Source organism: Metopolophium dirhodum, chromosome 1 (genome assembly GCF_019925205.1).
Source record: "Metopolophium dirhodum isolate CAU chromosome 1, ASM1992520v1, whole genome shotgun sequence".
Taxonomy (NCBI): Eukaryota; Metazoa; Arthropoda; class Insecta; order Hemiptera; family Aphididae; genus Metopolophium; species Metopolophium dirhodum.
The window spans coordinates 37523907-37592895 of record NC_083560.1 but is presented as its reverse complement, the minus strand read 5'-3'; the positions used below and the strand labels follow the sequence as shown (position 1 = coordinate 37592895).

Sequence of the window (68989 nt, the reverse complement as noted above, 5' to 3'; positions counted from 1 at the left end):
TACTTATTTAACACCAATACCTACGGTTCAACGTCATTCGACGGTGGATCACACTTCAGTAGTAATATTACCTATGTATTACAAAAAATTGAAAAAATAAATAATATAAATATTACCGTCTCAGTTGGGTGGGACGTAAAAAACTTACACAATCAATAAATAATTAAACTTTCCGGTAATTGACAACGCATCATCAAATTATAAACATGATATTATGGTGTATGATTTGACTTATGGATATATTCCAACGGCTTATTTACCAGAATTGGAAATTTTGATAAAAAAAACTGTTGAAATCAAGAGAATTTCAACCATACAACATAATACAAGGTGAAATTGAGATGATGTTTTTAGGTTACTGGAAGTTAGATACTCAAGACTTGAAAAACTATAATGAAGGTATAAGTCGTGAGGATAAAAAAAATGCTCTATCCCACATAATATATAAAATAAATAAAAAAATAAAGGCTATCAGGTAATATATAAATATATAAATATACGGTATTACTAAATATAGGTATATACTATAGTATGTATAGAGTATATACTACAGTATGTATAGAGTATATACTTAAGTATATATATATATATAGGCTCTGATTCAGAAATTGATAACTTTATTGTAAACTATGAAAACAAACTAAGAACTGTGCAAATGAGTGATCGTTTAACAACATCAAAGTCGAAAAATTTATTTGTTCTTAAAACTTTAACCAGCAATATCGTTTTGGAAAATTTACAATATCATGGCACTGACGTTGACAAAAGTTATATATATGTTATGTTAATAACGATAATGATTATTAAAAAGATAATTTTATAAAAATGTACAAAAATGCGTAAATTGAAAAATATTTGGCTCTATTAAGAAAAAAATCTGACAAGATTAGAATTTTGAACATACAAGATAAACAATATCAGCTTAAATGTAATAAACAATTTGAACACATATAATATACATTAGTAGAATACGAGGAACAGATATAAGTTAAATTGCCCAAGCAACTGTAGTAATATTACCTATGTATTACAAAAAATTGAAAAAATAAATAATATAAATATTACAATTCAACCGTCTCAGTTGGGTGGGACGTTAAAAACTTACACAATCAATTAATTAAATTTTCCGGTAATTGAAAACGCATCATCAAATTATAAACATGATATTATGGTGTATGATTTGACTTATGGATATATTCCAACGGCTTATTTACCAGAATTGGAAATTTTGATAAAAAAAACTGTTGAGATCAAGAGAATTTCAACCATACAACATAATACAAGGTGAAATTGAGATGATGTTTTTAGGTTACTGGAAGTTAGATACTCAAGACCTGAAAAACTATAATGAAGGTATAAGTCGTGAGGATAAAAAAAATGTTCTATCCCACATAATATATAAAATAAATAAAAAAATAAAGGCTATAAGGTAATATATAAATATATAAATATACGGTATTACTTTATATAGGTATATACTATAGTATATATAGAGTATATACTATAGTATATATACGTATATACTACAGTTTGTATAGAGTATATACTTAAGTATATATATATATACTCTACGGCTCTCTAGACGTCGATATCGCTACCTTACTGTTTAGCCTTTCAATCCTCAACGACCATAAATTAACCGGTTTCAGATCAGATTTAAAGCGTACGTAGAATCGTGTGGCTACTCAAATAAAACATATAATTTTCGGGTCGGAAACACTTTTATTAAAATATAAAACAAACATAAATAATTCAATAATTATTTAAGATACTTAGTCTATACTACGACTGCCGAATTACTCGTACAATCGTAGTACCCACGTCTTCGCCGTAATACCAGCGACAACGGGACTCCCCGTGCCTCCGCGTACGGCGGTGTTATATAGTAATATAATTATTGCTGCCTCAGCACATCTTGCTTCATTGGCCTGACCTATGTCAACAATTTATAATAAAATGTTCCCACCTATGTTATGTGTACATTATAGTGACGACTGTTTACAATATACGACAGTCCCCGTTGTTTTTTTAAAAAAAATGCCCTCATTTTTAAGACTATATAAGTATAAATTATTTTAAAGATTCTTACATGCTATATATTTTATACAATTCTAAAATTCCCTTTTATCCCCCCCTTTTTTTTTTTACAATAGGTGTGATTATAATTAAGCTTAAAGTGAGAAAAAAAAAATATAAATGATATGAGGTGACTTAAACCTAAACATTGTGTATTTATATAATATAATCTATACTTAATATTATGTTTTTTTTTTTTTTTTTTATTTGACGTAGTTATATGAACGGAAAGGAAGTAGGATTATCTAAGGACAATTGATTTTTATTAGTAGTCTGTTTGGAATTGAGTTTGGATAAACGTTACAATTTTTTCAAACCTATCCCTGATTTTTTCGTTTATTATTTGATTCTTTTTTGCTGCTTCTGCTTCTTTTTTTTGTTTTCTGCGATGTTTATTTATGTTAAATGGTTTTTCATTATTTTTTAATTTGTGTAAGTTAAATTCCACCTTTTTAATTGATTTCTTTAGATTTTTTATTGTTTTTATTTGGTCGTCTGCCATCTGAAACGAGTGTCATGGTATTAGTCTTTGATTATATTGAGTATCTATTTTTGTGATGAAATAATTGTAGCACATCCTTGCATATGAATATTTTGACCTTAAGTGTTTGAGTGCATGTTTGTAATTTCTATCTGGTTTGTTGTATAATTGTAAGGAAATGGAAGTAATGATTGGGAAAGGGAAAAATATAAATATAAAATAATATAAATACAAGTTGGGTATCTGTTGATTGTAGGTGTTGTTGGTTCTTCTTTGTTTTTTTTGTGTGTGTTTGTTAGCGATGCGTTTTTCCATCTTTATGTGTTAGTATTACATTTTTTTTTTTTTACATATTGTGTGTTAGTAATCTTATTACTACTTAATAGTTTGAAAGTAGTGTTTTATTTTCGCCTATTAGTTATTTAAAGCCTGGCTGGGATTGGTGGGGGATTAAACAATAATTCTATTTTAATTAAGATTGGGAATATCTTATAACAAATAAACCCGACAATTATTGTAAGTATTGTAAGCCATGAAAAATAAATGATGTCTCCCCAAAAATCTACATATATATATACTACAGTATGTATAGAGTATAAACAATGCATATTGCACTGTACGACCATCATTTATGAGTCATAATATTATCAATATATATATATTTATATATATATATATGCGGCGAGTCGGCATGTATGATGTTTGATCCCACATGCAAAAGACAAGGAATCGTGAAAAAAAAAGTATGCAATCACCGCAATTTTTGTTGAATTGCTAATAATATTTATCGGGCAATGGGGTGTCATTGTTCCACCCGCCCGGCAAAGTATGCCGATGCAGGGTTATTTTCACACGCACAAGGATCGTTGCGGTCGAATATAGCGGGATCAAGGGGGGTGGTGGGGTGTTAGTGTCTCTGCTGTCATTAAGTTAATTAAATTGCATTGAATTATAATTTAGTCGTCTTCATCAGCCCAATACGCATACAACGTCATCTCCTGCACTGACTTATTTTTATTATATCATCACCACCGCAACACCGCGTTATATAAAGTGAGTTACATATTTAATTTATCCTACAATAATAATAGTATTTATTAATAGTTTTATAATATTATTATTATTATTATATGTCCTTAAATCGTATATGATTCGCAGACATAATTTTATGTATACACTAATTTTTAATATTTTAATATTTACTGTATAGATTCGAATTTGTGATCATCATCATCATTCATCATCATCATCATCGTCGTCATTGTCATATTGTCATAGTCATCGTCATCGTTCACATTATCAGTGACTACTCACAGAATAATAAAAGTGAGTTTTATTTATATATTTATTTATTGTAGGAATTAGTATTTAGTGATAATCACCAACGGGACTCGTTGTATTCAAATAAATATTTTACCAAACATAAAATTTCGGTAAATGGTGATTAACTATATTTAAGTTTGACTGTTTTTTTTTCTACATCATATTTTATCACACGTTAGACAATTATATTATTTTAATACTTAATTTGGTCGAATATTCTGTATGATGTCTTACAAGTGTGAAAATGTTTTATTTTTTTTCTTTAAGCTAATTTTTTATGAATAATTATTTTATGCTAGATACTAATATTTAAACACGGTGAAACTTTATTAACGCTTAAATGTACCATGGTTAGGAAAAAACACGTTTTATAAAGATATTAATTAAAATAGTATTTAGGGTTAATATATCAACGGGACGGCTTGCTGTGTTCGAACAAATATTTTATCAAACATAAAATTTTACTAAATGAGGATTAACTATATTATTCAAGTTTGGCTGTTTATTTTTTTACACTTATATATATATATATAATATTTTATTACACGTTAAATAATAATTATATTATTTTATACTTAATTTGGTTGGATATTCTATATATGCAGTGTATTACAAGTGTGACAATGTTTTATAATATTTTCTTTATCCACAGATTTAAATGGCATCATTCTTAGAAAACATCAAAAGGCAAGCGGTGAATACGAATAAATCGATTGGAGAGTTAGTGATCAACGTCCCGTATAAAATAAATTCTATGGAAGAGGTGTCGACTAAATTCGGGTTGGTGATCGCGTGCAGAATGGAAGACGCTGAGACGGGGGGACGGTAAACATATTTCTCCCAAACTACATAAAGATATCTGTCGAGCAGGCTAAGCAATATAATAATGGCGAGGTACCTCCTGTCTCACTAATTTATAGGGGTAAAACCCATAATAAATTCAAAATTGATTTTGAATGAAGATATTTTGATTTAAATAAAAAATACACCTATATCTAATCTGCTATTTAGATTTGAAAGAAAAAAAAAAAGAGAGACTTCAGTGTTCTAAATAATAATAATATTTTATTTACACAAAATTAAAAGGTACTACATTTCAGCGTTAAATTTGGATAGCATTTTTTTTTCCAGTGTTGAATGTTTTCTCGATCCCACCCGGAGTCACTGATATTACCAGATTGTTCGTTATCTGAATAGTAATTCTATTGTGATTTTATTTATACGTTAAGACTTACGTAGTGCATCTCCACCGCTTGCGAAATTGCCGGATATCAGGAACATATCGAAAACAGGTGGGATATACCAATCCGGCGTCGAGCACGGAAATCGTTGTCCGTCCGGCTCCCAAGAATCGGGCGATTTCCACGGAAATCGCTGGCCGGGATTAAATCCTAACGATTCTTGCACGACCTCGGGTTCGACTATACATAGCGTATAGTCAGCCGGATTGTAAGTCTCTCGAAATAATTGCGGTGACTAAAAATAAAATAAATTTTAATTTAAGTAGGGTGGTACAAAATAATATAACTTACCATGCATCGAGTCTTGGGGACACGGTTGAAAAACAAACACTCCTCTGACGACATATTAATATATCGTATTATTTTTATCTTTAGGGGTAAATACCATATCACATACAGTAATGCAATCATTTACGGTGATACATATAGGTAATTAAGTAGGCTTAAAATAAAATAGTATTTCGTATATTTTTTTATTATTATTATGATGTAGAACGTCATATTATTACCTTGTGTAGTGGATAACGAATAATCGTATTTATCATCCAACCTTATCATATTTTATCTTATCTTTATCTTATCATCATTATCTTATCTTATCTTATACTTACCCTTATCTTCATATATACTCATCCAATATATTATACCAAGGTCTTGGCAACATTATTATTATTATTTTTAAAAAATCCCCGCTCTGCACTGCGATAAGAAGTGAACGGGGTGTAGCGAGGATTTATATGTATTTACCCCTAAAGATAAAAATAATACGATATATTAATATGTCGTCAGAGGAGTGTTCGTTTTTCAACCGTGTCCCCAAGACTCGATGCATGGTAAGTTATATTATTTTGTACCACCCTACTTAAATTTAAATTAATTTTATTTTTAGTCACCGCAATTATTTCGAGAGACTTACAATCCGGCTGACTATACGCTACGTATAGTCGAACCCGAGGTCGTGCAAGAATCGTTAGGATTTAATCCCGGCCAGCGATTTCCGTGGAAATCGCCCGATTCTTGGGAGCCGGACGGACAACGATTTCCGTGCTCGACGCCGGATTGGTATATCCCACCTGTTTTCGATATGTTCCTGATATCCGGCAATTTCGCAAGCGGTGGAGATGCACTACGTAAGTCTTAACGTATAAATAAAATCGCAATAGAATTACTATTCAGATAACGAACAATCTGGTAATATCAGTGACTCCGGGTGGGATCGAGAAAACATTCAACACTGGAAAAAAAAATGTTATCCAAATTTAACGCTGAAATGTAGTACCTTTTAATTTTGTGTAAATAAAATATTATTATTATTTAGAACACTGAAGTATCTCTTTTTTTTTTCTTTCAAATCTAAATAGCAGATTTTAATTATTATTATTATTATTATATAGTGCTGCGACTATATATATATATATATAATATATAAACAAAACAATTTTTCCAAGATTTTTATAAAATAAATTAAAACATATTATGTATAAGTGTATTTTTTATTTAAATCAAAATATCTTCATTCAAAATCAATTTTGAATTTATTATGGGTTTTACCCCTATAAATTAGTGAGACAGGAGGTACCTCGCCATTATTATATTGCTTAGCCTGCTCGACAGATATCTTTATGTAGTTTGGGAGAAATATGTTTACCGTCCCCCCCGTCTCAGCGTCTTCCATTCTGCACGCGATCACCAACCCGAATTTAGTCGACACCTCTTCCATAGAATTTATTTTATACGGGACGTTGATCACTAACTCTCCAATCGATTTATTCGTATTCACCGCTTGCCTTTTGATGTTTTCTAAGAATGATGCCATTTAAATCTGTGGATAAAGAAAATATTATAAAACATTGTCACACTTGTAATACACTGCATATATAGAATATCCAACCAAATTAAGTATAAAATAATATAATTATTGCGGACCTGGGACTAATTTAGGAAAAAGACTTGCTCTCGGACAGACCGGCATAAACGGTCTAGATTCTGCGTGTAGAGAGCACGATATAGCTTACGAGAAAAGTAATTCTTTATCCGAACGTAGTGCGGCCGACAGTATTTTGGAAGAACGAGCTTGGAACAGAGTGGGCGCGAAAGACGCTGGTTATAAGGAAAAAGCTGCCGCGTGGCTTGTAACCACTAGTATGAAGGCTAAACGTAAAACCGGTGCTGGATGCGGGTTCGGTAATATTGTCGGCGCGTGTAAAAAAGCGATTAAAAAATCGATTAAAACGGGCCCGTCGACGCCGAACATGAGTAAATTAATTAAATCTGCGGTATGTGTTGCACGAAAACATGTGAAAACAAACAGGGGCGTTCGATCGATGAAAAATAAAAATAAACTACCTCGTGTGATCAAAGTCCCTAAAATCGGTGGCGCGCTAGCGTTAATTCCTATATTGGCTGGACTTTCGGCATTGGGTTCGCTGGCGGGCGGGGTGTCTAACATCGTGAAGACAATACGCAGTATTAGATCGAACAGCGGATCGCCTATACAATTAGGCAAAGGCATGTATCTAAATCCACATAAAAGTGGTGGGAGTTCGTATACTATTGCCCGGAAATCGAGTGTTCGTGGTTCGCACAAAAGCATCGGTAATGGACTTAAGAGGACGCCACACGGGCAAACGAAACCATGCAATGACCAAGAGAATGCGCTGTTAGGTGTTTTCGTGATCCGCAAGCACGCGACGTTTAAGCCGCGCCCACTACACACAGCCGTGTAACGACCGACGAATTGCTCGTTCGGGAGCGTTGTTTATTATCTTATGAACGTTCGTCCGTGATTTGTCGAATCGAAATAAAATGCATACACCTAAATTCATTGCCACCATAATATTTTAAATATTCGCTCTTATGCACTAACCATCTTTTAATTAAAGCCACTGTCTGCCCAATTGTATACCTATTTGTATATAACAATATTATGTTGCCAAGAAAATCTAGTTTCTACCGTACCTTTAATACTATTAGTACTAACATTTTAGGTATTCGAGTTGACAATATTTTACACGTACAATAACTTACGATTTACATTTTGTTTGTAAAAATATCAATATAGACATAACTATTATGTATTTAATTTTTATACTTACCCATATTTTCGAATGTATTACCATAAAACCATTGATTATAATACATATTATTATTTATATTATTCTATATTACACTGAGGATGCTAAACCAGCGAAAATACCGTACAAAAACATGCCAATTTTGTTCCAATAATGCGGCCAACTGAATGGTTTTAGAGCAAAATACCTTAATTAAAAGTTGTAGAAGAGAGTTATATCGGATGACGTATAAGACTCGATTTTTGATATTTTAATTTTTTATACCAATTATTCGCAAGTAAAAAACTGAAAACGCAAAATGATTTTATCGATTTTGAGAATGAAATATCGAAAATCAAGTCTTATACGTCACTCGGTATAACTCTTCTTACATTTTAATCAGCCATAAATAAACTACTTGAATTGGATTTACAACTTACTGAGTTGCAATCTAAGAAATTAAAAAATAAAAAAAACATTCAACTAGTTTAAATTATATTTAAATAGTTTATTAATTTTTTTTTATAATCATTTTTTTTTTTATGTAGTCTGGTTCTCGAATATCTGATTTCAGCATTCTTTTAGGGAATTGTGGATCAATAATTTCGGGTAATAAAGACTTCATATAAAACCTTAAAGTACAAAATATAATAAAGTATAAAATATAATATATTAATAAAATAGGTAAAATAGATAAATTATTAAAAAAAAGGACTCACTTTTGTAGCGGTTCAGACATTTTGGAATCCCAAAATGATTGATCAAAGTATATTTCTTCTATACTGATCCATTTGGCCGTGTATATCACAAAAAAGCATTTTTCTCTTTTAGTAGCGTGTAATTGTCCCATTATTTGGTAGTAATATACGTGATCTTTTTTCAATTTAATTTTTTGCCCTTCAACTTTGCAATATTGTAGCTAAAAATAAAATCAAAATCAAAATGAAAATAACGTTCACACTTCACACAACATAATGTTACGAAGGCTAAAACTCTTACAATCTAACGATATTTAACCGTATACCTTATAAAACTAAATACAAATTTAAGGTACTAAGTAATTATCGACAAAATATTGCAAATAAAAATATTATCGCAAAACCAATATATTGCACGTCGCATGAAAAAAATATCATCGGTATAAAATATAGCAGCAATTTAATTATTCTAACATAATATTTTGGTCACGATATTTTACCAGCAATATTTTGTTGGCATACACCCCTAAAATTATAATTAAGCATAATTTGACACTTACAAGTTTACTGTTCACTGCTTCAATGGCATCGTTTGAATCACGAGCAGAATATGGAAATTTTATTTCCAATAAATAATGTTCACCAATAAGACCGTCTATAAAATATGTTGAATATTACAAAAAATGTATTAGCAGCCTCCCTATGTTGGGGGTAATTATTCAGATTTATATATTTATTATATTTTAGACTTTTAATTTTTACATTTGTACATTTTTAACTTGTGATTTAATTTTTATTATTTTTAAAATATAAATTATAATTTATTTACCTAATATTTTGGTAGTAAAATAATAATATTGTTCTGTTACCTGGGCTGGCAGCTAGAAATGGAAATTCTGGATCTATAATCAAACCATTCTCATAAACTTTTTCTTTTGACAATTGTTCAAATTTTTGACGACCTAAAGTCTCCATTTCTCTACCATATTGTATCGATTTTGTTTGTAGATTATCAGAAGCATATAAAATATTATGAACTACATTTTTGCAGCTAGTGTTTGGCCGCATTTTACAAATTTGACCAAATCTTGAAGCTGTTAGTAGTATTTTACGTTCGTTGTACCACATTTCACTGCTGCTTTGGTCTCGAGTTTCAAATTCGATTTTTTTTTACATCAACTCGACTTAATTTTTCTAAAAATTTAATTTTTTTGTTTTCCATTTCTTCTGATGAAAAAAATTCTATTAGAGGTTCAGCCAGTCCATAATCTTCGTCTTCTCCTTCCATTTTAGATTTTTTAGCTTTTCTTTTTTCCGGAAATAATTGTCTTCTTTTACTGGTATTAAGTCGTATTATTTCACTGTTCTTCAAAAACTTTTTTCCAAATATTCCTGTAATAAAATAATTATGTAGCTAACTTATATTAAAGTTATTATTTTATTAAACGTAAATATGCATTTTACCTGGACTACATTTAGTAAATGTTTTATGAATTTGTCTTAAATATTGTTTGGAATTAAATGACACAATGGCAGCTTCTACTCTTGTATTATAATTACCTCTACTACTAAAATTTAATCGTTTTCCGGCAACGTGTTTATTAATAACAGAATTAAACTGTTCACAGATATTAGAAGTCTTATTTTCTAATAAACTTTCCGCATTAGTTACAAGCCTTGAAGCAATGTTCGCACTATTTCCCTCATCATTCCACTAGTTTCAGCTTCTGGGACTAAATTTAATTGAATTTGTTTTGATCGATCACAAAAATATGACCTACAATTTGAATGATGACCAAGTCTGTGATATGGTGCATTGATTAAATCACTCCTCAGACCTACAATTATATATATTTTAGTCTTTTTATGCAATAAAGAAATTTTGGTAAATTGGTCAACAATAGTACAAAATATTATACACTATATGATATAACAACATACACATTTTAGCGATTTGATATCAAAAAAATATTTTGCAAAGCCATTTTCATACAGTAAAGAAAAAACGAATTTTTTTAAACGGAATAAAACACACGCACGCACGCACTTTAACTACTTCTAAACTAAATGAGTAAAATCAATATATTTAGATATATCGTATACAGAACATAAGTAGTTAAATAAAAAATTAACTATAGTTTAATTTGTTTGATAAAATGCGTTACTCATAATATATTATGTGAATGTTTTTGATTCCTTAATTGGACGATAATTATATATTATAATTATCTACGATATCTTTACGATGAAGATGAAATATCATGCTATAATCATTTTTTAATTATATGTCCAAATATAAGTAATTATATTAATTGATATTTTATTAGATAAAAGTATCTGACAGCCAGAATTGCGTTTGTCATTAGACATTTGGTTATTATCAAACGCATTAAAAAGTGAATAATTTAGAATGCTTAATAAGTATATTATGAAAATAATATACTAATTATAATACAATACAACATTAGTCTATATAATATCAATTATAATATAATAATAATATCATTGTAACAAACAATATTCAATATCCCGCGCGTTATCGAATACATTTTACTGATCAGTACTTCATAGTACACCATCGAATGCAAGCCTTCAAGATAGAATAAACAATTTTTTTGTACGTTATAATACACAGTGTTTCGACAATCCTTTATTTTCCGTGTTTATTTGAATAGTTTCTTATAAACATATAACGCCATTCTACTACTTTAAGTTAAAAGATCAACGGACTTTGTTATTCGACAGCATTCGTCAAGCAAAATTCAAACATTGAAACAGGTAAGAAAATTGATTTTATTTACCAATTTTTTTTTAAAATTCAATTCTTAATTAATTTTGGTACTTCAATCAGAGTTGAGCAAAATATTATCTAGATAATTATTCGAATGAAAAATTAGTCGAATCATTTGTTATTCGGATAATATTGTTTTCAAATTATTCGAATAATTGTAAAATTATAATTATCAAAATAATTTTTTATTCGAATAAAATATTATCAAAATAATCATCTAAATAAAATTGTATTCGAACGATGATGCCAAACTCTGATTTCAATATTAATTGTTATACATGTCGATCCCACAATTGGGGCCTGATTTATAGAAATTGGTGACTCTTTATGTACTTATACCTAGATTTCCTAGGTTTTTCTTTAGAGGTGTTTTTCATAAATAAATTTAATTTTTTACAAGTAAAACAAACAAAGCCAAATATACTGAAAAATATAAAAAGAAAAATGCAACAAATTTTCATATTATTAAATTAAATTGTATGTTTAAAAAAATGTAATCATGACCTTAGTGTTATTGATATTATTGTATTATCATTATTTGTTCATACTTATTACACATGATCTAAATTTACTTTATCTTATTGTTGTAGATATACGATCATAGTACGTCAAATATAATTATTGGACACAGAAGAAAAAAAGTAAAAAAAAAAATGGACTTTCAGAAGGTCGTTTATCAAATACTGCTGTTGTTATTTACCATAGAAATTTCTACGACGTTTGGTAACCATGAAGAAGACTTGTTCGAATTAACATCAACCAGCGATAGCCCGGGCTTGCAGTACGAATTCATAGGTAATGGTAGAGCTTGCGGAAGTAGTTGGACAGTAAACACATATATGGATTTAAAATTTTTAAATAACAGTCTTAGCAATATTAGACAAATGTTAAACTCAATTGAACTAATTGCGTTCAAAGACATTTCTATAACTTTGTATCAGTTAAAAAAACACGCGAACAGATTGGAAAACGAGATAGGTTTAATTGTACAAATGGGTAGACATAACAAAAAAGTTAAGCGATCTATTGAGTTTGGGGGTACGGCATTAAAATGGATGTTTGGAGTAGCCGATGCTGACGATGTACGAAGATATGATAGTACGATCGATAAATTAGAAAACAATGAGAAAGATGTTATGCGTATTGTTCATGATCAGATATCTATACTAAAAAGCACAATAATTAATTTTAATGATTCCGTTACATCATTTAATGAAAATAAGAAAATATTTGATGCAAATATGAAAGAAGGCGAGAAAAAAGTGAACGAATTGATTATTGAGATAGCTAAGGAAGACAGAAAAATCATTATTCTGAGTTCGATAACTCTTTTAGAAAACACTATATTTGAATTGGACATGTTTATTAGTAGGTCGCAAAGAGTAATTTCTAACGTACAGAATAATGTAGTAGATGCGTTTATAATAACACCTGACCAATTGCTTTCGGAAATAAAAAATATTCAGAGTATACTCCCGGATGATTTGAAAATCCCTGTTAAATTTGATGAGGATAATATTCAAGAAATATTCAAAATATTAAGTATTGAAATGCACACAATAAATGACAGATTTATTTTTTCTTTAAAATTTCCTCTGTGCCTTATAGAAAATTTCAACGTTTATTACATATTACCTATTTACATTCCAATTAATGAACATGGTCAATTTCTGCATATGACTAAAAATTCTATGTATTTGTTAATGGACAAAATAATGACCAAATATTTTATATGGCCAGATTTAAATAACTGTAAAGTAGTGGATAAAATATTTGTTTGTGGATTTAATGAAATTATACATAATTGTGACACGGACCCCACATGTGTAACAGAATTACTAAAAAATTCTTTAACTAAACCACCTCAATGTGATACTTATATCTCTGAATTCAAAACAGAAATTTGGTATCCCTCATTTTTCAAAAATCATTGGTTTTTCGTATGTGAAAAACCCACTACAATTACTATAATTTGTAATAAACAGTCTTTCACTCAAAAAATTAAAGTTAAAAGTTCTAGAAAGTTATACTTGAAGTCTGGGTGTATTGCTTACACCTCGTAAGGTGTACTAAAAACTGAACAAGTATTAAATCAAACATATTTCTCAATTCCAGTAGACTTATCTCTTACAAATGATTCATGCTGTAATGTATTCAATTTTTCTAATCAGGCCTATCCCAAACCTATCCACTTCGATGAAATAAAAAATATTAAATTTAATAAAGATGCGTTCAATACAATAAATAAACAATTAGACCAACAAGATATGTTAATAAATTCGCTTATTGTAGATAAAACGTATGAATTTATATACACAAACAAATATTTAGTTGTCATAATAATAGTTTTTTTAATATATTTTATAGCAAAATTTTATTTAAATAGGAAAGCAAAAAAATTAGCTATAGAAAACATTAATTTAAGTTACAATCCTCCAAGTTCTAAAAATTAATTTAGTAAAGGTTCTTAGTACGTATACCTGATATTATATATTATTATATAATTGTCAAATACCATTCACAACATTTATATTATTTTTTCGGAAGTTAATAATTAGTATGTAGGTATATGTTTATCTTACTTTTTTCTACACTTATATATTGTATAAATGTTCTTGTATAAATATATTTTATTTTATAACATACTTTAATGAAATTGTTCAAATAATCGAATGTATAATCGGATTGAAATGCATCACCTTTATAAATTCAATTTTATTTGTTACTTTTAAAGTAATTACTAATTTGTATAGTTGTGTTGTAAAGATATCTAATACACTAATTATTTTATGATTTGCTTTGGCAATGAGCACCCTCACTTGTTTATTAGATATTAAAAAAAAAATTGTATTATTACTATTATGTACCTAAAAATTTTAATATATATGTCTCATTATATACTATATCGTGTGTTTTTTATTATTACTATTATCTCTATAAAATTGCTACTTGTAAAGTTGGGTAACTGAAACACCCACTTAGGTTGAATTTATATATTTTTGTACATTATATTGGGCTCACTGACCGTAATAAATAAATAATAATAAAATAATGAGTTTTAGTTTTTATAAATTCTTATATTTTTAACACAATAAATATTATATGTTATATAGAAATTAGTTTTAAATGTTTTTGAAGAGTTTGTTATGAATATTTTATATAAAATTAGAGGACTCGATTTTCGATATTTCATTTTCAAAATATATAAAATCGTTTTGCATTTTTTGTTTTTTGTTTTCACTTTTTTGATTTGTAAATAATTGGTATAATAAGCTAAAATATCAAAAATCTAGTGCTATACGTTAACAGATTCAACTCTCCTCTTCAACTTTTATAAGAGGTTTTTTGATTTAAACCCAGCCAGTCAGCCGTGTTTTTGGAACTAAAAAATAAGTGAAGTATTTCAAAGGCTGTGTTATTGAATATAATTATGAACGTCATCAAGCATACAATACGTTCAACTGTGGATATTTATGTTTGACATTTTTAACCGATAAACAATAATTATATTATTATTATTAAAAAATATATACATATATATATATATATATATATATATTGTAATATTATCGTCGACAACATGCCGTCTCAGACACTATCACTGTGCGGAAACAGCTCCGAATTAGAATGTCATTTTTTCCCACCTATAGATGTTGGTGACAAATCTGAAATCGGACTTCTAAGCATGCAAACATATAATTCAATACCTAACGTCGAGACTGGGTGCGATACTCTGCATATTATTCACGCCGAACAGTCCGAGATAACTAAGATTAAAATTAATTGTTTTAGAAACTAAAATACGTGAACTCTTAAAGGACATCGGCGTGTATTATTTCAGTTTGTCGACTAATAGCAGCACATTGAAATGTACTATGCATTGTAATAGTGATATCGATTTAAACGTCGAAGATAGCATCGCGTCGTTATTAGGCTTCGATAAGCGTATTTTGGTACGCAATCATAGACACGAGTCCGATCGCGTAGTGAAAATTATGAACGTTAATACGATAAAAGTCGAATGTAACTTGGCTTTAGGCTCATTCAACAACGGACGGCAATCGCATACGATACATGAATTTTATCCGATCGTGCCACCCGGTTATAAAATAGTTGAAATACCTAAATATAGTGTGTTGTATAAACTGAAAACAAATACGATTGATTTCGTACGAGTTTCGTTGACCGATCAAAACGGGAAGTTAATTAATTTTCGCGGCGAAGCTGTAAACATCAGACTGCTTATAAAAAATGGGTTTGAAATTTAATGACGGTAAATATGCTGTGAACAGTGGTGAGGTACGCATTAAAGCCGCGACCGTTGACAGGCACACACTACAACACGTCACAGCTGTTCGTAAAAAAATTAATCGTAATAATAAAAAAAAAACAAATCGCTGACGCTCGATAATCGTAATTTTTTACGCTTGATCGCAAACAAATAGTAATTTTTTATTTGTTACTTTATATTATACATAAACACTATGGATAAATCGTTCTTCGACGTGGGTGGTGCGTATGTAAACGAATCACCAATTCGGCAAATGTATAGGTGAATAATCGAAAAAATAGTTGGTCCCCTTGACCGTGTTAGTTGTAAGTGAAAACCAATTTTGGAGACACATTCGAATTATAAATGTCGCACTTATACATTAGAAGGTGATAAGAATTTCTGATATGGCCTGGCTCTTTAGCGGTCTCGTTTCGAAGGTGGGAACGTTTGAAAGTCAAGATTCAGTGTCTAGAAATCTCCCATGGCCCATGAAAACCGGCAATTCAATGATGATACTATCCCCCAGCGTATGTCCGGTGCTTTTTTCATACGTGTAAGAAAATGGTTATTCGAAAATCTGCATGTTAGAGTGCCCAGCAAATCAGTCATTACCCATCTAAGACAAAACAAAAATAAGCAATCCACTTGCGGCGGATAGAGTGGTATGTGCCGTCGCATGTCCGGTGCTCTTTCTTATGTAAAAAGTGTAAAGTCAAAACCCGAGTTGGATTGTCTAGCAAGTCAGTCATCTCAAGTCAAAATAGATTAACATCCAATTAGCCACCTAGGTAGGCAATCCGAATTCGTCAGATCGCGGACAATGTGTTACAGCATATCAAGTAGGCAATCCACCTGCGGTGGATTGCAGACCCGACGATGGGCGTCTATAAGTGAAAACTCTATCACACAACTTACGAAATAATTTGCGAAAAATACAAACTATAACTATACAATATAAATACAAACAAATATAATATAATGTACCTATTTATTATAATTCATAAAAAAAATAACATATAGATACATAATATTATATTAACCAATACAATACATATAAACATGTACTTGTAATGTATATATAATTATATCAAAAAAAAAAAAAAAAAATGCAAAAACCTGCATGTTTAAGTGTTAAGGAAGTCAGTCATCACCGTCTAAGACGAAACCAAAATGAGCAATCCGTCTACGGCGGATTGAATGGTAGGTATGTGCCGTCGCATGTCCGGTACTTTTTCTTATGTAAAAAGTGTAAAGTCGAAAACCGTGTTGGAGTGTCTAGAAAGTCAGTCATATCAAGTCAAAATCTATTAACTTTAAAGTTCGTCAGCTAGGTAGGCTATCCGACTTAGTCGGATAGCGAACAATGTGCTGCAGAAAATAAGTCTAGTATGTATAGCTGCTATAAGTGAAGAGAAAAAATAGTATTTTCCAAAAACCCAATCACACAACATTCGAAATAACTTACGAAAAATAAAGACAATTTAAAGAAAATAATATGTGTTAAATTCCTAATAATTTAAATAACATATAGGTACATAATATATTATAATATACAGTCATATAATGTAAAATTAACATGTATATTATTATATTATTTATGAAATATAACGTGAAAAAAAATGCAAAAAAGTCATTTTACGGGCGGCCGTGCCATAGATTGCACGGTACAGTCGGTTGCCGCCCGAACAGAGCTACGACGGTTTCGATCCCGGACCTACCTATCATCCTATGTTAGGGGAACCTACGCCTAACCTATCGAGCCACAGTTTGTGATGCATATCACGGTCAAAACTTCAACAATTAAGCTGTGTGTCTACGGAGCGACGTAAACCAATATATTCGATATACGTCGATGTAATCGTATATAATTCTATGTATCATAATTCTACACACTGTTTAAACTTTAATTGTATTTTATTCACTTATCTGACCGTTATTATGTATGCTTGAATAATACATTTATTTGTGTTTAATAATACATTTAATTGTGTTTACGTTAAGCAATATACCAGCTACGTTATTAAGGACCAAACAATACGTCTACAATCACATAATGCAATATTTATTGAATCAAAAACAAAACAAAAAAAAACAGTATATATTAATTGTGCACTTGTGCGTTGGAACGAAGACCGACTGACATTTCGTGAACGCGAATTTTTAAGTGTACAAACCGCGTATTCACGGGGTTCAAAAGAAATAAACTTAACAAATAGAGCACAAACGGCAATTGAAAAGACGAAACGAAAAGCGATAATAACGACCTACGCTGGCGTCGATTGCGATGGCTATGGACCGATATCGCGTACAAACCACGCGGCTTTTAAAACAAACGAACTATATGTGAAAATGTCTAAAAGTCGAAAAACAGCGTAAAAAGCGTAACGTTTTTCGAAAACGTTTAAAAACCGACCGCCGCCGCCGCTGCGAAGGTACGCGATTGGCCGCGCTATAGGGAATCGACGAGATCGGTCCGTCGGACTGGGGAAACGGAGCGGTGTTTAATTTATTCAACCATGAGATCCTCCATGAATTCCCTATAGATCAGCTGTTATTCTTGCGATTTTATAGTATTAGATTATACAATGATTTTGACAGTGTATATGTGTATAGTAATAATAGGTATAGAAATCTTATTTCACAATAATACAAGTAACGTACAATAATATGAATGCAATGTTATGTAACAATATAACAACGTATACATATATAAATATATAATATATTCGGTTGCTCCCAAGGTCAGTTTGTTGTTGTTGATGTAGTTGCTAAAATATATTTTCAATATATTTGAGCAAGCATCCAGCTCGGCATATTTCCCTTATCAGTGAACATATGTTATTTCATATATATCAAGTTAGTATGTGATTATCATGGAACTAGCAGGGACGTGGATTACCGACAGTGAATTCGATGGCGTCCGTGAGAAATATCAACGGAAAAAAAATACTAATTATAAAAATGGCGGCATTACGTTGCCACAAACGCAATTCGTTGGACCAGGAAATCGGGTAGTTGACAAAGACGGTAATAGTAATTTTAATAGCCTCCCAGATAATTGTTTAGATTGGGTGGCGTTAGAGCACGACGTGGATTATCATAATGCTGGTAACACTGGTAATACACAGCTGTTTGAGATTGCTGCGTTGGACGATAAAGCTAAAGACGCTGCATGGAGGGAATGTCTAAGCAGTCAACCATTAGGTACTTCCATACTAGCAAGTGGTTTGAATGTTAAGGAACATTTGGAAACACTAGCTGAGACAATCAGTTGGCCATTTGGACATAACAAGGCAATATATCCACCGCCGACAACTGACAAAGAGCACATCAATTGGTTTGATAAGAAAAAAAGCAGACGAAGACCATCATTATCAGGTAATGGCATTTCGAACTTTGGGCCCCCCTCCTCCACAACGTCCAAATTGGAATGCGTTAAATAAAGGACAGAAATTATATTCTATCCGTCAGTATAATATCGCAAGGGCACGTCGTAATTTACCGCCTTCTGTTTTAGGAGAGGAAGTCGTTGTTGAACCCGATATCAATCAAGAGGAGGAGGGGGAAACATTTGTTGTTCCCGACGATTACGATTTTGACACTGATAGCGATTTGGATTGGAATTACGACGGTGGTATCAATCCAAACTCATCACGTGATACTTTATCACCGATATCAATGAGCGTTAATTCGACAACACCTGATAAAAGAGGTAATGACTCGGCCCAGGGAAGTGGCAGTAGTTCCAAGAAGACGAAATTACCTGGTACGGGGCGTCAAACAGCTGATGATCCAGATACTGGGAATCCTAGTCTTGAAAATGCTGTCATACCTAGGCCAATTCATAAGTCAACAGGATATACAATGGTTTTTAGAAAAAATCATTCTATTATTAGTTACGGTTTGGCAAGTGTTCAGCTCCAATTTGGAACTTTTACTGCAGAACGTATGGGAACAACATCTCTGATGTATTTACCCGTGGATAAACCGTATTTTTATATGTCTCCCTCAGAGTTGAAAAATATAGTTTCTAATATTCGTGGAGTAAAAGTATTACAAGTGTCATGTAAAGTCGTAATGAGAAATCCTCGTACGGCCTTCGAAACAAACGCATCTACAAGTAATTTGGCCACATTAAATCAAAATAAATTCGTACAATATGCTCACGGACTTGTAAACAAAACACGAGGTTTTAATACTGTTTACGAGTTTGCCACTGCTACTAACCCTATGGTACCCTCTGCTTGTACAGCTATCGATGACAAATTTATGAAAAAAGTTATAAGCGCTATGTACGGTACTAAGGCTGACGATTGGTTAAAACCTAATTGGTCTGTTGGAGCCACATTGCCGTGTTCTTTTATGAACTTACCTATGCAGTTCCCATCGTATTATACTATGTATGCAAATTCAGCTCAAAACAACGGTCAAATAGGATGGCAAGATATACAGAAATTTATAACAAAAAAAGACGCAAGTGCCGTAATTGGTTCTACTATTATCGATTATACATACAAACCAACGATTTCATATTTAACTATGCCTTGGTCATCAGTGTTCGCAGGCCGTACTAATTTAAAAGGTACTAATGTTGAGAAATTTCGAGTTGAGGACACTAATAGTATATCATTACCAAACGCATTTACACTTAATAAATTGGATGGTAGTTACACGGCCGATGTGTCAAATAATTACGCAATATTAAATGACGATAAATGGAGAAATATATTTAGTGATGACTTCAATCGGTATACAGAACCTTTGGAATGTGGACAATACATTAAGCACGGACTACGCCCATCTATATCAGCAAAAATACAACCATCGTTGCATATTGGAGTTTGTCCCGTACCTCAATTAACTACTACTAATGCTACGTTCGTACCCGACAAATTTACTGATATCGAATGTATGTGGGATATAGAAACTGAACTTGTATGTGAATACGGGTTACCGTATACTTATACATCTTTTCCTACATGTCATATTGAATTGGAGAGCACGCCCATGGTTGTAAACAATACAACAAAAGAATCTATGTACTACGAGGAGTTAAGTGCATTCGACAATCAATTTATTTCACCGGCATAGCAATTAGAGCAGACGACTACAAAAACTACAACAACAACTGATAGTCGTCCATTATTGAGACCGCAGTCCATTGTCGATGTATTACACAGACGTGCAGCGCAATCAATAGTACCAGAGGAAGAGGAAGATATAACCAATTTACACACTGTTAATTCATTTATGTTTGATTAAATAAATAAAAATTATTATATATATTTTTTTTTTTTTATTTAATATTACATGATAGATAAGTTATACAATTCAAATAGTCTTAAAATAAACATAGGATTAATTTTTTTATCATAGTTTCTAAGAAAAGGTGCACTCTGCCAATTATATAATTTAATACGAGATTGGAAGGCCGTCATACCAAATACAGACAAATTATCATTTGTAAGTATTATTATAGGAGGACCTTGTAAGGCTTGATCACCTTTGTATTTAACACTCACCCGACAAGAATTCACCTAATAACGCTTTTAACTCGTTAACGTGATGACTCTCGTAATTAGGCTCGTTCCAAAGTACTAATCGTTTGCCCGCCGCTTCCATAAAAGCAAAATTATTTGTTTTGTTAGCCGTGCCGAGACAGCCGTAATTAATAAAAAATGAAGCGACGGCATCAAAAAAGTAGTTTTTACCAGCATTCGGAGGCGCTAATATTGCCAAAGTATTACATTTGGGAATTTTTTTATCTAATATATTTAGTAAATCTGTTAGAAAATATAATACATTATCTCTGTCATTATCAAATTGGTATAATAGTAATTCATTTGCAATACGAACAGACTCTTCGATTGAATAATAAACATGATCAAACGATCTATTGTATGCATTAAAGTAAGGGTGCACCTTATCATCTTTATAATAATTATCGTAATCTTTAAGAGACCAATGCATAAGTTTAATAAGCCATAATTCAATATCCCTATCTACGTATTTGTCCTTGGCGCAAAGATAATTTAAATTTGTATTCATATAATATTCTTTAATATTTTTATAAGCGTCGGGTGGACAACATGGATATTGGTATAATAGTTCGGTGATACTTATCGGGCCGTTTTCCGGCCGAACCCAGGTGTCTTTCGGATTTTTTTTATATGTTTTAAGTTGTTCATTTTTTCCCCCAGCATCCGAATCACCTTCGATGTGTACATTACGGCTTTGTGGTCGGCAGGAAACGTCCCACGACAACTCGCCGTCGCACCCAGCCAGTAGTCCCCTTTCGGTTTGTCCCATATATCTTTGCGCCTGTAACATTTTATAAAATATTTAATTTACAACAAGTACTTATTCTATCTACACATTGTTCGTACGTGCACAGTTTGTACATACGATGCATTTTTCTATATGATTCTTTATTATTTTGCTTATCATGATACATGCCACAGGTCGAACAGATAATATTACTTGTTGTCTCATTCGGCTCTAATAAATTAATTATCATATTTTTACAAAAATTATAACCGTAATTGTTTGTAGATAAATACAATTTTTTATAATCTATATTTAATAGTTGGTTGAAAGACCAATAAGCTAGTTTCATATTTATGTTTAACACACGTGAAAAATTATTTAATTCAACGCTATTAGTTATGTCATTAATATTACTTATAATGTCATCATGTTCGTTACGTAAATTAAAAATTTTTTTATTGAATATTTTATTATACAATATGCTTTTCCTATTTAAAAAATTATGTCTGAGTATTAATATATACTTCCATAAAACGTACTGATAAATATTGATGTCTATCAAGTAATCGTCCATCTTCTCGGAAGCCTCCAATGCGATAGAGGACTCTGCCACCCGAAGATAGGTATCGCAATATGTTTCGCCAATCCCCTGGCCCGAGATCGACTGCTCGAGATACCCGACGAAGTCCACGTCGTCCGTCTTTGCTCCAAAATGTGCCTCGAATGAGGAAGGAGCACCGGCAACAGTTCGAGGAGTATCCACAGATGTGACTGATGTGGACGTGGTCGTCGTGGGAACTGATGATATAATAGTGGCTGGGGGGGTATCGATCAATAAGGCTGTCCAGTTCTCGCAAACATGCTTGAACTCCCCCAACTCCACTCGGCACAATAACTCTGGAAACATATCTATGGATTCCTGATACAAACTTAGAAGCCATTGCACGTCCAAGTTGGTTAAGTCCTTCCTCATACTCTTCCTCATGCGTTGGTATAGTGTGGTCATCGTCACTGAACTCAAAATCATAATTTTGTCCCATACTGTCTGTATCCTCGGGTCCATCCATTGCTTCGGGTGAATGACGGTCTCCAACACCGTACGCGGACATATTATGAATATTATAAATATTAGAGTTATTACCGGAAATTCGTTTGTCTGTGGCGGAAACAAGATTTCTAAGAAACTCAAAAGGTCCATTTCGTTGTCCAAATTCATTTATCCAATTTCATGATAATATTAATAGTTTATCGATTACCTTTTATCTAAGTATTGTTTTTCAACAATAACAACCATTGTTTCGTTTTATATAAATAGGGTCTATTAGTGCTAAGTCTTTAGTCAGTTATTATACTCTCAGAAAGTAACATAGCGCTACAGTGTATTTCACAAAGCTTGGTACGAGTACATTGTATAACGTGTAACGTCACAGCATTTTTTGCATTAATATTATTATATCACCAACATACCTGTACCCATATTGCCACTAATGAGCACACCTTAATTATATATTATTATGATTATCGCGCGCTAATGCAGAAGTGACCGCAGTATTATGTAATAATTGTCCCCTGGCCCCCACAAACCCGCAGTGTACGGTGTCCACATGTCGCCACACACGGCCCCCGTTGCCATCGGCGCTTTCGTCGCGTCCGGTGGCACCGCACCGGCGGAACAATACTGTACACCCCAAAAATCTAATGTATTCCCGCAATATGACGACACTGACCTGCCCCACTCAACACAAAAAAGCTCCGCCGCCGGCATAAGACCACCGCCGTCGCCGGGTCTCCGTCTCAATACACTTTTTCACCTACGCTCTACCTGGCTGGTACTGGTGGCTCCACACCTGCTCGGTCGAGACCTTTTACCCGTCTGTTCGACAATCGACACAACCACCCAGGAACCACGCGGCACACAGGCCTTTTCGACCCACCAACGGACTTCTTGAATATACACCAACTGCCATCAACATTTTCGACGCCTATAGTCATCCACCATGATGGGCTAAGTCCACCACGAGGGCCCGGGCGGCGGCCGACAGCTGTCAACATCGACCATGCATGCTGCACGCTCATCAAGTCGTAATATACCTACTTTCCCCTGTTCCCCCTTTACCAGCACGTTTTCCCGGTAACCCTGCGAGGACCCACCATGAGTGATATGGTGCGTCGCCTCCCGTGGGCCGGGAAAACATGCGACAAATTATATATGATTTTGTAATTGCCATGTGCCAATATATCTCGTTCATAACCTTCGCGTCATACTTATTATTATTTTGATATCATTTCCCCTAAATTAATTAAATCCTCGGCATTTAGTTGTCGTTGCGTGTACAAAGCCTGTGAGCTCCACCGACTTGGCCCTCGGGTCATCACGCGGTGCGGCTCACAGGTCGCGACAAAAGTGCTCCCCTTTTGTCGTGGGTGGTTTACGGAGCCCTAAAAAGCTCCGGATTCTCACAAACGACTTAAGTATATTATGTCTTTCATATGCAAAACAACCGAAAACGTAAACATGGATTCACCGGTCGAACAATCCACAAGTGGATTACAAAAACGGAAGGCCGACCGCGCAGCAACAACGAAGAACAAACGAGTCAAGCGTTCTCCTTCAGCGTCCCCTATACCGGAAGCAGTGGAGACTCCCTCAGTTCGAGAGACTCTAATGACGATCAATTTAGTGGATCTGAAAGCATGGACTCAAACGAATCTAAAAATGAATTTGGACAACGAAATGGACCTTTTGAGTTTCTTAGAAATCTTGTTTCCGACACAGACGAACGAATTTCCGGTAATAACTCTAATATTTATAATATTCATAATATGTCCGCGTACGGTGTTGGAGACCGTCATTCACCCGAAGCAATGGATGGACCCGAGGATACAGACAGTATGGGACAAAATTATGATTTTGAGTTCAGTGACGATGACCACACTATACCAACGCATGAGGAAGAGTATGATGAAGGACTTAACCAACTTGGACGTGCAATGGCTTCTAAGTTTGTATCAGGAATCCATAGATATGTTTCCAGAGTCATTGTGCCGAGTGGAGTTGGGGGAGTTCAAGCATGTTTGCGAGAACTGGACAGCCTTATTGATCGATACCCCCCCCAGCCACTATTATATCATCAGTTCCCACGACGACCACGTCCACATCAGTCACATCTGTGGATACTCCTCGAACTGTTGCCGGTGCTCCTTCCTCATTCGAGGCACATTTTGGAGCAAAGACGGACGACGTGGACTTCGTCGGGTATCTCGAGCAGTCGATCTCGGGCCAGGGGATTGGCGAAACATATTGCGATACCTATCTTCGGGCGGCAGAGTCCTCTATCGCATTGGAGGCTTCCGAGAAGATGGACGATTACTTGATAGACATCAATATTTATCAGTACGTTTTATGGAAGTATATATTAATACTCAGACATAATTTTTTAAATAGGAAAAGCATATTGTATAATAAAATATTCAATAAAAAAATTTTTAATTTACGTAACGAACATGATGACATTATAAGTAATATTAATGACATAACTAATAGCGTTGAATTAAATAATTTTTCACGTGTGTTAAACATAAATATGAAACTAGCTTATTGGTCTTTCAACCAACTATTAAATATAGATTATAAAAAATTGTATTTATCTACAAACAATTACGGTTATAATTTTTGTAAAAATATGATAATTAATTTATTAGAGCCGAATGAGACAACAAGTAATATTATCTGTTCGACCTGTGGCATGTATCATGATAAGCAAAATAATAAAGAATCATATAGAAAAATGCATCGTATGTACAAACTGTGCACGTACGAACAATGTGTAGATAGAATAAGTACTTGTTGTAAATTAAATATTTTATAAAATGTTACAGGCGCAAAGATATATGGGACAAACCGAAAGGGGACTACTGGCTGGGTGCGATGGCGAGGTGTCGTGGGACGTTTCCTGCCGACCACAAAGCCGTAATGTACACATCGAAGGTGATTCGGATGCTGGGGGAAAAAATGAACAACTTAAAACATATAAAAAAAATCCGAAAGACACCTGGGTTCGGCCGGAAAACGGCCCGATAAGTATCACCGAACTATTATACCAATATCCATGTTGTCCACCCGACGCTTATAAAAATATTAAAGAATATTATATATATTATATATTATATTATGCCTAGTCGACTATTTTTCCTATATCCCTGGCCGGCGGTTGAATGCACCGTGCGGAATTCGGTGGACAGCAGCACATCAATAGTTTGTATAAGAAAACATCGCTGACCCGTCAATTTTTTTTTATTCGATCACTCATTGGCACAGTTCTTAGTCTGTTTTCATAATTTCCAATAAAGTTATCAATTTCTGAATCAGAGTCTATATATATATATATATACTTAAGTATATACTCTGTAACGATGATCGTAATCGACATCGTACATTACTCCCTACGTTGAGCACGGCTAATATGCTGAGTGTTAATAATGACAAAAATGAAATGTGTATATATATATGAAATATATATTATGCTGACGCGATGTTTAGCTCACATCGTGTAAATAACCAACCGGGACGCCTGGCGGGAGTCAGTTATGATAGAGTCTACAGTGAGGTAGTCGATAGAATATGGTCGGCGGTTGATAGTTGGATGGTCAAGAATGAAGAGTCATAGTCGGTGGTCGATAGTGGAACTCGAGGGCTGACAACGACCTGAAGAGGACCTGCGGGCGACCAGCTCAACCCACATTTGGACTTTGGCACCCACGACACACTATGGCCCGATCTGTAGCCCGGAGTTATAATTTATAAGTATACTTTCAATGTTGTAACGTGAATCGTGGACCCCCCCAAGCGCATATATATGTATATATACATATACCACAGTATATACCTATATATACTATAGTATATACCTATACATACTAAAGTATAAACTCTATACATACTAACTGACGAGTTCACCGTGAATAATATGCATAGTATCGCACCCGGTCTCGACGTTAGGTATAGAATTATATGTCTGCATGCTTAGAAGTCCGATTTCAGATTTGTCGCCCACTTCTATGGGTGGGAAAAAATGGCATTCTAATTCCGAGCTGTTTCCGCACAGTGATAGTGTCTGTGATGGCATGTTGTTGACGATAATATTATATATATATATATATATATATATCTTAATAATAATAATAATAATATTATAATTATTGCTTGTCGGTTAAAAATTTCAAACATAAATGTCCGCAGTTGAAAGTATTGTATGCTTGATGACGTTCGTAATTATATTCGATGACGCAGCCTTTGAAATACTTCACTAGTTGCGGCGGCGGACGAAGGTCACCGTAGCTGTCGTAATAAAAAACTGATTTCCCGATTTTTTTATAACACACCCAATGCGTGCCTTTATTTTTTTCAAAGTCGATGTTAACGACCGCGCTTTCCGTGTGATTAGGTTTTTTTTTTTTTTTCAAAGTCGAGGTTAACGACCGCGCTTTCCTTGTGATTAGATCCTGCGGCGGATAACCTGTCTATGCAATATACACTTCTGAAATGACGTATTTTCTTAAATTTAGCGTATTTAACAATTTCGAAATCATAAAGAGCGCGATTGGGTAAAATTAGTTTTTTTTTGATCTCGACGATTTTTTAGCAGTATTTGTTTTCGTCGATTTGCGCTGAACTGTAGATATTGACGGGGTCGACGAAAGTCCACCTTGACGTGGTGACCTCGCCCGACCGGACACTTGTCCGGCGCTAAGAGACTTTCAACTGTCCGGAGCAGGCCGACTCCAGGCATCTAACCTAGGCATGAAAATGCAACCGCCGGTCCAGCCCGCCGGCGGCCAGAGGGAACAGGGCTATCAGAGGGCGATCCCCTCAAAAATCCAAATATGAACACACCTAACAAAAATGACGATGTAGTCAACATTATATTTTCAAACGCAATCAAACACCATGTACGGCTAAAAGTAAAGCGGTGAATATGTGGTTGTATCGTAACTATCATCAGCTTTCATTGGGTTGCGGTGACGTGGAATATTCACAAATCGAAAGAATTTTAAAATCATTACATTTCAAATGTGTCTACGTCAAAGGCGCGGAAAAACGTAAGATTATACAAGATTTCATTCCGGAAGTCGATGTCATCGATTTGGGCGTGGATCACGACTGCCCTCGATTAAATCAGCCGGATCAACTTTATATGTCATCTACTGACGATAATTACGATGATAATAATAATAATAATAATAATTCTATTAATTATAATATTAACTATTCTCACAATCGTGTTGAAAACTATGACCTAGGATCTCCGTGCTGTATATATCACATGGACTTAGATCGCACACAATGTACATATCATAGAGTTTATGCATTGCGCAAATGGCTTATAAATAATTCGTAGAATAATATTTGTTTTTGATTTTATATGATATTATAATGTTTAATTTTTCTATATAATATTATATTTTAATGAATAAACACATACATATTATATTATATACAGTCGTAGAGTTTTTTATTTGAACGAAAATGTTTACATCTATACATACACATACAACATAGTGCCATAATCGCGTGGTAATGCATAAACAATGCATATTGCACTGTTCGATCATCATTCATCAGCACTAATATTATCGATATATATATGTATATATATATATATATGCGGTGAGTCGGCACTCGGCATGTATGGCATTTGATCCCACATGCATAAGACAACGAATCGTGAAAAAAAGTATGCAATCACCGCAATTTTTGTTGAATTGCTAATAATATTTATCGGGCAATGGGGTGTCATTGTTCCGCCCGCCCGTCAAAGTATGGCAATGCAGGATCATTTTCACACGCACAAGGATCGTTGCGGTCGAATATAGCGTGATCAAGGGGGGTGGTGGGGTGTAAGTGTCTCTGCTGCCATTAAGTTAATTAAATTGCAGTGAATTATAATTCAGTCGTCTTCGTCAACCAAATACGTGAACAACCTGCACTGATTTATTTTTATTATATCATCAGCCACACCACGTTATATAAAGTGAGTTACTTATTTAATTTATTGTACAATAATAATAGTATTAATAATTTATTAATATTATTATATATTATATGACATTATATCGTATATGGTTTACAGATATAATTTTCTGTACACAAACATCCTTTTTTATATAAGATAATAGTAACTAAAATAGTAATATTTACTACCTAGATTCAAATTCGTAATCATTATCATCGTCATTATCATCATCATCATCATCACCGACATTCACATTAGCAGTATATTGTCAAGTTTTCACCAGTCGCGAAATAATATAATAAGTGAGTTTTATTTGTTTTATTTATTTATTGCGGGGCATTAATTTATTATTATTATTATTATTATATACACTCACATCGTATAATACTAATTAGAAGTTCAACCCGTATTAGTTAATTTTCTATGAATAATTATTTTATGTCAGATACTAAAAAATTAACGTTGCGTTAAATAATAACACAGGGACGTACTGGGGATAAGAAGAAAAAAAAAACTCTATTATAAATATTTTATACAATTTCACTAAACGGGGATTAACTGCATCTAAGTTTGTTTGTTTTTTGTAAAATATTTTAGCACATGTTAAATAATTATATTATATTATACCCGATTTAACCTAATATCCTATATAACGTCCTGTAAGTGTGTAAATGATTTATTTATTTAATTATTTTTTAAAACATTAGATCGTAAGATGGCGTTCCTGAAATCTCTCCAAAAACAAGCCATCAATTTGAACAAATCAGTTGGAGACTTGGTAGTTGATGAGCCCTATGTTATACGGGCAATGAAGGAGGTGGTAACAAAATATGGGCTGTCCATAGCGTGCCAGCTGATGGACAACACTTCAGGTGGTGTCATAAATATATTTTTGCCAAAATACATCACCATCACAAAGGCAGAGGCTGAAGAATATAATATTGGAAAATTACCTATATCTTTAATTTTTCGCGGAAAAACTAATGGCCGGTTTATTATAGACTTCGAATAAAGTCTATAATAAATCTGGTTAAGAAAAAAATATTTAACAATAATTTCCTGCTTAACTTGTAATAAAAAAAAAATATATACATATATAGAAATGAGTTTCAATTTATTTTTATTTTAAGGTTATATATTAATTATAATAATAATAATACATATTAGGTATCTGATAGAAAAAAAAATATAAGTATAATATGCATATATATATATATATATAAGTATTCTACACTTATTAGAATTATCTGATATGCTGAACATAGGTATAAGATTGTTTCAAATAAAAAACATTTTATTTTATATTTAGGCATACATATTATATTATTTCTAAATAATATTTTTCAAAGTATAACTATATATATATATATATATATATATTTTTTTTTATAGGAATCTTAGCAGAAATGTTTTATTTATACATAGCCTCCACACTATATAATAATAATAATAATAATTATTATTATTATTATTATGTTTAATTACATAAATTGGTTAGAAATATATTTTAATTCAATAATAATATTTATAATAATAATAATAATCTTTCAGATGATTTTAATAATGATAATAATATAATAGAGTGTTACCTAATATTCTATTGGTGAAGAATATTATTTGAAATAAAAAAAAAAATGTATTTTATTTGATATATTTATAGGTATTTTCCCAACAGGATATATTTTTTTAATATTTCCAATATTTTCCCAACAGGATTTTTTTTGTTAAAGTCTCCCATTGAAATCTTTGTAACATTTTTTCCTCCAATGCACTTCATCTTCATTAAGTAGATACCACGATTGAGCGTCTTCTGAAAAATATAATGCATGGATTTAAAAAATCATAGTATTTTTTTTTTTATATATATCAAGCAAGTCTTACTGAAATGTAGTATCTCGGTGTCTAATAAAAACTTACACAATCAATAAATTAAACTTTCCGGTAATTGAAAACGCATCATCAAATTATAAACATGATAGTATGGTGTATGATTGGACATATTCCAACGGTTTATTTACCAGAATTTGAAATTTTGATAAAAAAAAACTGTTGAAATCAAAAGAGTTTCAACCATACAACATAATAGAAGGTGAAATTGAGATGATGTTTTTAGGTTACTGGAAGTTAGATACTCAAGACTTGAAAAACTATGATGAAGGTATAAGTCGTGAGGATAAAAAAAATGTTCTATCCCACATAATATATAAAATAAATAAAAAAATAAAGGATGTCAGGTAATATATATATATAAATAAACAGTACTACTATATATAGGTATATACTATAGTATGTATAGAGTATTTACTATACTATATATACTACAGTATGTATAGAGTATATACTATAGTATATATATAAATATATAGACTTTGATTCAGAAATTGATAACTTAACCAGCAATATCGTTTTGGAAAATGTACAATATCATGGCACTAACGTTGACAAAAATTATATTTATTATGTTAATAACGATAATGATTATTTAAAAGATAATAATATAAAAATGTACAAAAATGCGATAAATGAAAAATATTTGGGTCTATTAAGAAAAAAATATGACGAGATTAGAATTTTAAACATAAAAGATAAACAATATCAGCTTCAATGTATTAAACAATTTGTATACATAAAATATACATTAGTAGAATACGAGGAACAGATAAATAAGTTTAAATGCTCAAACTACTGTAGTAAAATTACCAATGTATTACAAAAAATTGAAAAAATAAACAATATAATTATTACAATTCAACCGTCTCAGTTGGGTGGGACGTTAAAAACTTACACAATCAATAAATTAAACTTTCCGGTAATTGAAAACGCATCATCAAATTATAAACATGATAGTATGGTGTATGATTTGACTTATAGATATATTCCAACGGTTTATTTACTATAATTGGAAATTTTGATAAAAAAAAACTGTTGAAATCAAGAGAATTTCAACCATACAACATAATAGAAGGTGAAATTGAGATGATGTTTTTAGGTTACTGGAAGTTAGATACTCAAGACTTGAAAAACTATGATGAAGGTATAAGTCGTGAGGATAAAAAAAATGTTCTATCCCACATAATATATAAAATAAAAAAAAAAAATAAAGAATGTGAAGTAATATATATTTAAATAAACGGTACTACTATATATAGGTATATACTATATAGTATGTATAGAGTATTTACTATACTATATATACGTATAAACTACAGTATGTATTGAGTATATACTATAGTATATATATTGTCGTATATTGTAAACAGTCGTCACTATAATGCACACATAACATAGGTGGGAACATTATATTATAAATTGTTGACATAGGTCAGGCCAATGAAACAAGATGTGCTGAGGCAGCAATAATTATATTACTATATAACACCGCCGTACGCGAAGGCACACGGAGTCCCGTTGTCGCTGGTATTACGGCGATGACGTGGGTACTACTATTGTACGAGTAATTCGGCAGTCGTGGTATAGACTAAGTATTTTAAATAATTATTGAATTATTTATGTTTGTTTTATATTTTAATAAAAGTGTTTCCGACCCGAAAATGATATGTTTTATTTGAGTAGCCACACGATTCTACGTACGCTTTAAATCTGATCTGAAACCGGTTAATTTATGGTCGTTGAGGATTGAAAGGCCAAACAGTAAGGTAGCGATATCGACGTCTAGAGAGCCAAACTGTAACCGGTTAATTTATGGTCTTTTGGTTACTCAAGTGTCGGTAGAGGTGTATCACTGAAAAGTGCATACACGACAATATATATATATAGACTCTGATTCAGAAATTGATAACTTTATTGTAAATTATGAAAACAGACTAAGAACTGTGCCAATAAGTGATCGAATAAAAAAAATCTAAGTCGAAAAATTTAACTTTTCTTAAAACTCTAACCAGCAATATCGTTTTGGAAAATGTACAATATCATGGGACTAACGTTGACAAAAATTTTATTTATTATGTCAATAACGATATTGATTATTTAAAATGCATATGACTAAAAATTCTATGTATTTGTTAATGGACAAAATAATGACCAAATATTTTATATGGCCAGATTTAAATAACTGTAAAGTAGTGGATAAAATATTTGTTTGTGGATTTAATGAAATTATACATAATTGTGACACGGACCCCACATGTGTAACAGAATTACTAAAAAATTCTTTAACTAAACCACCTCAATGTGATACTTATATCTCTGAATTCAAAACAGAAATTTGGTATCCCTCATTTTTCAAAAATCATTGGTTTTTCGTATGTGAAAAACCCACTACAATTACTATAATTTGTAATAAACAGTCTTTCACTCAAAAAATTAAAGTTAAAAGTTCTGGAAAGTTATACTTGAAGTCTGGGTGTATTGCTTACACCTCGAAAGGTGTACTAAAAACTGAACAAGTATTAAATCAAACATATTTCTCAATTCCAGTAGACTTATCTCTTACAAATGATTCATGCTGTAATGTATTCAATTTTTCTAATCAGGCCTATCCCAAACCTATCCACTTCGATGAAATAAAAAATATTAAATTTAATAAAGATGCGTTCAATACAATAAATAAACAATTAGACCAACAAGATATGTTAATAAATTCGCTTATTGTAGATAAAACGTATGAATTTATATACACAAACAAATATTTAGTTGTCATAATAATAGTTTTTTTAATATATTTTATAGCAAAATTTTATTTAAATAGGAAAGCAAAAAAATTAGCTATAGAAAACATTAATTTAAGTTACAATCCTCCAAGTTCTAAAAATTAATTTAGTAAAAGTTCTTAGTACGTATACCTGATATTATATATTATTATATAATTGTCAAATACCATTCACAACATTTATATTATTTTTTCGGAAGTTAATAATTAGTATGTAGGTATATGTTTATCTTACTTTTTTCTACACTTATATATTGTATAAATGTTCTTGTATAAATATATTTTATTTTATAACATACTTTAATGAAATTGTTCAAATAATCGAATGTATAATCGGATTGAAATGCATCACCTTTATAAATTCAATTTTATTTGTTACTTTTAAAGTAATTACTAATTTGTATAGTTGTGTTGTAAAGATATCTAATACACTAATTATTTTATGATTTGCCTTGGCAATGAGCACCCTCACTTGTTTATTAGATATTAAAAAAAAAATTGTATTATTACTATTATGTACCTAAAAATTTTAATATATATGTCTCATTATATACTATATCGTGTGTTTTTTATTATTACTATTATCTCTATAAAATTGCTACTTGTAAAGTTGGGTAACTGAAACACCCACTTAGGTTGAATTTATATATTTTTGTACATTATATTGGGCTCACTGCCCGTAATAAATAAATAATAATAAAATAATGAGTTTTAGTTTTTATAAATTCTTATATTTTTAACACAATAAATATTATATGTTATTTAAAGAGGGAAAAACTATGATTGATAATATAATTTTTTTTAGTCCGTCATTATTATTGTGACTTAATGTAATAAGTAACCTTTCATGTTTTCGCTTTAATCGTGATAGTGAATACACGGTGCACATAATATAAACTTCAAATAGTTTAGTTAACGTCAATATAAATTATTATTTAAAAGTTATTGCTTATAGCTTAAAACCTTAATGTTACAATTAATGTAAAAAATTATGATTTAGTAAATATATATTGTATACACTGTACAAGCAGTTACAATATAAATTATTATAGTTTATGTTTATATATTATAACGAAAATGTTATTAAAAAACTAATTAGTCGACTACTTATTTTAAATGTAAAATTATGAATTTGTGAATAAAAATATTATAAATAATATACCTGTTGCATTTTGCTGTTTTGGGTTTCATAGAAGGTAATATAAATATCAATTTTTTCACTTGCTATTAGATATAGCCTAGATTCTTATAGAAGTTTAATATTTTAAATAGAAACATTATTATAATTATTAACTATATAGAGAATGATACACCAAGCATGCTCAACACTATTTTTTCCTTTAATAATGGATTATTCAAATTTCGTTTTGGATTTTTTTTAAATTTACCTACTATCAGACAATTTTTTTAATTCTTCAATTTGTTTGTAATACTTGAATGGCGATACAAGCTTCTGTTTTTTTCAAATGAGAAATTCAGTTGATTTACATAATTAAAAATTCGAATGGTTAAATTCTTAGTTATTAAAATATTTGTACCAAGGATAATGGCCATTAAAAATGGTTTAACAATAATATAAAATGGACGTAATATTGGAACTAGTATTTATCATAATTGGGCCATATTTACAAATTGGCTGCAACACGTTTGGGCACTAAAATGTAAAATGTATATTCCTTTGTTTAAAAAAGTATATAAGATATGTACATACCTCCATAATATATATATATACAAATATACATATATATCAAAATAATATAGGTAACATATATAGCTAAGTATATACTGTATATTTGTATATACCTTTAACCCAGCGCGACGGTAGTGGCGCGAAGCTAAGTAAAAAAAAAAGCGGAGCGGTTACTACCGTAGTACATTACACGAGCACGATAATAATAACCACATTGGGGACTTCCTACGATAATAAATATTATAGTAGAAAGCTATAAAAAGCGTAATCACAGACGTTACGAAAATATCGAAAATCTATTTATCTGTAATTTCCAAAGTTGTATTAATAGTGTAACAAAATGCAATACGTACCTATCCATATTTATTTCACTATAAGTCCATATCAGACAATCAGTCCGTAATCGCTTGTCGAGTACACAAGTACACAAGTACACAAGTGCTAAAGTAAATATTCTTACCATGAACTCCATAGATGATATATTTGTAACAAAACGAGGAAGACGATGTGTACTGATACAGGGATATAAGCTAAGTGAAAATAAACAATTGATAGACCAAACTTTTCACTTCAGATGTACAAATCGTAAATGTAACGTAACAGCAATCATTGGTGAGAAACTTGATTTAATAATTTCACAAAAAAATGATCACAATCATCCGGCCACTTCTAAAAATATTTTAAATCGACAAAAAATAATGTCTACACTTAAACGAAAGGCCATTGATTATGTGTTTACTAAACTAAATAAAATAATCAGAAAAGTACTTAAATATCAAACTACTGTTAATATAAGTCATTCAAATGTGCGTTCGTTTAGGAAATCTATGTATAAAGCTAGGTGAAAACTAATATTAACTATTCCTAAATCAATAGACGAGGCTAAGCATCAACTGTTTTCAAATCAAAACGATATCATTGCTAATAATAACGAACAATTTCGTTTTATGAAAAATAATGAAAGCATACCAATATTCACTTGTTATACAAATTTAGTTATGTTGTGTGAAGTACGTGAAATTTTTGCTGATGGTACTTTTACATATTGTACGTCATATTTGTATCAACTATATACAATCCACATATTACAAAACAATTATTATCTGGCTATGATTAATTGTTTTTTAAATTCGAAATCAACTGATAAATATAAGGAAATGTGGACATTAATTAAAGAACCTTGTAAAAAATTAATTAACAAAGAAATACAAATTAACAAAATACATTTGGATTTTGAAAAAAGTGCACATATTGCAATCGAAGAATCGTTTCCAACGGTACACATTATTGCGTGCCAATTTCTTTTGTGTCAAAGCTGGTATCGTAAAATCCAATCAAATAATTATTTACTTAATCAGTATAAAAATAATACAGAGTAGGGTTATGGCTAAAATATTTTTTTGGTCTAGCATTCTTACCACCTGAAAAAGTTGATGATGGTTTTGTTGAGCTCGTTTCTATAGCTCCTACAGATAACCATACGTTTACTGATTATATTTTAGAAAATTATATTAATAAATTCCAGCTGGCATGGCCACGATCACATTTTAACTAATAAATATTTTCATATAATTTACGAAAAAAATACTCAAAATCATAGCTAGAATACCTAGCCAGAAGCGGAACCAGCCATTCGAGATTGAATTTGAACTTTTCGGCAATAAATTTATACCATAACTTCCTATCTAACATATGGTATAAATAGCAAAAATCACTCATTTTACCCCTGCAATTTCGGCAATTATTTCTAAAATTGTTGTAAACACTGCATGTAGACGTTAATAAGTTTCCTATATAGCGTTGTGTGAAAATAATTATGTACTACTTCTAAGACTGAAAAAAAAAAATCGTACTAATATTAAATATATGTATATATTTACTTGAACCAGAGTCCATTGTATTTGAATTGAGTGTCACAGAAATAAAAATAAAAATATTAGATACAAACACTTTGAATACTACTGAATTGGAAAAATCGATAGATTTTTATAAGAAAAAAATAATTGATACAATTTTAATCAGAGAAATAAAAATATCAGATACAAACACTTTGATAGTTTGAATACTACTGAATCGGTAAAATCAATAGATTTTTATATGAAAAAAGGATTTGATATAATTTTAGTAGTTATACAATAAGAGGTCCCGTTATACCCTAATAATCTGTTAAACCCTGGCAATACTATACAGAAAAATGTTATATGACTTGATATATTATAACTAAATGTAAGTATTTTGAAAAAAAAGAGTTCAGTGGGTAGGGACATGATTATTTGAATAAACATGTGTGATATATCTACATTGTATTAAATGTACCCAAATCCGTGCATATACGATTATAAATAACCTCATGCTCTCATGTATACATTTTTAATCGATTTTTTAATTCTAGTAATTTATTTACAGTTCATTTATCTCATTAAATATTCGATCAGCTAATACACCTATTTCTACTGCTCCTATATTTACAGGTATAAAACCGTTAATTCTTCTTAGCTCATTCATACTTGTTCATAACTGTAAGCGACGCCCACAAATTTCAAATTTTTTAAAGTCTCTTATATAGTCCAGCATGGTAGGTTTATCGAGTTTATTTAATGTTCACATTGAATATCATTTGGTGGTGGAAACATCTACATGTCCCTGCAGGGATGTTGCATGTAGCTACATGTCCGTTAACGCTTACAATTGTTTGACTATAGGAGGGTTAGTGCGTGTAGCCATATGTTCGTTAAGGCTGTGGGTGTTTACAAACAGATATGTATATATTTTACAAATAATTTTCGGAATATAATATTTAAAGTGGAGGACAATATTACATAAACATTAGATTAAAGTAATGCGATAACATAGATATGATAACACAGATATGATAACGCAGATATGATAACATAGATATGATAACGCAGATATAAGTCATGCACGTTGGCGACATATTTTATTACAAGTTAAAGAAGGCAAGTAATTATTAACTGGGGGAGTTCGCGGGGTAGCGGTGGCGGAGGGATCTACCGTCGGCGGCGGGTTCTGCCGTCCGGTGTCAGAGTTCTTTTCGAGAGCATAGGAAAACGCCTGCAGGTTCTGGTTCTAGAACTGTTTTTTTTTATCCTACTTACTGTCGGCTGTACTACGTTCGGATAAAGAATTACTTTTTTCGTAAGCTATATCGTGGTCTCTAAACGCAGAATCTAAACCGTTTATACCGGTCTGTCTGAGAGCAAGTCTTTTTCCTAAATTAGTCACTGGTCCACAGTACTGATAACCTGGTAAATGTAATTCAACTGGTAAACTATTTATTATAGTGTTCAGGATACCTGCACCGCTATTGGACTTGGCCTTCCGACGTAGTAACATTACATGAGCACATCGAACGATGGGCACGCGTATTTATACAATGTGATTCATCAGGCAAGACATAAAACTCCAAGTAGATAATATCGATCCGTTATCGCTATGCAATACCACCTAAGCATGGGCCGCTGTTTCCGAATTCTATCAGGGCGTTGATTGTAGGACCATCGGGGTGCGGGAAAACGAATCTTATTTTCACGTTATTGGTTCACGAGAACAGGATCAAATTCGAAAATGTATATTTTTATTCGAAAACACTGCATCAAGCCAAATAATAGACGTGTGTTATTTAGCCTAATCGTATTCACGTGTACCAAAACAATTGATTCGCTAATTTCATAGTTTTATTCAAGCAGGACGAAATGAATCTGAAACACGTTTACGACGAACATTGCTCGGGTGATATCAAATACAACGAGTTAAAAGATTTTTGCATGACGAGTTGGCATGGCGGTAGATTTGAATTTATTGCCATCAGTTTTGAACACGAGATTGAAACGGTCGCTATAGACACGGGTTCGACACATATGTTATTATATAATAAGCCGGTACGTCGAAATATAACACATTTGCCTGATATCGTGGGAAAGGTGTCACCGTCATCGTCGTTATTGGCGGATATTATTCAAGCAAGAATGAATATAAAAAAAAAATATTACACGCTGAAAACCGGCCGTTTTGAAACCGAATCACTAGTAAATAACACACTCAGTTCTATTATCGATCCTCTTAATAAAATACGCGACAATATCGATACCCCCCGCACACATTCATCGGTGCACCCGCCACAACCCCCGCCCGCGTCACCGACGCCCACCCATCGCCGCACCATCATCGTCGCCGCAGTCATCACCGCGATCGCTACCGGATGTCTACGATTTGAATGTACTATACGGACAGTGGCCAATAACTGAATTAGATAAAGTATACGCACCTAAAAAATTAAGAAGTGGTGAATATGTTTTGGGCAACAAAGAAATTCAATTTATTGATGATGAAATGCATATCCAAGATGATAACGGTTTTTATCCCATAACGCCCGGACTTATCGAGTTATTATTCACCAAGTCCCCAGCTGCTGAAAAATATTCACATGAAGATTTAAGTGCATATAAACGTATTTTAATTCTGACATCGGCGCACATGACAACAGACGGTACGCGTGTCCGCAGTTCCATAGGGGCTAAATATACGAAAGTAATTTCAAAACTGTTCGCGGTCAAGGACAAAAAGTCTGGTATAGTGGTATAAATATACGATTACAGAAACACATTATTGTATATTGGAACGATCCCAATGAGTTGGTCGATAGATTACGATTATTGTATTCGTCCCTCTCGGCGGGTAATACGGGCGTTCTTAACGAGATATTCTCGATTTGTGAATAATTGGTCGAGGCTGGTATATTGAAAAAAATTCCAAATGTCTATGCACGAGATCGCGGCCGAACTTCACGGAGCGGCAAGAAGAAGATACCCGCGACGTCGCATCATTGTTTACGGTAAAAGCGATTTATACCAAGCGGACCTTGTAGACATGCGTCAATATGCCGACGTGAATAAAAATTATAATTACATATTGACCGTAATTGATTGTTACACGAAATACGCTTTTGGAATCACATTGAGGACTAAACGTGGCGACGAAGTGTCTAAGGCTGCTAGTGTCATTTTTGCACAGAATAGACCTAACCTATTACACGTCGATCGGGGGCGTGAGTTTTACAATAAAAATTTCGAGGCTTTAGTAAACAAGTATAATATAAAAATGAATGGCACTTTCAGTGCTTTAAACCTTTAAAGGCTTCGATAATTGCGATCAATTAACAAATCTTTAAAAGCTCGAATGTTTAGACAATTCACTAGCAGAGGTTCTCATGATTGGACGTCTATTTTACCAGAGTTAATTAATGACTATAATAGTACGGTGCATACCACGATTGGTGTGACACCGTTACAAGCCAACGACGACCCGTCACGGGTAAAATTAAAAAACGTTGTCGCGAAAACCACAAAAATCAAGTTTAGCGTGGGTGACAAAGTTCGTGTTAGTGTGTACAAGGGCGTTTTCACCAAAGGATATTTACCCAATTGGTCTATTTACAATTATTAAAGTGAACAGGACTACGCCGTGTACATTCATCTTGCAGGATTATACGGGTGACAGGATAGCCGGCGGTTTCTACGCTGAATAAATACGTAAAACGAAACTACCTGATGATTATCTAGTGGAAAAAATAATTTGCACCAAAGGCCAGCGAGTATTCGTCCGCTGGTTAGGTTACTGACGAGCATAATAGTTGGATAATAAGTCCGATCTTAGAATATAAGTGCAGTTATCACAACGTCATGGATGTGTTCGGGGCGTCACCGTCTATTCAATTGAATAAGACAATCACCTACATGAAAGAAAAGTTTGTTGAAGAACTCGACTCCCACGTTAATTTGATTGGAATAAATTATTCAAAAATCATATTAAGTAATACTTATTGAGTGTCTTACAAACTTCTATTTATCAAATGAGAATACCTCTTTTTACTTTTAAATATTGGCTGAATAAACCAAAGTGAAATGGTGGGGGGGGGGGTTCTAAATTATTTGAAAAACAGTAGTTTGTACCTACTGTCACATAATTATTATAAATAATATGGTCTTCAAAGTTCAAGAGTACTTAAAAATGCCAATATACAGTATAGTTGAATAACATCATAATAATTTATAAGAAACTATCAATATATATGACCGTTATGTTTACTTTTTAAATGTAGATAGTATATATACCAGGTGCTCAATCTAAATATCTATATTAATAATTCCAAACAGTTTCAACTTCAAATATTTTTTTTATTTAATTTTACGTGATTTCTAAACAACATTTCTAAACAAAAAAATAAAAATATTATTACTATTTTTTTCGTTGTGATTTCTTAAGTTTTTTCAAGTTTTTGAATGACACCATAATTTTTTGATATCTTATTCCTAAGTAGAATAATATTTGGAGTATTTCTACAAAAATCAAATTTTGGGCAAGTAGGTATTCGTATTTTATTAGTTATATTTTATATTTCTTTCTTTATCAGTACTTTTTCTTGAAAAAATTTCTAAACTTTATTTGTATATTTAGCTTTATACGTACTTAGAACTTATACTCTATATTTTGTGTATTCTATAATTATAATAATTGTATCATATATTATATAATTACTCTCTTTCTCCAACACAAGCATTGCTTAAAGGAGAAAGATAATCGAAAATAATGTTACTCAATAATAATGTATGTATTTATGTCTTTTTCGATTTTATAAATAAAAAAAAAAAAAAAAATAAGTATTTATATTTTAGATTAGTGGAGTAGTGGGCAGTATTGTCCAAAACTTTATTTTTATAAATAGAGATACTGCGAAAAATTATTCTGATTTGGAATATGAAATAAATATGTACGTACCTAAAAAAAATATTATTAAAAAAGTTGTAAATTTTTTTTATAATGTACCTAACGTGGAAAATACCAGCGAAAACCGTGCTTTCAAGTCATCAACCCGAGAGTTGTACTCGTACAGTGACGTCGAGGGCGTGGCAGATCGTGATTTTACGGCACTTCTCGCCGAGGAGGACGGTTACGCGGGCAAGAACAGCGGTTTCGCATATCGTGCATTGACGGGATGCTTTTGGGGGTTTACGAGTACTCACCCATGGGTGGCTTGTCATACTTGGCACTCCCGAAAAGCATTTCAGATCAATAGGCTGTAATAAACCCTAAAATCATAGATCTACAATGCTTTAAGTGGGCGATTCTGGCGAAGCATGTGCCCCATGTTAACCGTATCAGACTAGGTGCAAATTATTTCTGCGAAGAGCACCACTATGATTTTTCAACGTTATCCGTCCCCACGCCCGTATCGGAGATAACATTATTTGAGCGAGCGAATCCCGGTACTTCAATTAACGTTTACGGCGTGAGAAAATGCAAAAATAATAAAAACAAAAAATCTACGACGGAATCGGCGGCGTACCCCCTGCGGGTGGTCGATGACGAACTACTGAATCATTTTGACTTACTCTTGATCACCGGCTCGGGGGAAAAAAATCACTACACTTATGTATCAAATTTTTCGAAAGTAGTCGCGAACATCGTTTATTTTTTTGCAAAAAGTGTTTCACCAGTTTTGACGACCAACCTTTGCGATATAAATTGCACGGCGAGGAGGTGTTGGCACGTCATCGCTTAGTTTGTGGCACCCACAATCCCATATTGCCTATATTGCCGCCGGAAGGGAGCACACTCGAGTTCAACGCGTTGTGTAAAACACAACGTCTGCCGTTCGTTATGTACGCCGACATTGAGGCCCTTCTCGTGAAATCTATGCAGCGATACAGTGAAAATACCGAAGCGTTGCATACGCATCAGCCGATGAGCTATGGGTTCATGGTTGTCGCTGCGGACGGTGTACCTGCAGAGCTGATGGAGCAGTTCGACATCCCGCGGACTCCGATCATTTTCCGCGGCTCAGAGACCGTGGACGATGTAACCTAACCTGCGGGTGGTCGATGACGAACTACCGAATCATTTTGACTTCCTCTTGATCACCGGCTCGGGGGAAAAAAGTCACTACACTTATGTATCACATTTTCGAGAGTAGCTAGCATGCAGAAAAATAGTCGCGAACATCGATTATGTACGCCGACATTGAGGCCCTTCTCGTGAAATCTACGCAGCGATACGGTGACAATACCGAAGCCTTGCATACGCATCAGCCGATGAGCTATGGGTTTATGGTTGTCGCTGCGGACGGCGTACCTGCAGAGCTGATGGAGCAGTTCGACATCCCGCGGACTCCGATCATTTTTCGCGGCTCAGAGACCGTGGACGATGTAGCCAAGCGATTCGTCATAGCTGTCATAGATATGGCCGAAAAAATATGTAAACTGTTGAAGACGACCAACGTGTCGATCGCGATGAGCGTCGAAGTCGCGAAAGTGTTCTCGCCCGCGGAGATGCCACTGGCGACGTGTAAAGGCGTGTATCCATACGAGTACACGGACAGCTGGAGTAAATTGAGTGGGACGAGGTTACCGGCTAGGCAGGAGTTTTACAGCGCGTTGATCGAGACGCACGTTAGCGAAGGTGATTACGAGCACGCAAACCTTGTATGGAATCATTTCGACTGCCACACTCTCGGAGATTACAGTGATCTATACTTGAAAATCGATGTGTTACTCAGTGCCGACATATTCGAGAGTTTTCGGAATATATGCATGTCGACGTACCAGCTGGACCCCGCGTATTATTCCACGGCCCCCAAATACAGCTTCGATGCTATGTTGAAGATTACCTCCATCAGGCTACACCTGCTTTCTGATTATGAATCTATATTGTTTTTCGAACGAGGTACCCATGGCGGGTTGACGCAAGCCAACAAGCGTTAGCCAAGGCGAACAACCCGAAAACGCCTGGGTATAAAGCTGATGAACTGAACACATTGATCGTCTATCAAGATGGTAATATTTTAAGATAATAATAATAATAATAATAATAATACATATACAAATAAACTGTCACATGAAAAACAGATATCGAATTAATGATAAATTGTGGGAGGGAAAAAAGTTCAACTTTAGTCATTGCGACGATCGTTATGTATGCTCATAATATAATATCGTTGTTTCCACATACCTAATAATTTATACGGATGAAGTATGTCTCAAAATATTCCTTACGGGGGGTGTTCATGGTGCGCTGGAAATCCTGACGTAGCATTAGCCCAACTGGAGTTTATGGAGGAGGCAGATGACGTGGGGAGAGTCTACGAAGTTAACATCTCGTATCCGCAAAGTCTGCACGACGAGCACAATGATATGCCGTTCCTCCTACACGCCAGCATTCCACGCGGGTCTAAAGTGCGGAAATTAATGGTCACGTTCGAACGTAAGGAAAACTACGTCATACATTATATGAATTTGAAACAGGCCATTGCTAACGGGTTGATCGTCGAAAAGGTAATCTATATTATGATTGTTGCTGCGAATAAAAATATCTATGATATTGAATATTATTTAATTACTTATTTTATACGCATTTCAGGTGCACCGAGTCCTAGAATTTCGACAATCTCGGTGGCTTACACCGTATATCGCATTGAACACGGGGATGCGCGCACGGGCGGCTAATAAATTCGAGGAGCAATTTTTCAAAGATATGAATAACAATAAATAATTATAATTCAATAATATCTTTTTATTTTAAACAATCCATGTAGGTATAGCTTAATATCAGATAACGTATATACTATAGTATACATATATATATATAGACTCTGATTCAGAAATTGATAACTTTATTGTAAATTATGAAAACAAACTAAGAACTGTGCCAATGAGTGATCGAATAACAAAATCTAAGTCAAAAAATTTAACTGTTCCTAAAACTCTAACCAGCAATATCGTTTTGGAAAATTTACAATATCATGGCACTAACGTTGACAAAAATTATATTTATTATGTCAATAACGATAATGATTATTTAAAAGATAATATTAAAAAAATATACAAAAATGCGTAAAATGAAAAATATTTGGCTCTATTAAGAAAAAAATATGACAAGATTAGAATTATAAACATACAAGATAAACAATAACAGCTTAAATATATTAAACAATTTGAACACAATATAAAATATACATTAGTAGAATACGAGGAACAGATAAATAAGTTTAAATGCCCAAACAACTGTAGTAAAATTACCTATGTATTACAAAAAATTGAAAAAATAAATAATATAAAAATTACAATTCAACCATCTCAGATGGGTGAGACGTTAAAAACTTACACAAGCAATAAATTAAACTTTTCGGTAATTGAAAACGCATCATCAAATTATGAACATGATAGTATGGTGTATGATTTGACTTATGGATATATTCCAACGGTTTATTTACCAGAGTTGGACATTTTGATAAAAAAAACTGTTGAAATCAAGAGAATTTCAACCATACAACATAATTGAAGGTGAAATTGAGATGATGTTTTTAGGTTACAGGAAGTTAGATACTCAAGACTTGAAAAACTATAATGAAGGTATAAGTCGTGAGGGTAAAAAAAATGTTCTATTCCACATAATATATAAAATAAATAAAAAAATAAAGGATATCAGGTAATATATATATATATATAAATGAACGGTATTACTATATAAAGGTATATACTATAGTATATATATTATATATATATATATATTATATATAGACTCTTATTCAGAATTTGATAACTTTATTGTAAATTATGAAAACAAACTAAGTGCCAACGAGTGATCGAATAACAAAATCTAACTATACACAGAATGATACACCAAGCATGCTCACCACCTTTTTTCCCTTTAATAATGGATTTTAAAAATTTCGTTTTGGATTTTTTTTAAATTTACCTACTATCAGACAATTTAATTCTTTAATTTGTTTGTAATACTTGAAGTACCTATGCTGTGGCGTTACAAGCTCCTGTTTTTTTTCAAATGAGAAATTCAGTTGATTTACATAATTAAAAATTTGAATGAGTTAATTCTTAGTTATTAAAATATTTGTACTAAGGATAATGGCCATTAAAAATGGTTTAACAATTATATTAAATGGACGTAATATTGGAACTAGTATTTATCATAATTGGGCCATATTTACAAATCGGCTGCAACACGCTTGGGCATCTCATCCCAAATTGCAACACATTTGGGTACAAAATCACAACACGTTTGGCACTCTATATTCCTAAAAAGATACCACGTTTGGGCATTAAAATGTAAAATGTTTATTCCTTTGTTTTAAAAGTATATAAGATATGTATGTACATGGATAATATATATATACAAATATACATTTATATCTAAATAATTTAGGTAACATATATAGCTAAGTATATACTGTATATTTGTATATACCTTTAATCCAGCGCGACGGTAGTGGTGCGAAGCTAAGTAAAAAAAAAATATTATATTTTAAAAATTATATTAACTATCCCTAAATCAATAGACGAGGGATCAACTGTTTTCAAATCAAAACTATATCATTGCTAATAATAACGAACAATTTCGTTTTATGAAAAATAATGAAAGCATACCAATATTCACTTGTTATACAAATGTAGTTATGATGTGTGAAGTACGTGAAATTTTTGCTGATGGTACTTTTACATATTGTACGTCATATTTGTATCAACTATATACAATCCACATATTACAAAACAATTATTATCTGCCTATGATTAATTGTTTTTTAAATTCGAAATCAACTGATAAATATAAGGAAATGTGGACATTAATTAAAGAACTTTGTAAAAAATTAATTAACAAAATACATTTGGATTTTGAATAAAGTGCACATATTGCAATCGAAGAATCGTTTCCAACGGTACACATTATTGCGTGCCAATTTCATTTGGGTCAAAGCTTGTATCGTAAAATCCAATCAAATAATTATTTACTTAATCAGTATAAAAATAATACAGACTAGGGTTATGGCTAAAATATTTGTTTGGTCTAGCATTCTTACCACCTGAACAAGTTGATGATGGTTTTGTTGAGCTCGTTTCTATAGCTCCTACAGATAACCATACGTTTACTGATTATATTTTAGAAAATTATATTAATAAAGAGTCTTAATTTCCACCAAATATTTGGGCAGAACCTCCCATAAATATTACTAGGACAACTAACGGACCCGAAGCTTTCCATAAACATTTCAATGCACAATTTTACCATCCGCATCCAATTATCATCATGTAGTAGACGTTCTAACTAACATTCAGGCAGAAACTGCATTAAAAATAAATAGTATAAAAAAAATCAATTCAATTACTCTAGAAAAGAGGCTGAACTTAAAAGGAAATTTATGATTGATAATTGGAATGGTTATGACAAAGGAGACATAACACTAATTGAATACTTAAAAAATATGGGAATTCGTTATCAAGGAAATAATATATAAATATTATAATTTACATAAAATATTTTTTTTTTTATATAAAACTTGATACCTTCATTATTTTGATTAATATAATGTTACTATTTAAAACGAGTATTGTAAACGACAATTCGTTTGCACATATAATTGTGAACAATAAAAACCCGAATGTAGTTAAAGTTTTGGGTGTCTTAGCTCTCCCACACGACTACACAAGACTTGCGGGTCCATTTCCACATACCAAGGTATATACTCTATACATATTATAGTATATACGTATTATATATATATAGCTTAGTATGATAATGTAATATATTACATCACGGTTCGTATGTATAACAACTGAATTTTTACAGCGCATTTACTCGTTGATGGGGAATATTCTATCGACTATAACCGATCCACCGATTAAAACCCGCGAGAGACTGTTCCTCAAAGACATGACAATTACACTGTGTAAAACTAGTTATCGCGGCGATAATAATATGATGGTAGTCGAATCCCACCACCAGCAACGATGTCGCCTAATATTGAGCAGACGAAATCTATTAGAGCTCCAAGACATGCAATGGATTATCAACGAGGTTATCGCCCAAAAATCTAACATTATACTTCACATGGTGATGGGGCAAACTGACCTTATGGCCTCGTATTTATACGCAAATGTACCCGCAGAAAAATCCTCGTCCGTTGAAAAAATTACAGCGATCATCTACAATACCATCCACAGCGATTTAAAGACAATGAATATCGTCCCAAAAATGAATACAGTATCACGAATCACATCAAATCGTTTGTACACCAACAACTCGCTGAGTGTTGGCACAAGAAAATACATGAAAACGGTACAGACTATCCGAACGGCGACGCCGCCCCCACCGCTTACTTCGTCGAATGGGTAATATATTGTTATACTATACTATATTATAATATTATATCATACGTTATCATTACAGCCGATCAGACTGGAAGAAATTGACGGGTCAACGGTGTTTTCTTTTACAAACTCTTGATGTGCTGCTGTCCACCGAATTCAACACGGTTCATTCAACCGCCGGCCCGGGATAGGAAGAATAGTCGGCTATGCACAAAATAATATATATATATGTATACATTGTTTTACTGTCACATAAAATTGCATTCATATTGCACGTTGCTTGTATTATTGTAAAATAAGATTTCTATACATATTACTATATATACACTGTCAAAATCACTACATAATATATTACAACATTATATAGAAAAAACAAAACGCGTTATATTTATTATTATTATTTTTAGTTTATTTATTCCAAGAAGCATTATTAATACGGATATCAGATATCGTACGACACATATTATATATTATAATTTCATCATAAAATAATAGTAAACATTTTAAGGAAAAACATAAATACAATATATACATATATAATAGGTACATGAATTACATTTTTTATTGTATATTTTACCAAAGTTGGTTGATGAATACAATAATTCAAAACACAGAACAATATCTATGACACCAATACAGGCCGATGCAAATCCTTCATCAGTGGAATTAAAACAGCGCGAAATTATTAACGTAAAAATTAAACTCAACGTTGGCGATTATGTTCGCGTTAGTACATATAAAGGCGTATTTACAAAAGGATATTTACCGAACTGGTCCACGGAAATATTTAAAATTATAAAAATTAATAAAACGTTACCCGTTACATATCAATTACAAGATTATAATGGAAAACCGATCGCTGGTTGTTTTTACTCTGAAGAAATATTAAAAACAAATTATCCAAACGATTTTTTGATAGAGAAATAATTCGTAGGAAGGGGAAACAGATATTGGTAAAATGGGTGGGGTTTGACAATACGCACAATAGCTGGATTTATACCCGTGATGTTAAAAAATAATTTCAGTCGCTCTACAGACATGAACGGGTTTGGTAGTTCTCGGGATAGTGAAACAAAAAAATTTATTTCAAATCTCGAACATTCGCTCAAATCGTATTCGTCCAAATTGGTTAAATTTGAGCGTTTACTCGAAGAAAATCAAAAATCCATTCAAATACAAGAAGAACAAACGAAAACGTTACAAATAACGTGTTCAGATATAGCTGAGCGTATAAGTAAACTTGAAAAACCATTACAAGATATCACAGAACAGTTGAAAAAAATAATCAAGGCTGTCGATGTTATAAACAAACTATAATGTCTTCGGCCATTTTGGATATTCATTGTCTTCGTGGAGTCCACATCAAATACGTGATTAAAGAGATGTCTATTTTAGACACGGAAACTTTCGCAACTCACTGGATCTTTAAACACACTTCTTTGACACAAGACGCAAAAAGTAGGAGTGTAAACAGTTGGTTACAACGTTTGTATCACGGTTTATCATTGGAATACGGAGATGTGGAGTATACAGAGATACAAAAAACATTTGATTCGTTCAAATTCAGTAGAATTTACGTCAAAGGTTTGCACAAACAACGGATTATCAACAAGTTTATGCCGCACGCCACCGTCTTTGACTTGGAAAACTGGGAAAATTGTCCTCGGCTTCGTGAATTGAACGAAGAAACACTACCATGTTGTATTTTTCATATGGAGTTTAATCCAAAACAATGTACATTGTATAAAGTATTTGCATTAAAAAAATGGTATCTTGATAATGTTTAAAATTATAACAATATTTTTTTATTTAATAAACAATAATAATATTTGAACATTGGTTTATTTATTTTTTCCTATGCTTAAGAAGGTTTAATTTAAAAAAAATCACAGATATATACAATAATATTTAAACATTGGTTTATTTATAAGGTATAATTTAAAAATTCACAGATATATACAATAATATTTAAACATTGGCTAATTCATAAGGTATAATTTAAAAAATCACAGATATATACAATAATATTTAAACATTGGTTTATTTATAAGGAATAATTTAAAAAATCACAGATATATTACACAATAATATTTAGTTTTACAAGTACCCCCATGGTAACGTTTCTATTACGTCACCGGTCGAATACATAACCATACGTTTATCGTATTCTATTTTAAACGTCTTTGATGTAATTATTGTCGCTAATTCGTTAGTTTTTGAATTTCGTGTTATTTGTTGAAATCGCAGTTCTATGTCCCTTATTTCATCGTTCATTATTTTTTTCATGCTATCCGTATTTAATTTTTGAATATTTTCGTAACTAAGTGTAAATCCTTTTATTTTTGTCGTTGTCCGATTTTCAATATCTGTGTGCGCTATACTTTTAGGGCCTGTAGATACCCAGTCGGTTATATGTATACCTGGTCCTAATTCATCCGTCCACTCACCTAGCATACACCCCGTCTTCACTTCGACATCATCGTAAATATAAAACACACTATCTGTATCGTAATATACGACTTTCTCGCCGAGATTATCTAACATGGTATATAATCTTAATCTAGCATTCGATGTTGTGAATGCAGCTACGTATATATTAGTATTATATTCGTGCCCGACGTATTCATTAATTTTTTTATACGACACTTCCACTAAATCGTCAGTCAAAAAAATTATGTTTTCAGTTTCCAATTTACTGTCCAACAATACTTGGTACCACCTGTCCGGTTTTGATATTATTTCGGTTTTCGTCTGATTAGGCCTTTGTCCAAACTTACCCCAAAACGAATTTAGACATATTTTAGCAAGTGCTCTTAATCCAGGATTTTCTTTTATATTTTCAATGTCCATATCGATTCCTATTGCATTTTTTACTGCTGAAATATAATCATAAACCGTCCGATAGTCATTTTTCCACGAGCTTGTTTCTAACTTAATTTTTAAAAATCGCTTAATATACTCCTTAAATAATGTGTTGGATTTTTTTTCAAAATGTTGCACTTCATAAATTTTCATGATTTTATATCCTTTTTCTAAAGCTTTTTGTACTTCGTCCGTTGTCCAAGTTCCTATAAGTGCTTTCTGCTCATCGTTGTGTGTACATTGTCTAATTTTATCTAGCTGGCATTGTTTACAAAGTGTAAATATTAATTTATTAGTTTTCACCGGAAGTACGGGATGATATAAATCGGTCGGCGGTAGTATTTTGCATTTGATGAAACTATACCGATTTGATTCCGAGTATTTTTTTATTGATGGATTAAAAAATTGTTTAGGATGACCTACGGGGTAATTGTCATAGTACATTACTGTTGGGTATAAACTACACACATCAATGTATTTAATTTTTTTATTTTTAACCATTAATTTTGTGGCATTGGTCCTTCCTCCGAAAAATGCATCTCTGGGGTTTAGTGGTTCAATTACATCATTTTGATACTGCATCATTTGTTTGTAATTTTTGTGCTTTTTCCATTTACAACTCCACATCTCTTCAACTTGGTACCCTTTTTGTTTCAAATTAATTGTCCGTCTTATCGTATCATTGTATAAATCAGTCATAGTGTTATTATTAACGGGGTTAATATCGTTAGGATTAAAACACTCCGGACAACCGTGCCAGAAACAGCCATGATATTGGTATACTTTTTTCTCTGTCTCGTCGTAACCGTCTACTCTAGCACCACATATAGTAACTTCTCCACCGTTTAACGCGTGTTTTATATTTTTATTTTCGTTCAATATTTTGCTTTTCAGCCACTTTATCGAATCGTCTGAAAAATTGTCTTTTTTAACATTTTGAACGACTGCTATAGTACCACCGGACAAGTCGCTCTGTCGATAAATGGCCATACAAACACTAGCGATCGTTATATATTTAAAAGGATCAATATTACACACGTCCAAAAATTGTTTTCTCAGCTCCAAACACCCTCTTCGTAATATGTCGACATCCGAATTGCAATATTCTTCCAACTCCAATTGGAAATCGAATACATAATTTTTATTTATCAATTTGTCGTGCCAATTTATAAATGCTGCACGGTGTTTCGTCGTCATAGAATTATAACCGTAATGCGTTTTGTCCGGCAAAGGTCCTACATATCTTTGATTTTCCGGCGTATTAAAAAAATGTGGAAAGTACCCTTTTTTTGCTTCTTTTAGTCCAAACGTTTTCGGAAATTCAGATAATTTTGACTGTATAAAATTATGACTATCTATGAATTTAATGTTTAAGCCCCCATATTTTAATTCAGAGCATCATAATTTTGGTCCCGTTACGAATTACTTCGTACTTGACGGTCGGCATATTTTTTAAAATGTACTGTAAATGAAATAGGTGTCGTACGCTATCGAATTATGTGCTATGTAAGTTGTTCCTTTCATTACTTTGCTCAGCGCCCATTTACAAAATTTATCATTGGCCGAACCAGCGTCGTCTGTAGAAAATACATATTTTCGGCCTTCAAAATCGTGAGCAATAACCATATTTGGTATGTGCGTACCGGTATTTTGCTGAGCTTCATAGTCAAAAAATACATAATTTGTCGAAAACGTACAGTTTTTCTGTTGATTTTTCGTTACAGATACATGATTCTACACAATATCCTCCTTTACCGGTTCTCCGTTGCATATAACATTTATGGTCACTAATTCGAATGTTTTCTTGCTTGCAATTATGACATTGTCCATAACCGCAAACACTGATGTGCGTGCGGTCATTCCTCTGTATGACAAAATTACAACCGTTACATTTATATTCTTTATCACAAACGTTTTTATGTTTTCTTAAACACTCATTATTAACACAATGACGGTTACACTCGTGACAAAAAATTTTTTTACATGTAAAGTTGTGTATGTGATATTTTTCGTTACACAGCCTACACTTTTGCCCCAGTCCATTTTTACAGGCGTGCTTCTTTTTATTGTTATACCCCGTATCGCATAACTCACAGTAGTATACACGTTCTCTGAACGCTGACATAGAAAAAATACAATGAAAATGATCATTTTTTTTCAAAAGGTAAACTTTATATCTATTTTCAGTTCCTGTGAAGTCGATTTCACAACAATTATCTGCGTTTACGACTTTAACTTGAATTTTGAGTAGTTTTTCAACCTTTGATATGTCACGATACGTAAACGGCCTGCTGTCATTTATTTCTAATTGCTAGCATAGTTCTTTTGTCAAACGTGTTTGAATAGCGTATTTACCAAGTCGCAGGTTTTTGATTTGGTAATTGTTTAATTTGTGTCCTAATATAACCAAGGTCTTGTAAGATAGTCCCACTATAATAGCACGGGGGCAACATAGTTCATCCTGATTTTTAATTTGTGCTATACATCTTTTGTTTTTGCTAAATAGGTCCAAGTACTCCCAGGTTGGTTTAGGTTTTCCACCTTTAGGCATTGTGATAACTTGAAAACCGAACACCGTATCGTTGATGTTCACTGATTGATCCGACGTTAATATATCACTGATTTTATTTAAAATTTTCTCTCCTGACACATTACGCGTCATATTGCCAGTGGATATTGGTGTAAAAAACTTCGGATTGTTGGCGTGCATATTAACGATGTCACCATCAGTGAAATTTGTAATTTTTTTAATATTTTCAATCATATTTTGTAATCCTTCCTCCAATAACGTATTTAAACTAACTATATCTAAATCCCCCAACATAGGTTTTAATGTGATATTATAATCAATCATATAAGCATTATACTTTTTTATAAATTTAGTTTTCTTATTGTTAATTTTCAACAAGTCAGACTCTAAGATGAGCGTTTCAACGTCGTATGCTAGTTTTGATTTATTTGCTCCGAGCGGTGTGTCCATGTGTATACGGTTACCTAAAAAAAAAAATATGCACTCATATAAAAATATACACTAATATAAAAATACTAAATAAATACTTTGATTAGAAGGTCCAGCTGGTATATTCTCAACGAAAATATCGGGGGCTACTTCAATCATATTCTTATGCTTACCTATAGAAAAAAAATATGTTGTTATATAAATATAAATATAAATAGTTTATCATACTTTTTTCGAAATTATCCATCACTTTAGTGCAATATTCGTCGTCTTCAAACATTATATCATCTGATAAAAAAAAAAAATAAAATAATTTTTGACACTACATATAGGTGATTTTCATACTTTTTTCATTATTTTCGACATTAGCGCACGATTCGTCGTCTTCAAACATTATATCCTCTAGGAAAATAATAATATTAATATTTTACACTAAATATAGGTACATTTCATACTTGTTTCATTATTTTCGAACTTATCCATCACATTAGCGCAATATTCGTCGTCTTGAAACGTTGTATCTGGGAAAATAATAATTGTTGGTTAAAGCATCGAAATATAGGCAAGACGGGGATCGGGAATTCAAATCTCTCCGGATAATTTATGAAATACTTATTTATTTATTTAAAACTATTTAGGCATATTATTTATATTTTTATAATTATAATAAAGAAATAAAATTGTATCGCAGACGAGTGTATCCAGATCTCTTTATCAATAGGGCATATCCAACACGGACATATCCACAGACGTTGTCATACCGACATAATATGAAACCATATCATATTATATTGTATTTATTCTTCTGTACTATATACATGGTATAGCGGAGTATAGTATAGTATAGTACCTACATTAAAGTAATAGTATATAGCATAGTATAGTATTTAATAGCCTATATATATATATATATCAGAGTAAATACTCTATGTTATATGCTAAACTATATACTTGTATATAACCAAGTATATAGTATAATATAGTATGGTATATACTTCTTATATATATATACCTATATCTAGTAATAGTATGTATACTTGAATATTAATACTGACATAGGCGTGCGCAGTGTTTTGATTCCGGGGGTGTACACTAGAAATTAGGATCCACAATAATTTTGAAAACAATTATAGGTACAGATGGCAGATGTTTTAAAGATAACAAATGCACTAAAAATATTTATTTTATTTTATTTTATTATTCATTCTAATATAAATATTACATAACAATATATAGCTAGATATACAATCTTATAATGATAATCTACGTTTTAAAGGAATGACATTTTTTCCGAATTCGTCAATAATTTCATTAATTTAATTTACAATTAATTAATTAATAATTAGAACCCTTGTCGTTTCTGGTGAAGAGTTCGGGGGTGCCCCTGCGAGCACGCCTATTAATACTGATATAAGATGTTTATAAAGATATTTTGAACGCAATAATATAATTTGTTAACAGATTATATTATTGGGATGCGACAATAACATAAACCCCCTCCACAACTCGCACACTATACAGGGATATAATGTATAGGAATACACACCGTATAACAGTAAAATCATCGTATTAGGGCCTACACATTCGATATATGTATATATATATTATATACATCAATATTGCTACAAATTATATATTTACTATACCATGGTGCATTACTTAATATATATATATATATATAACCGCGAAAAGTGTAAATTACAAGAAAGTAATTATATATATATATATATATATACTGGAATAATTATGATTTTAATAAATAATTCTAACAATAGTGATTTCAAAAAACATTTTTTTGAATCCAAATTCGTTTTATTCAGTTTGATACAATATGATAAACACAATATGTATACAATGCGCGTTAATTGAAAAAATGTCGTTATTTTCAAATAATCCCATTATGTACCCCAATGCCTGCACTATGCAGTGTAGGATTAATCAGAATGATTGTATATCAAACTAACTTATACCTCTATGAATAATAGATAAAACCGTCTTCTAATATAAAATTTTTATAGAGATATTTTGAACGCAATAATATAATTTGTCAGCAGATTATATTATCGGGATGTAACATAACATAAACCCTCTCCACAACTCGCACACTCTACAGGGATATAATGAATAGGAATACACGGCGTATAACAGTAAAATCATCGTATTAGGGCCTATACATTCGATATATGTATATATATATATATTATATACATCAATATTGCTACAAATTATATATTTACTGCCATGATGCATTACTTAATATATATATATATATAACCACGAAAAGTGTAAATTACAAGAAAGTAATTACATATATATATATATTTATTGGAATAATTACGGTTTTAATAAATAATTCTAGCAATAGTGATTTCAAAAAAACATTTTTTTGAATCCAAATTCGTTTTATTCAGTTTGATACAATATGATTAACACATCAGCACTATAATATTATAATCGATAAGATATCAGGTAGTGCGAATATAACTCGTGATGACTATGATTGTTATCGTGGTTATTGTGATAATATTGATATCAGTATACTGCTATTGTTCTGCTGTCAGATGTATGCAATGCGCGCGTTAAAGAAAAAATATGGGAAAAAATGTCGTTATTTTCAAATAAATCCATTATGTTCCCAAATGCCTACACTATGCAGTGTAGGATTAATCAGAATGTTTTTATATCAAACTAACTTATACTGCTACGAATATTAGATAAAACCATCTTATACCATCATACTACACAATAAACTTAGACTACTTATATATGTATAATATACCTATATTATTTTTAATGAAAAGTGTTTAACTTTATTATTATTAATATTATTATAAATATTTAATATACATACTAATAATTAATGTTAGTACGTAAGACGTAACGTAAAACAGTAATGTTATTGATGTATATTACATATATATATATTTTTTCATTTAGAAGGATACCAAGTCGAATAATATACCACTTAAATTGTTTAGTATATTTTTTTATATTTATTCAATAAAATATAGCTACATATTATAATATAGCTTATTACAGTGTAATGTACATATAGGTATTATATTATTATTATTATTATTATTATTATAATAGTTGTTTGTCAACCAATAGCATCATATGATTCGGATTTATAACTATTAACTCGATTACTATTGATACATGCAGTTTTAGCGTTTTCAATAAATTGTACGCCTTTACGCAATAATAAAAATACGCATTTAGGGTTATGCAAGACGTGTTGACTCCATGGTTCATCATTTTTTTCTCATTTTCCCAACAATAACCCGCAGTAGTAACATTGAACCAAATCATCTGTATCAGTGCAAGTGAATCCGCATTCAGCCAATGAATATATATCCTGGTATGATTGCGATGAACGCGAATCATATGTTTTCAACCTTGATAAAAAGCTTGAATACATAGGATATTCCGGATGCGAGTTCTCTTCCACGGAACGCACTAGTGATTGAACATCGATCGACCATTTCAATAAATTCATAATTATAGCACTTATAACAGGTAAAATAATTATATTTAAAGCGTCAATAATGCCCAGGAGTGATTTATGCGCTTACGGACAATACACTCCTAACCTGAGTGATGGTTTACCAGTAACTGACTATATTGCATGATTATAGGTCGTACGGTGAAGCAATCGCAGAATAATAATATTAATAATAATAATAATAATAATGCAAATTATAATATCTAAATAGTGAGCTGTATACTGTGATACAAAATTATTATAATAATAATAATTATTATTATTATTATTATTATTATTATTGTGTTTAGATGGAATATAATGTAAGGAAGACTATTTTGCTAAGTTTTCTATAAAATATCCTTGTAGAATATTTTTTCCAGTATAATATTATAGTATGTATATAATTATTAGACTGCTCACATACCAATATATACATCACTACATCAGTAAAAATATATGTTAACCACGGATCGTTGACGTGGTGTAGTTATTCAACGTTCAGCATTTGTGTATTTCTTATACAGTTATACATGTCATTTTAAAATAGTTTTAATGTAAAGTTCCATAGAATTATTATTATTATTATTATTTTAGTGTAGACGTAAAAATCGATAATATCGGTTAAATAAAATCCCCTTATTCATAATTACGTGTAAAAAATTGCCTCACAGACGGGCGTATACAGTTATCTCTTTATTAGCCGTCCATAAGGACACCAAACAAAAAAAAAAAAAAAACATCATCATACGCTCTCATAACCAAACATCGTATTATATTTTATTTTATTTATTCTTTGTATACCTGTTTATGTCAAATTACTATGTTAGAAAACCCAGGCAATCACGTAATACTTTCAGACTAATGTAATACAATACAATGTATTGTATAATAAACGTTTTCATTATACATATACAATTTCACCCCCGTGATCTATTCACACCGCAAGGTCAGAAATGTGTGGACACAGCCTTTAAATCTATACACACTAAACTCGGGTCTCCACTAGTTCGTGTCATAATTATATTATAACCATATAACACTGCCTTAAGAATCGGGTGGGGGTATCTCGTTTTCATTCTTTATGTTCTTATGTTCTCTATGCGTTTGCGGTCAGTATTAAAGTGATATTCTCGTTCCGAGAAACAACTTCATATCTCTTTGAATAAATTGTTTTATAGTTTTAAAAGTTTAAGTATAATAGAAGATGGAGAAGAATACAAGAATCTACATGTTAAGAAATAGTGCGTATTATTTTTGTTTTTCATCTACATTATAGTAGTTTTAATAATTATTTATCGTTATTTTAGTTCGAGGCCGACGAGACGCGACTTTGGAGGTGGAGTGGCCGGTAGATTTCATTATACAGCCAGATGATGCAATTTTGAGGTACTCCTCATGGAGGATGGTGATAATGATGGATCAAATAATCTATTAACTGATACCGATTCCGAATGATTTTAAAAATAAAAACATTCAACTTATTTTTCCCACTGTTTTTTTTATAATTTTTAGATATGACTTTGATAAATGAAAAACAGTTAGGATTTAGAACAGTATTTAAATTTATTTGTAAAATGTGTAACACAATATCATACATAGAATCAGAAAAACAAAAACCTGATACTTATATGCCAATTAATCAATCAGCAGTAAGCGGCACTATTGCTATTGGTATTGGCTATAGTCAATTATCAGAATTGTGTGCAACAATGGATATTCCATGTATGTCTTCCAATACATTTCTATCGGTTCAAGAAGATATTAGTCAGCAAATTCATATAATCGCTGAAAGAGAAATGCGAATTGCTGGCGAGGAAGAAAAACGGTTGGCCTTAGAGTCTGGTTCAATTGATACGGATGGAACGCCAATGTGTACTGTAGTGGCTGACGGGCAATGGTCAAAAAGAAGCTATAAGACTAATTATGATGCATTGTCTGGCGTAGTAAGTTCTATAATAAACTTAAGATTTTCATCAAATATTTATACATGATAATATAATATAAAACTATGACCTGATTTAATTTGTAATTTTTATAGGCAACTATTATTGGGTATAAATCAAAAAAAATTTTGTTTATTGGAATTCACAACCGGTATTGTGCCGTTTGCCAAAGAGCAAAAAATAAAGGTGTACCCAAACTTGAGCATACTTGTTTTTTAAACTGCTCAAAAGGAGCTACAAGTATGGAAGCCGATTCAATTGCAGAAGGTTTTAAGCGAAGTATGGAATTACATGGATTGAAATACAATAAACTAATAGGTATATATTTATACAAATATATAATATATAAAAATAATTTATACATAATATTATAATATAATACATACTATAATAATTTTATATATATATTATATTATAGGTACAAGTGATATTTTATTTATATTTAATATTTTAGTGCCTACCATAATTTCTTTTAATATTTTATCAAAGGTAATGGTGATTCTAGTGTGACAAAAAGGCTCTCTGAAATTATGCCTTATGGTCCTAAATTTCATATTCAAAAAATAGAATGCCGTAATCATATGTTACGAAATTACGGAACAAAATTATCATAACTAGCCAAAAACATCAGATATCCTTACCTGAATTTAAGAAAACATATTCAAAGTAATATAATAAGATTCAGAAATGCAATTGTTAAATCAATTGAATATCGCAGCCAATTAATCAACCAATCTGACAATGATAAACGTTTAGGTATATTGTATTTTTTTTAGTTTATACTATAATGCTTTATATATTAGGAGGATATAGTATAAAGGGACTAACTTGCATAAACATTTTCGAAAAATTATTATTTTGAAAATTAAAAAAAAATTATTGGCAAAAAACAATATGTAATTTTTAATTAATATAAATAATACACTAATAATACACTTTTAACTGTCAATTTTAAAATTTTTAGAATTTTGAAATAGTAAATGTTCATGGCCCATTGTTTAGTTTATACCTTATCGTTTTCCATGCAATTTTTTGATCTCTAATAATAATATTGATGAATATAATTAAATATTAATTATTTTATTAACAAGGGTAGGTTTACGTAAGGATATTTTGAACAGTTTTTACCATATTTTGGGTTCTCATGTTCGGTGTGAAGAGTATTTCTGCCATGGTCCCAAATTAAACGAACACAACTTTGTTGATGACGCAGAAAAATCGAAAGTTATAGACGAAATTACGCAGTTAGCAAATCGATTAGTAACTCATGCTGACAGTTTACTAATGAATGTGGATAACAATGTTTGTGAGCAATTCGAATGCAGGTGGTAGAAGTACATTGCAGTCTACCTGTGTTCCAAATTGTTGTAAAATATGTGTTTTGGGAGCCATAAATAATGTTTTGTTATTGTATAACACCGGCAGTTCATTAAAACAATTATTTTTTTGTGATATTTCTACGTTAACTTTTTTGTATTTTATCAAGTAAATAATTTCACTGACTTTTATTGCCGTAAACCCTGGTCCACCGCCCATTAAATACGCAAACTCCGAAAGACTAGAAGACGCTAATGTGAGTCGTTGCTCTAGTAATTTTCTTTCTAGCTCACATTGTTTTAGTATTATATCGTTATACAACGATGTAATTGTTGATTTAAAGAAATTTTCGACATAAACAAATTTTGTATTTATGTAGGCTAACAAATCAGTGTTTTGAGTAGTTATAGTTGTTCGTGTAAAATAATTTAAAAATGTAGGTTCTGTTAAAATTAATAACTGCATATGTTCAGTCTGAATAACTGGAATTCCTGTGCAGGCAAACGTTTTTTTGACTTTTTTTAAAGCAAAGACTATTTTGTCAGTCTCCACGATATAAGTGTATGTCTTTGAAATTTCATCAATAGTATTTGACGTAACTAATGACGCTGGTCCATCATATAGGACACTGAAATCGTGTTCTTCGCAGTTCATGTTATTGTTTGACCAGATGGTTTCACCTTTAAAAGCATCAATGCCGTAATTATCTGATAATTTAAGTTTTGTACCTGTTGGAAGTATAAGAATGTTATCTTTGGTGTTCGCTGTTGCCATACCTTCAGATAACAATATTTTAAATTTTGCTTGGACAACGACGTTTTCCCCATTCCCCTTTATTTGATTTAAAATTTTCGCCTTTACAATTGCCATACTTATCTAGTGACCCTACCATTGTATTTGAAACATATGTTGTTTCGTTGATTTTTAAGTCTGTAACTACACTTCTTAGTGGAAAAGTATAGGATTGTTTCTGATGAACCTCTGAACACTTCCTAGTTCGATAATGTCAGAAAAGTATCCGCCCTCCACCACTTGCGCATCTTCAAACGCCGAGCATCTCGTTATAAAATAATCCACAGATATTAAACACGATTTAAAAATAACTGGATATGTTTCAATTTTTTGTAATAATTGTATTCGTTGTATCTGTTGCGTTTCTGTTGGTATTGGAATATCACATTTTCTACTTCCAGGCTGTCAAATGAAGTGATATTTAGATTCGACCCTCCACAATCGTACGCAATAAATCCGAGAGTGAAATTTATGATGTTTGCAATGACTACAAATAGTACTTGGTTAAAATACATATTGACTGATTACCTAAATAATAATAACAGAATATGATTATTATACACAATTTTAAGTAATAAATATTCAAAGTATAAAAAAAATGTTATAACCAGGGCTGTGAATTTATTTTATTGAAAAACATAACAAATATTAATTTCAAATTTCATAAAATTCAGAATGAGCTTCACGAGCGTCTGAAGTTAGAATTTTGATAAAAATTATAATTATTATATATTATCGAGAATAATCGAGTTAAAACAAATAAAAATATTTTGAAAATTTTATCATGTATAGAAAATGCTATTACAATGTACTCTCGGTAACTTAAAGCTCACGGGAAAAAAAAAATAATTTGACTTACTACAAATTTCGAGTTATGAAAATTGTAATGTGTTTTTTGTTATTTGAAGGGGAATTACAAATTCTAATTAAAAAAAAGCGGGTATTAGTGGATGTCGCTCTGCTGTACAGTATGTTACAAATGGGTTACTGTAATTTTCAATTAAATAAATTTTGTCAAAATTTGAACTTTAAATGGTTATAAAAAAAAACATGCCTGTTATAACATAAAAATAAGAATATCGGTACAACAGAAATTGAGTGAATATCTAATATTGTAATTCAAATGCTCATAAAAATTTAATTTGACTTTCCAGTAGACATTTTTTATTTGATAAAAGTACAAAGACAAACTCATGAAGAATCTTGTTTAGAATTTTCAAACCTTAGATTTAAAAAGAAAATATTTCATGAATTTCTAACTCAAAATAAATTGCAAATTTACGTGATTTTTACGTATTTTGTCAAAATTCGAACTTGCAATGCTTATTAAAAAAAAAATTGTGACTATGTATTTTTAATATTTTTTAACTACTGTTGTGACAATATATTAGAAGCCATGTATTAAATTTTGATGCTTTTTTACCAACGAATAAAAATGTATTGTCATTTATAGAAAAAAAAACTAAAAAGATTGAAAATTTTAAATGTCTATAAATAACTTTAAAAGTTTTGAAAATTGTATCATTTATAAAAGATGCTACTATAAACATTTTGTGAAAATTTCATGTTTTAACGATAATTTGTTTTAGAGTTACAATATCTAAAATCGATTTTTAAAAAATTGATTTTGCGTAAAAATTCCCGTTTTTCCTTAATTTTTTTTTTGGTTTTTCCTGGTGCTTTTGAATTTCAAAAAATCCCCAATGCATCAAATAGATTCACTTTCCAACCAGAAAAGCTACTGAGTTTGAAAATAGAAGCATTATTTCGACAACTTATCGTGTACACACACACAAAAAAAAAAACACAACATTGTTAAATCAATACATTTATCGCTCCGATCAGAATCTAAAATGTGCACTACAGAAAATCAGAAAAAATAGCCACTGCATTATAATGCAAGTATAAAATATCTTACCTTATTTTTAGTGTTTCTGTTTGTTTTTATTATAAAACGACGTGGATTCAATGTTGAGCTCAAATTTTGAAAGAACACTAACGACACTAAGAACTGCTGCAGTGATATTTATATATCATCATGTATAATTAAATATTTATTGAAATGATAATTTATAGTGTTTAATATCTGTGGATTATTTTATAACGAGATGCTCGGCGTTTGAAGATGCGCAAGTGGTGGAGGGCGGATACTTTTCTGACATTATCGAACTAGGAAGTGCTCGATGTTCAGAGGTTCATCAGAAACAATCCTATACTTTTCCACTAAGAAGTGTAGTTACAGACTTAAAAATCAACGAAACAACATATGTTTCAAATACAATGGTAGGGTCACTAGATAAGTATGGCAATTGTAAAGGCGAAAATTTTAAATCAAATAAAGGGGAATGGGAAAACGTCGTTGTCCAAGCAAAATTTAAAATATTGTTATCTGAAGGTATGGCAACAGCGAACACCAAAGATAACATTCTTATACTTCCAACAGGTACAAAACTTAAATTATCAGATAATTACGGCATTGATGCTTTTAAAGGTGAAATCATCTGGTCAAACAATAACATGAACTGCGAAGAACACGATTTCAGTGTCCTATATGATGGACCAGCGTCATTAGTTACGTCAAATACTATTGATGAAATTTCAAAGACATACACTTATATCGTGGAGACTGACAAAATAGTCTTTGCTTTAAAAAAAGTCAAAAAAACGTTTGCCTGCACAGGAATTCCAGTTATTCAGACTGAACATATGCAGTTATTAATTTTAACAGAACCTACATTTTTAAATTATTTTACACGAACAACTATAACTACTCAAAACACTGATTTGTTAGCCTACATAAATACAAAATTTGTTTATGTCGAAAATTTCTTTAAATCAACAATTACATCGTTGTATAACGATATAATACTAAAACAATGTGAGCTAGAAAGAAAATTACTAGAGCAACGACTCACATTAGCGTCTTCTAGTCTTTCGGAGTTTGCGTATTTAATGGGCGGTGGACCAGGGTTTACGGCAATAAAAGTCAGTGAAATTATTTACTTGATAAAATACAAAAAAGTTAACGTAGAAATATCACAAAAAAATAATTGTTTTAATGAACTGCCGGTGTTATACAATAACAAAACATTATTTATGGCTCCCAAAACACATATTTTACAACAATTTGGAACACAGGTAGACTGCAATGTACTTCTACCACCTGCATTCGAATTGGGCGGTGATTGGTTTGCCATTTACCAAATATACAGGAAATTAAGAAACCACAAAAGCTTAAGCCAGCTACGTCCTGGACATGGTCGTACAAAAATCTGGATTTCCTAATGAATGCCGGTATATATACACAGGACACAATGAAAGCTTTTCAACAGCATATATTGTTCCCGCAAGAAGTGAAAGCTGCTACGAATAATATAATCAGACAATCTATGGGATATGATACGACTAACCAAGGTCTGCAATTCAAATATTTGATAGACGAAAACACGATCGGGAAAATGGTAGAAGATAAGTTATTTAAATTGTGGGGTTGGTTTACGACAGTTGGAACTTTTGTGTCTGGGCTAATGGGAATATTCTTTGTTGTAAAATTAATATTAACAATTGTTGACACAGGTATTAATATTACTTTTTTATATCAAACCTTTGGGTGGAGTACAAAACTTCTGGCAGGATTATTTTCTAGCATTACCCATAATTTAATACTCCGGTCTCATAAGCATAACTTCATGAAAAACCAAGAGTTTGATGAAGACTCTTTGGAAAGAAAAAATGTTCAGCGTTATACTAATAAAACCAATATTTACCCAAATATTCCGTTTGAAATGGTTTAAAACCACTAAAATTAAAAAATTAAAAAATATTTGTACCCATTTTTATTTAAAAAATAAGTTATGAAAATATTTGTATCATATGTATTTAATAATATATTAAATTATTTATTTTGTATACAAATTAATTTTTATGAGTGTAAATATTGTTACGGATGATTTTTTTTATTACAACGTAAAATAAATACGTAAAATGTTAATTGCATAATTTGTATTATGCAATTTTGTATTATATTTTATTTTATTATTATATATATATATATAACTATGCCCTTTTTACATAGATAATAATATCATGTAAATATTATGACATTTCATAAAATAAAAGCATAGGCGAATTATAATATTATAGTATTATAATATTATAGTTCGTCAGTTATCCATTATCTATGAACACTAGCATTAATTTAAGTGGTCAATTATAATAAATTGTCATTAATCCAAATGTTGTGTTTCAATTATTTGTTATATATCAGTACATGTGTTCTGTACATTTGAAGATACATACATAATTTAATTTTAATTTATATACATTATATGAACAATGAACATGTTTAGTTTATACAGATTATTTTTTTACATATGTACTGCAAATTGCAATAATATAAATAATTATAGTTATAATTAAAGGTATTTATTTACTAAATATTATGTGCAACAATCAACTTTATATTTTATGTAGGTATTATGTTTAAAATTAAAATAAGTAAATAACATCAATATTTACTAATCAAAACTATTTAAAATGTTGCTAAATGCTAATATTTATTTAGGAGATTAAATTATCGTACAAAAATTGCTTCATGTCACTTATAAGTTACAACGTAAAATACGCAACACTTTTACTAAAAAATCTATTTAATCGTAATGACAAATTAATATTTTACATGTATTTTAAAAAAGTAATTGGGTTAGAAATATAAATCGAGTTATGGTGTATAATAATTTGTATGCTTAATTTATTGGTTAAAATTTCTAAGTAAACAGGAGCTTTAATTAATAAATAGGGCGCGGCTCGTGATTTAGCAGCCACGTTTCACGCGCCAGTATACATATAAGAAATGCACGGGTGACAATTTATGCTACGACTCCAAACAACCTGAACGACGGTCTGTGTAATAATTAAAATAACTTCGGCCAACTACGTCATGCAAAAATACTGTTTATAGTATAATATATAGAACATTTTCTTCGAAAGCAACAGATTATGGTAAAGCCACCGAACAACAAGCTATCGTCGCTTTGGAAAAAAAATTAAATTGTAAAGTGAATCAATGTGGACTTATTATTGATGAAGATTTTCCTTATTTAGCAGCTTCTCCTGGTAAACTATATTACCTATATCACTAATTCAATAAATATTACTAATTTATTTTTTTATATTTTATAGACGGTCTTGTCAATGATGATTTTATAGTTGAAATTAAATGTCCATTTGGAGTAAAAGACACTAAAACATTTTTAGAAGCTATAGACAGTAAAAAAGTAAGTGTATTATGTGTAGTAAGTGTATTATGTGAACAAAAAATGATTCTCTGATAACATTTAACTTGATATTATACTTAAAAGTTTCAGATTTCCACGTAAATGAATTTAAGAAAACCGTTATTCTCCGTTATAATATATAATTAGTATTTTCGTTTAAAATAATTATTAAAAAAAAATATATATATCTACTGTATGTAATTTTTAAACTTATTTCTTACAGACTAACAATATAAACTAATTATGAGAAACCTTGTTTTAAATTTTCATTTCTTATAGCTAATTGAGTATTTTATAAGTTTAATATAGGAAATTAATTTGTCAAAATTTGAACTCCAGAAACTCATAAAATATTATTAAGAATTTACGCTCAACTTTTTTTTTTAATTACACATCTCCAATAATTTAAAAACAAAATAATACGAATTAAATTTTCTTATACCTATGAGTAGCTTCAAAAGTGTCAAGATAATATGAAAATGTCATAGTGTATAGAAAATGCTAATAGATTAATAAATATAGCATGGATTTACCATGGTGTAAAAAGTCCAATTTTTATTAAATTTTTTTCTGTTTTTCACGAAACTTTTGAAAACTATCAAGAATTTTCGTATTTGAAAATCAAAGCATTATTACGATTATTTATTATGTGGATAGACACAATAAATTAAAAAAAACACACTTCGTTATAAATCAATACATTTATCGCTCCAAATGTTCTAATTATAATATTTAATTTCAGTTATCATTCTGTCGTCTCAGTGAAAACGGTAAAATGGAATTAAAAGTGGATCATAGTTACTATTATCAAGTTCAGGGACAAATTCGAATTTCAAAACGAAATTTTTGTTATTTCGTCGTTTATTCGGCAAGTTGGATAGAAATACAAATAATTACTTTCGATGATGCTTTCTGGCAAGACAAAATGATTGAAAAGTTAAAAATGTAATTGAACTTTAATTTTTAAATTATAGTAATTTAATTTTATGTAATTATATAATCATATGCAATTATATTTTCAGATTTTATACAGAATGCTTACTTCCAGAAATAGTCAATCCCCAGTACGGAAAGAGGCTGTTGATAGACGACATTTTAGATCCTCAGCATATTTTGGAAAATATAAAAGCAAAATTACATCAATGAAAAAAAAAAATTGAAACTTTTTCTAAATGTCGACTACAATAATTAGTATACAATGATATACCATCATACTTTATATAATATGTAATTGTGACAAATTCCGACTATCAAATTATGATAATAGTCTGAAAAACTACTCTAATAACTGTAATTATGTGATAATGTAATTTGTTTTATCATATTTTGAATTACGTTCAATCCGTTTATATATTAATTTACTATCAATAAATAAATAAATAAAATATAATCATCTGTTATATTTTATGTACTGTTTACTAATTATAAATAATTACAGTATTTGACTGCTTTATAAAAATAATTCATATGATTAGGGTCTAGGGATTAAAATGACGAATTGCTATAATTTATATAAGTTATCGAATTACGTCGTACATTATTAATTACTCTGGTAATTTTATTCAACAGCTTTTTATTTAATTGCATGTATGTAAGGTTTTTT

General features: G+C 31.3%; 4 protein-coding genes, 1 long non-coding RNA gene and 2 pseudogenes across 5 annotated transcripts; 6 read left to right on the top strand and 1 right to left on the bottom strand.

Annotated features, from left to right (window-relative positions):
- The first annotated feature begins 11378 nt into the window (after positions 1-11378).
- LOC132936220 (uncharacterized) lies at positions 11379-14348 on the top strand (annotated as a pseudogene).
- A 5554-nt stretch (positions 14349-19902) lies between these two features.
- Positions 19903-21027, top strand: LOC132934593 (uncharacterized). The gene has a single exon (XM_061000933.1). It carries the CDS (start codon positions 19903-19905, stop codon positions 21025-21027), a length of 1125 nt encoding a protein of 374 aa, XP_060856916.1.
- Positions 21028-21242: 215 nt separating this feature from the next.
- On the bottom strand, positions 21243-23285 carry LOC132937794 (uncharacterized). Its single transcript, XM_061004401.1, is given in 3 exon segments — positions 21243-21471; positions 21473-22257; positions 22743-23285. Coding segments are annotated over 3 exon segments (1542 nt in total). The 5' UTR covers positions 23271-23285.
- A 1408-nt stretch (positions 23286-24693) lies between these two features.
- LOC132937778 (uncharacterized) lies at positions 24694-26352 on the top strand (annotated as a pseudogene).
- Positions 26353-29118: 2766 nt separating this feature from the next.
- On the top strand, positions 29119-30034 carry LOC132934547 (uncharacterized). Its single transcript, XR_009663040.1, has 3 exons — positions 29119-29234; positions 29409-29518; positions 29924-30034. It is a non-coding gene; the product is annotated as an uncharacterized LOC132934547 (long non-coding RNA).
- A 3218-nt stretch (positions 30035-33252) lies between these two features.
- Positions 33253-34624, top strand: LOC132937025 (uncharacterized). Its single transcript, XM_061003847.1, has one exon. The coding sequence runs from the start codon at positions 33254-33256 to the stop codon at positions 33989-33991; it is 738 nt and encodes a 245-aa protein (XP_060859830.1). The 5' UTR covers position 33253; the 3' UTR covers positions 33992-34624.
- Positions 34625-65424: 30800 nt separating this feature from the next.
- On the top strand, positions 65425-68559 carry LOC132937762 (uncharacterized). The gene is made up of 5 exons (XM_061004400.1): positions 65425-65686; positions 67037-67225; positions 67292-67386; positions 68129-68331; positions 68409-68559. The coding sequence occupies exons 1-5, from the start codon at positions 65425-65427 to the stop codon at positions 68530-68532; spliced, it is 873 nt and encodes a 290-aa protein (XP_060860383.1). The 3' UTR covers positions 68533-68559.
- Positions 68560-68989: the final 430 nt, after the last annotated feature.

Excerpts from the sequence above, each read along its gene's own strand:
- LOC132934593 (XM_061000933.1), top strand. The coding sequence starts at position 19,903 with ATGTATTTACCCGTGGATAAACCGTATTTTTATATGTCTCCCTCAGAG.
- LOC132937025 (XM_061003847.1), top strand. The coding sequence starts at position 33,254 with ATGACCAAATATTTTATATGGCCAGATTTAAATAACTGTAAAGTAGTG.
- LOC132937762 (XM_061004400.1), top strand. The coding sequence starts at position 65,425 with ATGAAAGCTTTTCAACAGCATATATTGTTCCCGCAAGAAGTGAAAGCT. Across the intron at positions 65,687-67,036 it reads ATTAACAATTGTTGACACAG|GGCCAACTACGTCATGCAAA; the intron begins GTATTAATATTA and ends TAAAATAACTTC. Across the intron at positions 68,332-68,408 it reads ATGATTGAAAAGTTAAAAAT|ATTTTATACAGAATGCTTAC; the intron begins GTAATTGAACTT and ends TTATATTTTCAG.